Here is a 72089-nt window from a genome sequence, read left to right as displayed (position 1 = left end):
AGAAAAGACAGACAACTATAAAGAAAAGCATAAATATCAAGTGTTCTACTTTTTATTCAGTGTTTAATGTTGGCTAGACACATCCTTTGATGTTGATCTTGAGCCTCTTTGGAAGACAAAAAATATTCCTAGAGTTGTGGAAGATTTGCAAGGTTTTCCAAGCATTCTCAATTTTCCTTTAATTTGTTTTATGGCTATCCATTCTCCCTTGGAAGTTCACTCTCATAGCCTGAGAAGAGCATTGCCCTTCTGTTCTGCCTTTGCTACTGACTGGTTCAGTCCTATCTTTGTGTTCTGTGCCTGGAGGGCTGCTTTCATCTGTGGCAATGAATACCCAATTAGACCATAGTTACTGTCTTCCTGCTATTACTTTTCCCCCTGATGCACCCCTGAAGTCACAGTGATTATTTAATGGATCAGAAAAAAATCTGACGATAACCCGGGACCTCTGGACTTTTGAATTCCTGTGCATATCTGTGAAGGTCCTTTCATGTGGCTTCCGCTTTAGAACTGACATTCGGTGAGATTAATGGTTGACCTAATTGAGGCCACTAATGAGCTATTCTTCTCTCTTAAAAGAACATTTTGCCCAATTTCTTATACATGCATAAAACAGTATCAGGTGGGTTCATTTGCAAGACTTTTTGCTTTGTGGTAGCATTTAGTGTCCTGGGAATTACTAAAAGCTTCATCATTGATACATAGGTATACTCCCTGCTTGGTCTCTACAGGCATTTGAATTTGAGACCCACTATTTAAAAGACAATAATAAGAAAGAAATGGGAAATTTCTCACTTGCAGTTTCTGACCTATCATTCATAGCATATATGAAAACAAATCCTGATTAACAGCAAATTTTCCTCTCTTAAAGTCAGGGGACAAGCGATAAATTTAATAGATACAAAGATTATTATAAGAAATAACGTTTTACTTGATAAATCAAATAAAGATAATTGCCTGCTGTCCATTTTTTTAAAAAGCAGGATAGATGCAAAGTAGTACAAGATGTGATTCTTTCATTTTAATAGTTTGTAACCTATGAAGACAGAAAGAATAGAAGTATTAAAAATTATGTAACAACTAAGACAAAACACATAGTAACAAAAGAAAACACATATCATAGAGGATAGCAGAAACTCATTAGTTACTGCCTGGAATGGATTTAAAAGTGCTTTTAGTGTTCACAAGAGAGAGGGTTTCAGGCAGTGGGTGGCCAGGGGAAGCCCTTATCTCAGCTAAGCGTGGCAACTAATCATCTCAATATAAGAATATATTCCAACTGAGAGGACAGGGAAAGGGGGAAATAAAGCAGTGAGCATCTTCAATTAATACCTTTTCCTGGATAGCAGGAATTCATATAGGAAACTGAGTACATTTGGAAGTTATTGCCAATTTTAGCCTAGAAAGAGAAAAAGTAATTATATAAACACCAGACATCACTCAAATATTCCAGGAAGTAATAGAACTTTTGTCAGACAATATAACTACAAACTCATTAAATAAAAAATAGTTTCAGATGTCCAATATTTGATGCTGAAATTAATACATAAAATATTATGCATAGAACTGAAAAAATAGGAAATCAGAGATGATTTATAATAATCCTAGAGTTTAAGCATGCAAGACAGAGTAACTGATGCAAAAGGTGACTTGTAGGACAAAAGTCAGACTTTACAAGAGTGGTTCTAAACTATATTTTGTCAAAGATGCCTTTGATAACTAAATAAAGCTTTATTCACACTCCTTTTCTCAGTACCTCCAAGTTCAGCCACACTATATTTCCACTCCATTTGGGATGTCCACTTGTCCCCTGAAGCTCACACACATTCTCAAGAATAAAAAACCCTGCTCATAAGTCACCATCTATTACCACAGGCCTTCATATTGAATGTTATAGGTAAGCAGTTCGTGTCCTGCTGCATAGAGTGAAGGATAGGAGCAGGACAGGTACTGGACACCTTGATCGGATTCTATTCAAGAATGGCTTTATTGTTAGACTACTTGTAGACTTACTGTATCTTCTAAAGAATGCTTGTCAAGCGACACTATTAAAAATACTTGATTCTGTCACCCTTGAACTCTGCCTTCATTTCTGATGCTTAAATTTTCCCACTGTAGTCTGCATTCATTTCTGTGATTATTTAAGTGTTCAGTAACCATCATAAAGGATACCGGGGAGGTAAGCAGCATTTGACCTTCACATTTCAATACTGATATAAGTACTACCCTCATATCAAGATATTCTATTTGAAGAAAACCTGACTGCAGTATTAGCCAAATGCAAGCTGGGTCTTTAAATTGTTAATGGCAAGTCCTCTTGGCATGTATTTTGGGGTGAGCAGGTTCTGCATTTTAATTACTATGCATATTTTACTCCCCTTTCTATGTTAAGATCACTTGATTTTAAGACCTCAACAGTTTGAGCACATATGAACACATGGGAGTTCCTCAACCTAGATTCTATGACAGACTTCTCCATCATTAATGGCTAGCAATCACACGTGATTAAACCTGTGTTCTTGGAAATATTTGGGTTTTTTTCATATACTGTATGCATTGATAGTATTGTGGCTTTGCTGACACCCACTTAATCCCTTTTCCACCTTTTTCTCTCTTTCAGGGTTTTTTTTTTTTTTTTTTTTTTTTTTTTTTTGCAGGGGGCAGGTGAGGGGACTGAGATCTCATGCCACTGTGTACTATCCATACACAACAACTATGGAATAAACTTGTCTTCCATAGAATAACAATACTTGCCTGTAATAACTTGGCAACTTACTAGCTGTATACCGACAAAATGTGTCTGAAATTCATTTCACTTCATCTTTTACATATCCGCTCTAAGAAACTTACACAATTGTTGTGAGATCAGAAGAGACTTAGTAAAAAGTCTTAGAAAATGGTAAAGCACTATACAAGTTGAAGGGCTTTTTATTGCCATTTACAATAATAATAATAATAAATGAAAGCTTTCATACTACATTTCTTTGTTAATAAGCTGAAACAAAATTGATAGGGCCTTTTTTCTTTGGTGTTAGTTTTGATATTGATGATAATTAAAGTGAAGGGTTTCTTAAATTATTTAGTTTGGAATTTATGTGTTCATGTAATAGACACAAGGGTGGAACACTGGACCAACCATTCACAATACACAGATGAATGGCCAGATTCCCAGCTTCAAAGAGGGTCAGCCTAATGAAGAAGGCACATAGGTTAGCAGCTATAATACAGCAAAACAGAAGTTTATGCAGATATAGAGAGATACTCAGGGAGTGGCAAGGAGGCTCTAGCCCAGTGTTCACTCCACTGAGAACAGCAACTCTTTCTCTACTTCTTCTTATGTCTGAATGTGGTTGCTGTGGCACCAATTGTTCAAGTTGTATTCTCTCAGCATGGAGAAAACAGAGTAAAGTCTCCTCAACTAAGAAAGGAGGCATGGTTCGAGGTAGTAGAGCACAGCAATTGTTGAGATATCCATTAGTTTTGCCAGTCCAAGTCTCCTTTTCTCTTATTTTAGTAACAGACTCTTATCAGGAGAGCCTAATTGCATTTTAAGCAATTAGGCTGGGTTGATGCCGTCCTCCCAGAATGGTGTTGGCATAAACCCAATCCAGACCAAACAACCTTGCACTAGGTTTTCTACTAGAGCCAACAGAGTAGGAGCTCTACTGACCCAGAAGCTACTAAGTGGTTGACTGTGCCCTGGAGCTGTGGGGATTTCCTACATGGCTGTGGGAAGAGTCTGCCTGTACATGCACATAAATGAACCAGAGCTAAAAGATGAAGACAGGTGACATTTTTTGAACCCTAAGATCTCACCTTACCTAAATTTCTGCATCCTTTGAATGTTCCAATAACTCTAATAAATTCCTTTCTTTGATTTAGCAGATGTAAATTAGGTTTTGGTTAGTTGCAAGTGAAAGTGAGTTACCAAAGCAAACTGTAAATATTCCATTATTTTCTCCTTTAAGAAAGTTGGACTTAAGAGAAAGCTGAAATGGTCCTGATCAGAGGTGTGATCAAAAATTACCTATCTGGTAGAAAATCATTGGTAGGTTTATATTATAACTTTTTTCATTTAGTCATTTCTTCAACTTCATTCTTTCTGTTTAACACAAATTTATATTAAACTGAACATACATATATGCCCTATAGCAAAACAAGCAAGTTACTGATTCATAAGCAGAAAATCCTGACAGAACTAACAGAACTAAATCTGTCTCAATTTGATGTATTTCATATCTTTGATTTGATGGTAGGAATGAAGGTATGATTTTATACTGCTGGGTATGTAGACACAAATTTAGAAAGTTACAAGATCAAATTGGAAGAGAATTTGGTTCCACAGAGTGAAGAAGGGTTATTCTGCCTTAAGTGACATGGCTTCCTCAGCTATTCACTACTGTTAGTGATGGCTACTTTTAGATATACTCTGTGCTGGGGAAAGCAAACACTGAAATGAAAATCATCTTGTGGTACTTGGTAACAATTAAATGAAAAAAGGAAATCCCTTATGTCTCTAGAAATGATCTTGAAAAGACTGAACAACCCTGCCTTGAACATTTGGTTAAGTGTCAGTAATGAAATAGAAACATGTTAAATATCAGCAAATTTGATAAATACATAAAAAATATTACCCAGGGTCTTAGCTAAAGTTATTCAACTTTCAGTGGGACAAAGCAAAAAGTACCTGGCAGATCGAGAAAATACAAAGGAGAAAATCATTCTTGTTTGTCTTGCTATCCCAGCAATTTTGAAATGTGGAATAGAATGAAATAAAAACAAGACTTTAGTTTGGACAGAAACATTCCTGAAGTCTTGGCATAGATTATTATAATTTTCTTCATGATAAATAAGTATGAAGGCAGTGGTAAGAGTCATACAAATCACAGGTAGCCTTGGAAATGTCCATTGCCTCTATAGTCCCTTTGGAAGATAGGAGCCAAATTCTTCCAGGTATGTAAGTACAGAATTACAAACTATGAATTAATATACACCAGATTGCTGAATACAAAACTAGAAGATATAGTTTAACAGAAAAACTGAAGGAAATGACTTGTTAATAAGCAATCTGAGTAAGAGCTCACTGATTGATAAAATAAGGGAAGGTTGAATGAACAAAAGCACAGATACCCATTAAAGAAACGGAGGGGCTCACACGCCTCTTAGTAATCTTACGCTATGTTGTAAGCATATTGATTAATATTCTTTGGCTCCACTTCATCCATTATTGGTCACCTCATAGATAGTGAAGCAGCTCCATGTCCTCCACAAATGACTTGCCACTGGAGGAGAAATACACATTCATTTCTGCTATATCCTCTTTCAAAAATGAGACCGAGTATGGCAGAAGGCAGGGAACCTGTCATCGCATCTGTTCATGGTGTTCCTTAACAGCCCGCTGACAGCCCATCATGTCTGTCCATGATCCACATACAGCAAAGCAGGGGATGAGAAACTCACGCAAAAAATTCAATAGTGCTCTGAGTGAGGAGAAATGGTTCTGGTTTTGCCCCCTGCTATTATTCTGGAACAAAATCATAGCAAAACAGTAAGAGATATTTCAGTGAATCTGATACAAATTATTATACTGGCATAAAACTATGACACCAGTGCTGGAAACTTGACATAACTGACACAACTTGATTTTTTTTTTTTATAGAGTAGTAAATATAGAATCAAAGTTGTTCCAGAGCACAGTTCTTATACTTAAGGAGATGAAACCCTGAGCTATTTTGAAGGTACAATATGCTTATCTGGCACCAGGAGAAATGGGGGAGATATGCAGAGGAGGTAGTCTTGCTAGACCTTTTGTAATTCCAAGATTGTAACTGTGACTAGAGAGCCAGATTTAGAGATTCCTAAACTGTAACCTCGGATTCCTTGTGAAATTTATTAATGAGAAAGAGGAATGTAGGAATAAATATAATTAATGTGTTGTGCTGTTTGGGAAAAGTCGGGGCTCATCACATCATACATTGCCAGGTGTTTAGAGGCCCTTTCTCCTAGGAGCCAGCTAACCTCTCCAGTCAGCTGGTTCTGGCCTGAAAATTGGCCAACAGGTGGTGATTTCTTTTGTAAGAGTGACTTCCTGACCTACCCATTAGGTACTCTGGTTTTCCTGGACTATGTAAGTTAAGCAGTTCCCCTATTGACCATTCATCTACCTCTTCTAGGGAGACCGCATTCTGCCAAACACCTCCAAACTTCTCTGAAGGGCAAGCTTCTTGGGTTCCATATTGCTCTTTCCGGTCATTAAATGATTGAAACAACCTGGATTGGGACAGCAAAGAGCTACAACCTGGCCTCTCTTGGTGTGGAGCCCCATCATGCTCATTGCCATTAACAAGCCAGGCTTTTTGAATCCTCTTGTACCTAGCTAAAGACCCCTACCTGTGATGGTAGGGCTTCTCTGCCAGTGCACTCTTGATGGCCCAGGTGCACAGTAGGCCTTTGCTGCAATCTGCACAGTAGTTAATTCAGAAACCAATGATGGGGGATGGGGAATGAAGAAAAGACAAATAGACACACAAAGAGAGAAAAGGCTGGGGCCCAGAGGTTCTTCATCCCTGATGAGGGATGAGTGACCCAGAGCTAGCTCAGCACATTTATTATACAGGTTTTAACATCAAAAGAGTTTTTTGTGAGAAAATTTCTTCAAAGCAAGCAGCACTAAGGTCGAAGACTAGTGACCCAATTATAATTATCAACTCACACTCATAATTCTTTACTCCCAGCAGCTGGTGTCTGAACTCAGGGTCAAGACTGAGTCCTGTGGCATGCACAGAAACTTCTTTGAACAGGGCCTCACGATAGCAACTGGGCAGTTTCAACTTGCGCCTTTGCACAAGGAGTTCCCAGCATAGGAACATTCCTGTCCCCCAACAATCAAAGATGGTAATTCAAATCACCACTCCCAACAGGCCTTCCTCTGGAATATGTGGTTCTTAATAATAAAGCCACTTCAACCACTCACTTCCCTGACCCTTTTATTCTCACCAGTGCTTTCAACTGTTGCATTTTAAGCATTATAACATCACTTTGGATGACCCTTCACTTTGTCCAGGCTCCCAAGAGCCATTCTAGCAGCAAGTGGCAACCACCTGCTGGGTTCTTTGGCATATGCTCAAAATTATCCTGAGAACAGGTCTTCAAAGCCCAGAAAGTTGCTTTTTCTTCATTCTTATGTTCTAGACCCCTGAATTGATCAACAAAAATATCCATTAGGCACAACAGGCACTTCCTTAGCTTGTGCTGTTACATGCTCACTAACCTTTGCAGTTCATTTGTTTTATCATCTCTCTCTTCCCTGATCAGGCCCAGGTAGGTAGAGGGAGATCCTGAAGGGGCCTCCTGATTCTTTGCAAGGAAAAGGCCCCAGGCTGGAAGCCAGCTCATTAAAGAAGAGTGTCAACCACATCAGTAGATTCTGTACCAAAACTTACTGAAAATTATCTATACAGGAACCGAAGGAGGAAGCATCACTACAGATCCTGCAACTATTAAAGAAAAAGGAATTTGATAAAGTAATGTCATGAACAAATTGAAGTTAATTTATGTAAAAAATATAAGAAATGTACCATGTCTTTAAGAAGCACAACTTACTAAAAAGCTGAAATAGAACACCCAAATGATTCATTATCTTCAGGAAACTGAATTTATAATAAAAACCTGCACATGGAGAACTCCAAATCCAGATTATTTTACTGGTAAACTTATCAAAAACTTAAGGAGCAAGTAATATTGATTCTATGTAAATAATCCTTTAGAAGTAGCTATATTCATTGTTCTGTTTAAGGGAGTTAGTATAACCTAAAAGAATAATAAACTGCATAAATATACTACCCCTCAATCAAATAATAGCAAATTAAATCCAGCAATACATAAAAAGGATAATACATACTGACCAAGGTGGGGGGCAGGTAGTTATCCCTACAATGAAAGGTTAGTTTAACATTCTAAGTACAGTCAATGTAATTTACCATAAGAAAATACAAGAAGATCTGTATGATTAGCTCAAATGTGTAAAAGGCATTTGAAACAACTTATTTGTGGAAAAAAATCTCAGCAAACTAGGGATAGAAATTCCTTATTTTAGTGTCACCTAGAAAAACCTAGAGCTAACATTATCATTGCCATACTTAGTGAAATAGAGTGTTTCTCTCTCAAGATAGAAAATATGCCAAGGATATACTCTCTGCAACATTATGCAATATTTAATAGGCAGTGAAATATGATAGGTAAAAAAATCAAAAAATAAATGTTACAAAAGAATGGTGAGAATGTTCTATATCTTGGTGGTGATTCAAGTGAGTGTATACATTTCTCAAAACCCATCAAACTGTACGCTGATATTTAGTTCATTCCATAATGTACGAATGAAATGTCAACAAATTGCTGATGGTTTTATACCTTCCTTTTTAATCCTTACACTTTTTATTTGTTTTCTTTCTTTTTTTTTTTTTAATGACTGAGATTACTAGTGCGAAGTTAAATAGTGGGAGGAGATGAAGACTTTCTTGTCTTGTTCCTTATCTCAAAAGTAAAGCTTTTGATATTTTACCATTAACCTACTGAATTTTGGTGGTGTTGCTTGCTGTTCTGAGTTTCTCTTCATATTAATGAATTTATTTTCTATTTCTAGTTTACTAAGAGTTTTCATCATGAATTGATGTTAGTTTTATCAAATGCTTTTGCATCTAGTAAAATAATCATGTGGTTTACTGATTGGCTTTTCCATCCCTTTAGATTCCTTACAGACTTCATACTTCTTTCTGAATTTTAATAATACAAGGACAATATTAAAAGTCCTCTTCTGACTTTCACTGTTAAGGAATTTGTAATTAATCATGATGAGTGAAGTCTAATTCAGATTGTTTCAGGTGGAAACAATTTAAGGAAAACAAAAGGCAATATCTGAAAGGCATTCAGACATTAGATATTAACTATGTGGAACTTGGAAAGGAAATATTCACAAAGAGTAAAATATTATTTTGGAGCTATTTCATGTTTTTTTGATAGAGTAGATAGGTTAATTAATTTGAGATCCATTAAAGTGTTACAAGGCTTTTGGAACACATTTTTCTATGGAACAATACATTTCTGTTAATGTGATTTTCAACAGAGTGAGTATTTAATTTGTCTGTGAAAATGAAAGGTAATGTGGCAAAACATCAGCAAGGCTAAAATATTGGATTGTTTGCCATTCTCCCTACTTTAAAAAACAACTCATAAAACCACTCTGCTAATTCATATTTATGCCTGATTTTAAGTATTCTTTTGTGATGAAATAAAAATATAATTGGATATCTTGAATAGGTTCCCTAAAGTTAAAATAGCTCAAACCTCTTATTTTGTCAAGAGGGAATGCAGAGAGTTTACATAATGCTTATATACTCACACAGTTAATTAACAGCAGAACTCCCCCTCAAATGTACCAACATCCATTTTAAAATATTCTCTTCCACAATGTCCTTGGTACATTACTATTAGTTATTTTCTCACTTTGTCAGATGATATAATTCTTGCATTTTATTTGGATGCTTAGTTAACTTTAACCAAAATTCAGTATTTTCATTTTCTTTCTTTGAAAAACAGGCTTCTATTTTGGGGGAACTTGTACTATATAATTATTTAATTTAACTTATTTAACTTAACATATGAGAGAAAATAGCAGATAAAAATAGGTTAATTAGTTGACACACATTTCCTCTAAGTCTTAAAAATATGTGATATTCTTAGTGATGTCTGTGTCATGGGAACAATTCTTATAGAAGCATGAACACCAAAATTCAAGGAAGTGGAGTGCTACCTAAGAATTTTACTTCTGCTAACATTCTTGTTTTCTCACATTTTAATTTCTCTTGGACCTGATTAACTTCATTAAGGATAAAGCCTATTAAAATTAGTTTATCAGCAAAAATAATTCCAAACTTTGAGTCAGTAATCCCAATCCTTGGGATTTAGTTTTCTCTTGATTCTGTAAACTGATAGGAAATGCAGTTGAAACTTATTACATTTTGATACTTTAGTAAATATAATTCCATAATTAAAATAGAGTGAAAACTCATACTTTAATTTTGTGTATGTGCATGTGCTGATGCAAAGAATAGATATTTTACACAGTGTTCCTGTCTCATTCATGATTTTGCTTTTCATGCTTTCAGTTGCCTGAGGTCCACTGTGGTCCAAAAATATTAAATAGAAAATTCCAGAAATGATTCATAAATTTTTAAATTGTGCACCACTGTGGATAATGTCTTGCTCCATTCCACCTAAGATCTGAATCATCCTTTTGTCCTGTGTTTCCATGGTGTATATAGTACATGTCCATTAGTTATAGAGTAGACATCTCTGTTATCAGTTTGAGAGAAATTGACCACATTTACAGAACATTTCTGGCACTATATAGCTATAATTTTTCTGTATCATTAGTTATTGCTGTTAACCTCCTTTTTGCCTAATTTATAAATTAAAATTTGTCATTGGTATCTATGTTTAGGAAAAAGCATAGTATATTATACTTTGATACTAGCAGTAATTTCAGGTGTCCATTTGAGTCTTGGAGCTTATCTGCTGTAGATAAGGGGGTCTACTATACATTTTAAATATCATACATCTCATAATGTCTGTTATAAAGAAACTCAAGCATGAATGGTCTTCGAATACTTTTCTATCTTATGCACAAATACTACAAACTAGTACAAAAATATTTCTTTATATTTGCTGGTGCTTTAAAAAGCTGAATTGAAGAGATTTATCTATGGATTATAATGGAAATATTATTAATCAAATATTAATATTCATGCAAATGATAAAACTATATTTAAGTATCACTAAGAGGCAGAGCAGTCCTCTGTAATCATCATCTGGGAATTACTACTTTCTCTTAATAGAGTAATATCACTTACAAAATTATAAAACTTGTGATTAGTATAGGCTTGCATGGGGTTCACTATCAGCTTTAGTTTTCTGTGGCTAAGTGAAATCCTAAAATCTTGGAGCATGCTATGGCAGTACTAATACAGAAGTGTAAATTCTTTGACACTCCTCTATTCACCCCTATTTTAATCTAGGTGGGCTTGTGACTGCTTCAGCCAATCTAAAGCAGAAAAAATTTAATGTTGTGTGACTTCTGCAGTTATATTTAAAGACTAAGAAGTTTTGTTATAGTCCTGTGGAACACCTGCTCATGGAACTCTGAACTGCCAGGTAAGCCTTGAAACCATGAAGTAACTTGTGGGTGCTCTGTCTGGCTGCCCCACTTGAGCCTAGCCTTACATTTATACTGCCAAGTATGTTTTCTGCTACTTTAACGGAATGCCTGAGATGGAGTAATTTATAAGGAAAGGAGTTGAACTCAGGGCTATAGAGACTGAAAAGGCCAAGAATAGGTTGCCAGCGTCTTGAGCTGTACCATTCTATGACCAGAATCCTAAGGCACATGCCTGACTTAAGTTCCCAAGAAACGAGATTCAGTCTTGTGTCCCAAAAGAAAGCCAGTTAGAAAAACTGATGGTGAAGTAGGAAGGGAATTTATTCTCAGTGTGGCTGCACTGGGAAGAGAGATTCAAGGGCTATCTTTGAGGTGTCAGCAGTGCTTTGTGGTTATGTAGAGAAAGAAACAAAGGCAGAGTCCAGGGGGTTTGCACAGTGAGGCATCTTGGTCAGATCCTATTCTGGTTGGTCATTATCCGGGGACTGGTCACAGTCTTATTAGCACTGAGGAAATTGCAGCTGCTTCAGGGTCAGTTTCAATTTCCCCTGCAGGATGTTTAGCTCTCGGACCTGTGATCCTGGGACTTAAGATAGACTGAGGGAAAGAATGACTCAGAAAACAACAGGTCTGGGAGAGACAAAATGAAGACATTTAGGTTAATAATTGGATCCTGGTTCACTCCCATGTGCAAGGCAGAAGGTCAAGCCGGTGTGCAAGACAGAGCAAGAGGAAGGGGGCTGACTCATCCTTCTTCAGAAACCCATTTCATAATGGCATTAATCCATTTATGAAAGCTCTGCCTCCTAAAGGTCCCACTTACTAACATCATCTCAATGGCAATTAAATGTCAACGTAAGTTTGGGAGGAGACATTCAAGCTATAGTGTTCTGCCCCGACACCCAAAACTCAAGTCCTTCTTACCTATAAAATGCATTCATTCCATCCCAATCTTAACTCATCTCAACAACAACCCATAAGTTCATCTAAATCTGTGGAGAGCAAGCTATGCAATGCTTTGAGTTTCTTCATGATGCACAGCACAGCCGTGCTTAGTCCTGAGTTAGTCCATTTTATAAAGCAGCAGTTGACCAGGAGCTACTCCATTTTAAGTATGAATGCTAATGCAGAAAGATTTGGTAACTTATCTGGATAAATAACAAAACCACCAGATGTTGAACATAAAGAACTTACCAAAAAGAATAACCTCCAGCCACACAGCACAATCTGATAAATTAATTGTGCTAATAAAAAATGACCACTTGTGAGCTTATTGAATTAAATCAGAAGAATATGGATGCATGGACATATTGAATCTATATCAGGGAAACCAGGCCCATGAGCTTATCAAACACACCAGGCTACTGAATGGTGCAATCCCATCTCCTGAAACACATAAAATGAGACATACCAAAGACAGTGGTACAGCAGCACATGCAACCCTTTCATTTTATTAGATCATTCAGTGAATGTGTATACAAGTAGGAAACTCCTGGTTGTCCCTGGGCTTCAGCCCAGCTCCATCTCCCTGCCTGAGGTGGCCCACTTTGAAGCTGCCTGCATTTGGACCTCAGATTGTATAGCTTTGCACTCTAAACAAGTTCTACTTTAGCTGGTTGTTAACCTAATCTGACCACCTGCAGGGGCTCTTTCATACTTGTGTCTGCTCTTTGCTCTTTGCCTTTGTTCCAGTGCAGACTCTTTAAACTCTCTGGTCACAATTAACCCTTTTTTTTAACTTTTCTGTAATATTTTATTTATATTATATTATAATTATATATTTTTTAACTTTTCTGTAATATTTTCTTCATATTATAGAATATATATAAATTTATATATATATAAATTTTCAGGCATATATATACTTCATTATGTGAAGTACATATATGTACTTTATTGTGTGAAGTCTGCTGTGTGACTTGAATGTGATAGATATTAGCAATTAAGATTGGGATGGAATAAAAGATTTTAATTGCCTCAGTTATGATATGAAGTAAAACAGGAGTATTTTTGGTGAATTAAAACTGATGAAAGTGGTGTAGCTTGCAAATTTATTGTTATTAAATAAGTTCTGACGTTGTGGATAGAAACAAATGTACCCAGTCTATGTTGATGGCAAAGTTCACTCGTGACAAAATCACACAAGGTTGAAATTCAAGGCATGCTTCATGCGGCAGCAAATTACCCTCCAGTTGCAAGCATATAGAATTAACACATTACATACTTGCAGAAATAGAGTAGTAGGACAGCCATAGAATACATTCCCATTCCAAAAGGGATAAATAAGCAATAGGAAAGTGGTCCCAAGTAAATCCAAACCTCAACAGGGAAATGAACGTGAACTTTTAAGCTCCTGAATAATCTCCATTGTCTCCCAGTCCTGCCTCCTGGGCACACTGGGGTTGGGGTTAGACCACCAAGGTTTCAGGCAACCTCCTCCCCACATGGCTTTGCTGGGCTCAATTCACCCAGCAGCTGCAGTGCTCCCAGGCCAATAGTGCAAGCTGGTAGCTCTGCAGTTCTGGAGCATGGCTGCTGCAGCTCCCCTAGATATTACCTTAGTGCAGATTCTCTGTCACTTGTTATTTCTACTCACCATTGGCCTCACAAGTCTCTTCAGTGGCTCTGACCCTGAGACAAAATTCTGCCTTGGACTCCATACTATCCACAGAATCCTCTGGGGTCTAGCTGGAAAGAACCCTGCATCCAGAGCTCTGGTTATTTTGGGTGTTTAGAGAATCAGTACCACATGGACGTCTCCAAGGCTTACAGCCTTACCTTTCAGAGCAGTGAGAAAAGCCACATCTGCTTACTTGAGCCCAGACTGACAGCTGAGGAACACTAGCAGGAATGCAAGATGGTGCTAGGCAGCAAGTCTGCATGGGGCTCCCTGAGCTCAAGTCCCCCAGTCAGTCTTCCCTCCAGGGCTCTGTGCCTGTGATGAGAAGGGCAGCCTGGAAGGTCTCTGGTGTGTCTTTGGGGTCATTCTCCCATTGTCCTGATGATCCCTTTTGTCAGCAGTGGTTGCTTGGCCCACCTGGCTTTGTTCTCCTGAACATGCCTTTTTACTCTTTACATTTCCAGGCTATGAATTTTCCAAATCTGTCCATTTTGCTTCTCATTTAGTTATGAATTTCATCTTTGAATCATCTCTCTCCTCTCCCATGTAACTATAAAAAGTTAAAAACAGCCTTCAATATTTTTCTTTTATCAGAAATCCTATGAAAACTAACCCACTCCTGTGATAATAGCACTAATACACTAATGAAGTTAAACTCTCCTGACCCAACCACCTCTTAAAAGTCCCACTTTTTAATACCATCATAATAGGACCTAAAGTTCAACATGAATTTTGGAGAAGATATTCAAACCACTAGCAATTTCCAAACCCTTCATACTGGTCCATCTGCCAGTTGAATATCTCCATGGGGTGACTGTTGAGGCCCCATGGAATAGAACAATCACCCAGGAAAAACTGCCAAAATTCCTAAGCCACAAAATCCTGAGATAAAATCCAACAACTGTTGTTTAAAGCTGCTAAGTCTGGGGATTTTTTTTAAATATGGCAATGAATTAGTAATTAATTAGCAAGGCATTGCCAGAACAGAATTTGATACCAGGAAGTGGGACACCACCCTCACTCAAGCCTAAAAAAGGTTGGCAATGACTTTATGAGTACCAGAAGACAGAAGAATCTTGAGAAGACTGAAAATAAGACCTTGAATACTGTTGTTGGGGCTAATGACACTTTAACTAACTCAGGCTGACTCCTTACTTCCTGGTGAGTGAGCAGGATCAAGGCCTCAAAGGCGGTTTTAATAGTTAATGACGATAAACCGGACCACCATCAGGGATTGGTTAACAACAGTTCCGCGAACGTGATCAGCTTGTGCTTGCCATATAGTCCAATGGGACTCTTGCCTGCATGAACCCCCCTGCCTTGCTGACCTTTAAGCTGATTGGTTCCTGCCTCGCCCCCACCCTACATAAAAGCTGTGTGACTTCCTCAATGAACGAGTTCCTGCTGTGACGGGTCTCCCTGACGCGTCTGATTGTCCTCCACCTGGAGGGTTGGGAGCGGGCGGTCAGTCGGCCTTACCTATCCCGGTCTGATCTTGTTGGGGAGTGTCCCCTTTCCTTGTCACTGGTCGAGAAGAGCAAGGGGGCTTAAGACCCTGACATACTGTGAGGAAAATGTTACAGTAGGCTGGAAAAAGAAAAAAATATAAGCCAAACTAAGTGGAGGCAGAAAACTTAGCCAAACTATCACATACGGTACTGTGGAAAATAGAAAATAAACCTGATGAACTAGTGAAGCTAGTTAAGGAAACTTCCAGACACACTGTCAAACATGGCAACTAGTTTCTTTTATTAGTCACATATGACAAAGTATAGGTAGTAAGAGAGTACCTAAGAAAAAGAACTATTTGGGTTTCAATCAGAATTTGGAAGAGACCTTAAAAAAAAAAAAAAAAAAAAAAACTTATATGTGTTGGGGTCTAAAATTAGACTAGTGCTCATCTATAATCTCTCCAGAAAACAATCTCAAAGAGTGACCTACGTGTCACAAATTTTGCTCTACCAACTAATAAGTCTCAGGTTCTATTTTATGACTTGAACATATTTGATGAGCACTGACACCATCTGAGGACAAAAATTTAAATAATAATTTTAAAATTTAAATAATTTTATAGCAACAATGTTCCTCTAGAGATCTTCTCAAGGAAGCAAGGGTAAAGAACTTTCACCTGGACCCCAGAACTGTGACCACCCATCCTCCACCACTTACAGACTCAGCACCTGTGCTGCGGCTCCCCAACGTGTTTGGAGTTTGGTGCAGACATTTTGAATTATCCCTGAGGGCGTGGCCACCATCTTAGGGTGGGGCAGATCCCAGCCAGAGACACCTGCAGGAGACTGGAAGCCCTTGGACAGATAACATGCTCACATCAAGATACTGAGGACTGGGAAGTTTGAGTGGTGGATAATGGTGAACTATAGATTTTTTTTTCTTTAATTTTTAATTTTTCTTATTTTTTAATTTTTCTTCCTTTTTTTCTCACTCTAGTTTTATTTTATTTACCTATTCCTTAGAGTCTCTTTCTCCCTTGTCTCATGCTAAAGACCAACTTCTTTTGATCCTGATCTCACGGTTCCCTTGATCTGGTACCTCTTTATACTCACTTTTTATCCCATTAACAGTTACATTCTATTCCATTCCCCATCATCTTGATCCACCACTGGAAGTTGCAAGTCTACTCGTTATACTATAGATAATAATCAAACTCATCCTGCTTATTATAATACTGTTAATGTCTTTACAGGGGCTATCAGGTGTAGGGCTGCATATTGTTTGTATTGGGTGCTGCTAATATTGATCTCCCCCTCAAAGGAGAGGTATTGGAAACCTGCAGGGTTACAATGAGCCTGCAGATGGGAAGCTGTAATACCTCATTCTACTCTGCTAGAGGGGAAGATACAGGAACAACATGAAAAAACAGGGGAAGAAAGTGTCCCTAACAAATCAAGGTGCTATTTTGATAGTATCCAATGACGGCATGGCAGTAGAAATGACAGAAAAGGAGTTTAGAATCTACATAATTAAAATAATCCATGAAGCAAAAGATGAGTTAAGAGAGCAAATGCAGGCAATGCATGATCATTCTAATAAACAGTTAAAAGAGCAAATGCAGGAAGCAAAAGAGCACTTCAATAAAGAGAGATTCTGAAAAAAAAAAAAAAAACAAATAGAAATACTTGAAATGAAAAAAACAATAAATCAAATTAAAAACTCAATAAATAGTATCACCAAAAGAATAGATCTCTTGGAAGACAATCTCAGACAATGAAGACAAAATATTTAATCTTGAAAATAACATTGGACAAACTAAGACGATGGTAAGAAATCATGAACAGAACCTCCAAGAATTATGGAATATAATGAAAAGACCAAATTTAAGAATTATTTGGATTGAGGAAGGCACAGAGATACAAACCAAAGGAATGAATAACCTGTTCAATGAAATAATATCAGAAAATTTCCCAAACCCTGAAGAATGAAATGGAAAATCAAATACAAGAGAATTACAGAACATCGAATGTACAAAATTACAACAGATCCACACCAAGGCACATTATAATAAAAATACCTCACATACAAAATATAGATAGGATTTTAAAACTGTGAGAAATAAAACATTGGATTACATATAAGGGGAAACCAATACAGATATCAGCAGATTTCTCATTTCAGACCCTAAAAGCTAGAAGGGCCTGGAACAATATATTTCAAGCTCTGAAAAAACATGAATGCCAACCAAGAATCTTATACCCAGCAAAACAAACCCTCAGATTTGATAAGGAAATAAAATCTTTCCACAATAAACAAAAGTTAAAAAAATTTTCAAATAGAAAGCCTACACTACAGAACATTCTCAGCAAACTATTTCATGAGGAGGAAATGAAAAATGAAAACACAAGTCAGCAAACGGAGGAACTACCCTAAAGGAAAAGCCAATCAAAGGGGAAACCAAGTTAAGTTAAAAACCAAAAATAAGACAAAATGACCAGGAATGCAAATCATATCTCAATAATAACCCTGAATGTTAATGGCCTAAACTCATTAATCAAAAGACACAGACTGACAAATTGGATTAAAAAGAAAGACCCAACAATATGCTGCCTTCAAGAGACTCATCTCATAGAAAAAGACATCCACAGACTAAAGGTGAAAGGATGGGGAAAAACATACCACGCACATGGACTCAGTAAAAAAGTGGGGGTTTCCATCCTTATATCAGATAAAGTGGACTTCAAGTCAAAGTTAGTCAGAAGGGATAAAGAAGGACATTTCATACTGCTTCAGGGAACAATAAACCAGGAAGACAAAACAATTTTAAATATTTATGCCCCAAACAATGGAGCATCTATGTACATCAAACAAACCCTTCTCAATTTCAAGAATCAAATAGACCAAAACACAATAATAGTGGGGGACTTTAACACACCACTCTCACCACTGGATAGATCCTCCAAACAAACAATGAACAAAGAAACTATAGAATTAAATAATACAATCAATTATTTAGACTTAACATATGTAATACTCTGTTCGTCATTGAGTGAATACACTTTCTTTTCAGCAACTCATGGATCCTTCTCCAAAATAGACCATATGCTATGCCACAAAGAAACCGTTAGTAAATACAAAAAAATAGAGATACTACCTTGTATTCTATCAGACCATAATGGAATGAAACTAGAAATCAACAATAAAATTAAAAACAGAAGCTACTCCTACACCTGGAGACAAAATAATATGCTATTGAATGATAAAATGATAACAGAAGACATCAGGTAAGAAATAAATAAAATTCTTAGATGTAAACGAGAACAATGATACAACATATCAAAATCTCTAGGACACTCTGAAACCAGTACTAAGAGGAAAGTTCACTGCACTATACTCATACTTTAAAAGAATAAAAAGTCAACAACTAAATGACCTAACATTACATCTCAAAGCCCTAGAAAAAGAAGAACAGATCAACACCAAAAGTAGTAGAATACAGGAACTAAATAAGATCAGAGCTAAAATCAACAAAATTGAAACAAGAAAAACAATTCAAAATATTGACAAAACAAAAAGCTGGTTCTTTGAAAAAGTAAACAAAATTGATAAACCTCTAGCCACACTAATGAAGAGAAGGAGAGAGAAAACTCAAATTAGTAGAATTCGTGATGAAAAAGAAAAGATCACAACAGACACCATTGAAATACTTAGCATAATTAGAAGCTACTTTGAAAATATATAGTCCAACAAAATAGAAAACATCAAAGACATTGAAAAAATTTTAGAGACATACAATCCTTCAGGAAGACATACACAATTTAAACAGATCAATTTCAAGTACCAAAATAGAAGTCATCAAAAGCCTACCAACCAAGAAAAGCCCACCAACCAAGAAAAGCCCAGGGTCATATGGATTCTCAGCCAAATTCTAAGACCTTTAAAAGAGAACTAATACAAATACTCCTCAAAGTATTCCAGGAAATAGAAAAGAAGGGAGCCCTTCCAAACTCATTCTATGAAGCTAGTATCACTCTGATACCAAAACCAGACAAAGATGCATCAAGGAAAGAAAATTTTAGACCAACATCCCTGATGAACATAGAGGCAAAATCCTTAGCAAAATACTGGCAAATAACATACAAAAATATATTAAAAAGATAGTGCACCATGATCAAGTGGGGTTTATCTCAGGGATGCAAGTTGGGGTCAACATCCAGAAATGAATAAATGTAATTCATCACATCAACAGACTTAAAGTTAAGAATCATATGGTTATTTCAATAGATGCTGAGAAAGCATTTGATAAAATACAGCACCACTTCATGCTTAAAACACTAGAAAAAATAGGGATAGTAGAAACATAACTCAACATTGTAAAGGTTATCTATGCTAAGTCCATGGCCAACATCATTCTTAATGGAGAAAAACTGAAAGCATTCCCTCTAAAAACTGAAACAAGGCAAAGATGCCCTCTTTCACCACTTCTATTCAACATTGTCCTTGAAACACTAGCCAGAGCAATTAGACAGACCAAAGATATTAAAGGGATATGAATAGGAAAAGAAGAGCTAAAGTTGTCACCATTTGCTGATGACATGATTCTATATTTAGAAGATCCAATGAACTCCACCAGAAAACTTCTAGAACTAATAAATGAACTCAGCAAAGTACCAGGATATAAAATCAGTATGCATAGATCTAACGCATTTCTATTCATAAGTGATGAACCCTCTGAAAGAGAAATTAGGAAAACCACTTCATTCATAATAGCCTCAAAAAAAATAAAATACTTGAGAATCAATCTAACTAAAGAGGTTAAAGTCCTCTACAGTGAAAACTACAGAACACTAAAGAAATAAATTGAAGAAAACCGTAGAAGATGGAAAGATCTCCTATGTTCTTCTATAGGCAGAAGTAATATTGTCAAAATGGCCATTCTACTAAAGGCACTATAAAGATTCAATGCAATTTCAATTAAAATCTGAATGATGTACCTCATAGAAATAGAGAAAGCAATCATGAACTTCATCTGGGAGGATAAGAGACCTCTACTAGCCAAAGCAATCCTGAGCAGAAAGAGTGAAGCAGGAGGCATCACAATACCAGACCTTCAACTATATTACAGAGCAATAATAAGAAAAACAGCATGGTATTGGCACCAAAATAGACAAGTAGACTAAAGGTACAGAATAGAATATACAGAGACAAATCCACAAAAATACAGTTACCTCATACTAGACAAAGGAGCCAAAAACATACCATAGAGAAAAGATAGACTGTTGAGCAAATGGTGCTGGCAAAACTGGAAATCCATGTGCAGTAAAATGAAATTAAGCCTCTATCTCTCACCCTGCACAAAACTCAACTCAAAATAGATCAATGACTTGGGAATGAGGCCAGAGACCCTGAACCAAATAGAAGACAAAGTAGGCCCGAATCTTCATTATGTTGACTTAGGATCATGCTTCCTTAACAAGACTCCCAAAGCACAAGAAATCAAAGCAAGAATTAATAAATGGGATGAAATCAAGCTTTTTCCCAGCAAAGGATACAATCAATAATGTGAAAAGAGAGCCTACAGAGTTAGGGAAAATCTATTCCACACACACTTCAGATAGAGCACTAATCTCCAAAATGTATAAAGAACTTACAAAACTTTACACCAAAATACAAAGAACCCAATCAATAAATGGGCCAAGGACCTAGACAGACACTTTACAGAAGAAGATATACAGGTGATTAGTAAATATATGAAAAAGTGTTCAACTAGACAAATGCAAATTAAAACAACTATAAAATTTCATCTTATTCCAATTAGAATGGCTATTATCAAGAACACAAACAATAATAGATATTGGTGAGGATGTGGGGAAAACGGCACAATTTTATATTGCTGGTGGAGTCGCAAATTGATGCAGCCCCTCTGGAAAGCAGTATGGAGATTCCTCACAAAACTTAGAATTGACTTTTTGACCCAGTAATCCCATTCTTTGATTTATACCCAAAGGACTTACAATTAGCATACTATAGTAATACAGCCACATCAATGTTTATAGCAGCTCTGTTCACAATAACTAGATTGTGGAACCAACCTAGATGCCCTTCAACAGATAAATGGATAAAGAAACTGTGGTATATATATATACAATGGAATATTATTCAGCCATAGAGAAGAATAATATTATGGCATTTGCAGATAAATGGATGGAACTGGTGAATATCATGCTAAGTGAAATAAGTCAATCTCAAAAAACCAAAGGCCCAATGTTTTCCCTGATAAGTGGGTGATATACATAAGGGGGATGGGTGATGAGAGAAGAATGGAGAAAATTTATGTCAAGGGAAATGAAAGGGGAGATGGGACAGGGATATGAAAGATGGTGGAACGAGACAGACATCATTACCCTATGTACATGTATAATTACATGAAGGGTATGAATCTATATCATGCACAACCATAGAAATGAAAATCTGTAACCCATTTGTGTATAATGAACCAAAATGCAGTCTGTAAAAATTTTTAAAAAGAAAGAAAAGAAATTTGAGTTTGTTTCTTTTGATGATCACACAACGAAGAAAGAAAATGATGTAAAATCATTGTCTTTTTACTAACTCTTTGAGAGAAATGGATTATACCAAGTAAAGTTTCAAATGAAAAGTCAAATAACTATTCAAATTGCATGTAATCAAGAATAGATAAAATGTGCTCCCAAGCTTAGATGAATCAATAGGCCAATGAGCTGGGATAAGATAGTTACATTCTGTTCTTTTCTATTCTGAAGACTGTCTTACTTAACCCAGGGCAAATAGGCCAAATACCTTCAGGGGTTAGCAAGGCCATGGAAAAGTGTGAAACTAATAGGTTCTCGATCTAAAACAACCAGAGTGATGTGATCTTTGGCTAACTAACTAGTGCCTACCCTACCTTCAGAACTCCTCATCAAAAAACTAACTTTGCAAATAATTTTTTTTGTCTAAATATGAGAGCTGTTTTATTGTCATCTTTGAGTTAAAAATTCCTCTTAACCTGATACACCTTTGTCACAGAGACAGGTTTGTGACTACAGAAGCCCTATTATTGTTTGTCAAATCATGAAACAGAAGAGTTCTTCTTGGATGAAATATGAGCATAGACTCAAATTTAGAATGCAACTTGTTATTGCTAAGGGCTGTTAGTCAGCTTTTCTTCACTGTGACCAAAATACCCAACAAGAACAATGCAGAGGAGAAAAAGTTCACTTGGGGCTCATGATTTTAGAGGTTTCAATCCTTAGTTGGTCAGCTCCATTGCTCTGGGCCCAAAATAAGGCAGAAGAGTATGGCAGAGGAAAACTGCTTGGGACATGGTGGCCAGGAAGCAGAAAAAGAAAGAGAAAGGGGTTTCAGGGCAGATGAACCCTTTCAGGGCACATTCCCCCGGACCCACCTCCTCCAGTGACCACCCAGTTAGTCTATTCAAACTAGGATGGGCTGATTGGGTTACAGGTCTCATAACCTAATCATTTCACTTTCTGCATTAACACAGGAGCTTTGAGGACCACCTCATATTCATACCATAACAGGCTGTACTCAGGAAAAGAACAGGGAGACCCTCACTGTCTAAAGCTAGGTCAATAGTACACTCTAGGTTCTCAGGATTTGCTAGGCCTGCATTTACGGATGTGAAGGAAAGTGTCTAGAGAACAGAACCTACTCTCAGGTCACTTCTGTTTGCACAACTGATATACTTCTCCCCTTTCTTCTTCTGATCTTGTTTTATGCAACAGAAAAAGTTGTCACTTTAGAATGGACTGTTACCAATTAGGAGTGCACTCTGTCTGTCTTCTCTGAGCTCTGTTCCTACAGGGTTTGCCTCACTCCTACCTTGGCAGCTTTGCTTTGCACAGCTTCTGTGCAGATCTTCACTGCTTCATTCATCTTCCTACAGTCGCTTGAGTCCTTCGATCACATTTATCTCTCAGTATAGGAGAAAATGGAGTCAGTGGGGCTTTCTTCTTCATAGCACTTTCAGTGATATACAGGAGCAGAGAACAAAAATTGTTATTTCATGTTATGTTCTCATCTATCTTTTCTTTTACCGTCCCAAATGTTGGGTGAGTTTTCCACAAAATTACAATGAGACTCATTTCTGTAGAGACTCATTTTGGGAAGTCCTCAGACAAGTATCACTGACACTCTGGATTTGGGACTGTTGGAGATCATGGCTAACCCACAGCCACGTCTGAGATGTACAAGAAACTGGATAAAGCAATGAGGGGAAGTTTACAAAAAAGTAAGGGATCCTGGTGGTCTAATGATGATAAATTGAAGAAAAGATAATAAGTAAATGATAAATTAGAAAAATAAGCATTGAGAAGCTACGCAATTATTAAGTCATTAAGTTCCAATTGTGTAGGGAGTCAAGAAATTACAAGATGCTTCCAGCCCTATTGATTGGTCTAACACATCTACAAGCCTTTACCCAGTCCTCAAAATAAATTCCCCTTCCAAATATGGGAGGATGTCAGAATCCTGTTTCTCAACCCAAACACAGATGGGCTCAAAGGGAGAGATTTTTTTCTTTTAAAGATGTGAAACTTCTGATGCTTTCAAAAAAACCAGAGTGGTTGGAAATATCTGTCAAATAGTTGGATAGGAGCAGTTCTTTGTGGAATTTGAGATGCAAGAATAAGAGTGATTTGGAGAAATCTATAGGCAATTTATGAACTTGTTTGGGGTAAAATCTGAACTTCTGGTTTCATGGACTTTTAATAATCATTTTATTTATTTATTTATTTGGAAACAAAGTATTAACGAAGTAAAAAGCAAAGCAAAAAGATAAGCCAAAAAGAGAAACTGCATTTTTTATAAAATTTGTTTTTTTTTCTAAAATTCAATTCAAGTAGTATATTTAACAAGATGCAGTCTATATAAAGTTGGAGAATGTTTATTCTGAACATGCAATTATTTTCTCCTTGTAACATTTGTTCCCTTACGGAGATGCTGTCAGACTTGCTGACTGAAGGAAATCTACCTCAGCTAGAAAAACTGGAATTTTTATGAGTATTTTTCGAATACTGCCAAATCGTTTACAGTCCTTGGGATGTAAATAGCTTACCTCTTAGAGACATAGCATTACCCTCTGACACAACCATGGGTTCGTGAACTGGGGTTCATTTTCTCTTTCATTTTATTGCTTAGTTCTTTTGCTGCTTGGTCATGAAAAAAAGGAATCAATTTCATTTTTTTTTCCTTTTTATTATGAAAAAAATTTTACACACATAAAGTAGAGAGAAAAACATAATACACTAAGGCCTAGCTTCAACACCTTTCAATTCCTGGGCACTTCTGCCTCATACATGCCCCTCCTCCGCACGCCACTGTGTGGGAAGGCCATATTTTATGCCACCTATCCCACTGTTGGGATGTTTTCTTTTTTGCTAGCAGGCAATAAACAACTCTTCAATAAATAGTTTTAAATAAATGACTTTTTTCATACATTTTCTGTGAGATAGATGCTTAGACTTTGGATCTCTTTGTCAAAGGGTCAAAGTTATTGCAATTTTCAAAAACATAGTGCATAATTCAGAAACATGACCTCAGTATTCTTCTCTCTGTATTTCCATGCCCTTGTTATGTGGCAGTCATCCATTTACCCATCTGTCACTCAAGAGCAGGTACACAGGCATTACTTTGATCATCTGAACACCTCCAGGCATTAGTCCAGTGCCCCAAACGTAACTGTGTAATAAATACTGTTAACCTACTTAAGACTATTCACATTAATGACAGTAATATGGAAATATATTCACATAGGTTTGAGCTCTTATTTAAAAACAAAATTTCCCATTGAGACAGTCTTACAGATTTTAAAGACATTATTACTCCCATTTTGTTCACAGTGATACTAAATAAGGCAGGCTAGCTTAATACAGTATAAGAAAGACTCTAATTCTTTGGTGCTTGTCTTTCATAGTTAAATGACTTTATATTGACATGGTATAAGACATAGAAAAGGAGTATGCAGGGATGAAAATGGATGCTTCAGCAGGATCAATTTTTGACAAGGTTGGCTTTATGAACTGAAGGATGGGGAGCACTTTCTCACCCACTTTCTCAGGACCCACTTTCTGAGTCCTTTTGTAAGTGGACATAACAGTTTCTCAGTATAGCCTACATCTGTCTATGTTATGTCCTTGTCATTAGCTACTCTTAGGTACTTTACTATTTTACAAAACACACTCAAAGTTACAAATAATTTAGTCTCAATATCAGTGATACGTTGTAGTCTCACACATTTAAGCCAAAATCACATGGGTTTTGCACAGTGTAGTGAAATCAGGTTAGAAGTGACTGGCTTGAACTTCTTTTTTTAAAATATTTTTTAGATGTTGATGGACCTTTATTGTATTTATTCATTTATATGTGGTGCTGAGAATCAAACCCAGTGCCTCACACAGGCTGGCAAGCACTCTCACACTGAGCCACAACCTCAGCCCCTGGCTAGAACTTCTTGTTCCTCACTTAAGCCAAGTGGTCTTGGGCTTTCTGTCTCATTTCTCAAACTCATAGTTTTCTCATCTAGAAAAATGGCCATTCCAAGATGCTGTACATGAAGATGTTCAGGACAGCACTTGGAAAACACAGTGTTCAATAACTGTGGATGACTTTTCCTTTTCTTTCTGTGAGTGATGATCACCCTATTAATCTGGGATTTCATGACAAAACACATTTTCCAACATAAAGCATTGGAAAATTCAGCTCAGCAGGCTATAGGGGAAAATCATGGGTTTAGGAAATGGACTCTGGTTTGAACTTCTTAAATCAGGGCAGGTTACTTATCCTCTTTGAGCCTGTTTTCTTGTCAGTAAAATGGGGATATGGAGAAAAATAAAAGCACCCTCACACCATGTTTGGCACAGAGTAAGTACTTAATAAATGCTAGGATTTTTTTTTCCTTTCTTTAAAAGTATAGTACCTGAAATTTATAGCTGACTGTATTGGTTTAATAGGACACTTGAAAACTAAAAACAAAACTGCTGTAGTTGGTTTTCCCTGAGCTGCCATCACTGACTGACAAAATAAGAAGACAAAATAGCTCACAGCAGAAATTCTTGGTTCCCTGAACTCTGATAAAGCTTCATGACATATTGATAGGATTTCATGTGATGCATTTCTATTTTATATTCATCAGTAAATCATTTCACAGTGCAGGAAATGTTCTCATTGTACAACCACCTCAGGGTTTAGCATCTACTTATAAAATTTCACTGTTATTTTTTTGCCGGAAACATGATGGGCTAATCAGGGGAAGAAAAGGAAAGAAGTAAGCCTGAGGGTTCCCCAGGGAAAGGACAATGCATACTGGAACTGAAACCCGGCCTAATCTGAGAAACAAAATTCTGGGTTATTATGTCTTTTAGTCACTGACACTATTGCCAGTCAGGACAATGCAGCATGCAGTGAATGCTGGAATGAAATGGAAATACCTCTTTTAGGAATCAGAGAGTAAGCACGGATAAATGACTATGTTCAGCAGAAAGAAATGATGTCTTTCAGGATAAAAGATGTGACCAAACACAGAGGAGCTGGAGAATCCCGAGTTCATTCTCAAAAGTTCATTTCAGTGCATTAGGGACTATGAGGTGCTATTCAATGACCCCTCTTAGGACTCACCAAGGTTAAGGGGAAGAAGTGGCAAGTTGGGGTCTAGTGGGGGTGCAAGTGGATCAAACCCTGTCTGCTTTTCAATGAGAAAGTCTGACTGCATGCACTCACTCTGCCAAAGGACCCAAGACTAAAATGATGATTAATTGTGAGAAAATGACTTAGCCATCATAAAATCAAATAACAATAATATAATAATTTTAGATAAAACATCATACATAGCTTAACCTATATGTAGTTTATTTAATGCTACAGAACCTAAGTTATATCTTCTCTCTCCTTTCCCTCACAAATAACATGTTGAATCCAATCTTTGTATGCCCTAAGATTCAAATCAAAATTAGGTGAACTGGTGGCTTCCTTCATAATTTACTTTCTTTAAATTAAAATCCACAATGTTTTCTTTCTTTACCATTAGCTAGTTCTGAGTATCAGAATTTACTAAGGCAAGTGTTTCTGTATAGTATCACCAAAATCTGACATGGAAAAACATACACTGATGTGGGGTCATTTATTGTCAGTTTTCCTATCAACCACTCTACCTTCCTCCCCAAATTTACTGACTATAAGGTTATGGAAATAAATCAATACTTTGTTGAAAACCTCTCATCCATCTCCTCCATCTTACTTCCTATGGAACTTAAATTCTGGTAAAGTATCCAATGATCCCCCACATGCCTGTATTAGTCAGTGTTCTCCAGAGAATCAGAACCAATGGAATATATACAGAGAAAGGTTAATTTTAAGAAATAGGATCATATGATTGTGGGGACTGCCAAGTTTGAACTTTGTAGGGTAAACCAGAAGGTTAGAATTGAGGTAAGAGCTCTTACAGTCCTCAGACTGAAATCTGAAGAGCAAGGAGGCTCCAGAGGGACACTATGTTGTCATCTTGGACAGAACTGCATCCTACTGGAGAAACCACAGTCTCCACTCGTAAAGCTATGAACACTTGGCAGAGTCCCACCCACATTTGAGAGAATAATCTGCTTTACTCTAAGTCTACCAGACACTAAGTGTGAATCACTATAAAAACTACCTTTGCAGTAATATCTACACTGGTATTTAAACCAAACAACTGGGTACCATAGTCCAGCCAATCTGACAGGGGAAATTCATCATCACATGACCCATGAACCTCACAGAAACTGAACCCCTCCCTGGCTCAAGGTCGGACCCTAACTCTGCTAACACAGTTTTTCATCCCTTTTCCAGTAGTTGCTTTAGAATCCAGGCACAAGCCAAGCAGGACTTTGCAATCCTCTGCTCTCTTTTTTTTTTTTTTCCAATAATAGTTATTAAAATGATCATGTGATCACCTTAGGTTGTGCTATAGTTTGACTCTTTGTCCCCTTTAAAACTCAGGCTGAAATTTCATTTCCACTATGACAGTGTTGTGAGGTGGGACCTCTAAGAGGTGTTTCAGTTATAAGGGGTCCACACTTATTAGTGATCTACTGCCATTATCATAGCAGTGGGTTAGTTGTCAGGGGAGGTACTCACCCCATCTTGGTCTCTCTCACTCCTCTTTGTTTTTATTTATTTATTGCTTGTTTGTTTTGGTCTTCTGCCACATAAAGTCTCCTGGCATTCAATGAAGTGGCACAATTCCCTCACCAGATGCAGCACCTTGATCTTGGACTTCCCAGATTCCAGAATTGGGAGTCAAGAAATGTCTACTCAACAGGGCGATCCAAGATGGCGGACTAGAGGGGGACTGCATCCCCCGTCGCTCCAGAACCCAGGAGTTAAGAAGGGGAGGCATTGAGAGACTCGGGCTAAAATAGAGCCATGGGTGAGTCTGCCCACTGGGTAAAGCAGGCCCAGGTGGCAGGCCCAGATAGAGGTGGCTTATCGGAACAGGGCAGGGCAGCTAGAGTCTTCCACAGGCAGCCCTGTGCACTCCGGCGGTGGGCCCCTCCCACACAGCCAGCTTCTCCAGGTTCTCGGAGAAGGCCCCCTAGTGAGAGCCTTTCTGATCAGAACAAGCTCCAAGACCCGGAGCCAGCGCAGCGTGCTCCGGCCCGCAAGCGGCTTCAGGGACCAAGACAGGGCAGCCAGAGACCTCCCCAAGCAGCTTGGACCCCTGCGGTGGGAGGTGCCTTTCAAGGCTAGCTTCTCGGAGCAGACCGCCCACTGAGAGCGTTTCTACATAGAGCCAGCCACAAGTCCCCGAGCCAAGGGAGACCTTTGATCAGCAGCCTCTGGGATCAGGGCAGGGAAGCCAGAGACTTCTCCAGGTGGCTCTGCCCACTCCGGCCACAGGCTCTTTCCACGGGGCGATCCAAGATGGCGGCCTAGAGGGTGACTGCATCTCCAGTCGCACCAGAACCCAGGTCTCAACAAGGGGAGGCATTGAGAGACTTGGACAAAAATAGAGTCACGGGGTGAGTCTCCCCCACTGGGAGAAACTCGGCCTGGGCAGCAGGCACAGATAGGGGTGGCTTATCAGAGCAGGGCAGGGCAGCTAGAGTCTTCCCCAGGTAGCCTTCCACACTCTGGCGGTGGGCTCCTCCCACAGGGCTAGCTGCATGGTGCAGGCCCCCAGTGAGTGCCTTTCCGCACAGAGCCAGCTCCAAGCCCTGGAACCAGTAGGGGGCTAGGGGCAGCTTTCTTCAGAAGCACTGCATTATCAAATTCCTCCAAGACTTCAGGCTACTGAAGGCTGGGAGGTGATACACTGGATATCTACCGGGACACTATAAGCCAATAGAGGAAATCTGCAATATCTCAGGGTCCCACTGACAGCTGACCAATATGAGAAAACAAGGGAAGAAAATGTCCCAAACAAACCTAGATACTACATCAATAAAACCCAATGACAGCACAGCAGAAGGAATGTCAGAAAGGGAGTTTAGAATGTACATAATTAAAATAATCAGGGAAGCAAATGAGGAGATGAAAGAGCAAAAGCAGGTATTGAAGGAGGAGATGAAAGAGCAAATGCAGGCATTAAATGATCACACCAATCAACAGTTAAAAGACCAAATACGGGACGCAATAGATCATTTCAATAGTTAGAGATACTGAAAAAAAACAAACTGAAATACTTGAAGTGAAGGAAACAATAAACCAAGTTAAAAACTCCATAGAAAGCATAACCAATAGGATAGAACACCTGGAAGACAGAACCTCAGACATTGAAGACAAATTATTTAATCTTGAAAACAAAGTTGGTCAAACAGAGAAGATGGTAAGAAATCATGAACAGAATCTACAAGAATTATGGGATATCATGAAAATGCCAAATTTAAGAATTATTGGGATTGAGGAAGGCTTAGAGAAACACACCAAAGGAATGAACAATCTATTCAATGAAATAATATCAGAAAATTTCCCAAATCTGAAGAATGAAATGGAAAACCAAGTACAAGAGGCTTATAGGACTCCAAATATACAAAATTACAACAGACCCATACCAAGGCACATTATTATGAAAATACATAACATACAAAATAAAGACAGAATTTTAAAGGCCGTGAGAGAAAAGAATCAAATTACATTCAGAGGGAAACCAATAAGAATATCAGCAGATTTTTCAATCCACACCCTAAAAGCTAGAAGGGCCTGGAACAACATTTACCAAGTTCTGAAAGAAAATGGATGCCAATGAAGAATCTTATACCCAGCAAAACTTACCTTCAAATATGATGATGAAATAAGATCCTTCCATGATAAACAAAGGCTAAAGGAATTTACAAAAGAAAGCCAGCATTACAGAACATTCTCATCAAAATATTCCATGAGGAAGAGATGCAAAACAATGATGCAAATCAGCAACAGGAGGCGCTAGCCTAAAGGAATAGCCAAATAAAGGAGAAACCAAATCATGTCAAAAAACAAATATGAGTCAAATGACTGGGAATACAAATCATATCACAATAATAACCCTGAATGTTAATGACCTGAACTCATCAATCAAAAGACATAGACTGGGAGATTGGATTAAAAAGAAAAATCCAACAATATGCTGCCTGCAAGAGATTCATCTCATAGAAAGAGATACCCATAGACTAAGGTGAAAGGATTGGGAAAAACATACCATGCACACGGACACAGCAAAAAAGCTGGAGTATCCATCCTCATTTCAGATAATGTGGACTTCAAGCCAAAACTAGTCAGAAGGGATAAAGAAGGATATTACATGCTAAGGGAAGCATAAATCAGCAAGACATAACAATCATAAATATCTATGCCCCAAACATTGGCTCATCCACGTACATCAAACAAATGCTTCTCAATTCCAGTAATCAAATAGACCACAACACAATAATACTAGGTGATTTTAACACACCTCTCTCACCACTGGATAGATCCTCCAAACAAAAATTGAATAAAGAAACCATAGATCTTAATAACACAATCAACAATATAGACTTAACGAACATATATAGAATATACCATCCAACAAAGAACGAATACACTTTCTTCTCAGCAGCACATGGATCCTTCTCTAAAATAGACCATATTTTATGCCACAAGGCTACTGTTAGAAAATACAAGAAGATAGAGATACTACCTTGTACTCTATCAGATCATAATGGATTGAAATTAGAAATAAATGACAGAATAAAAAACAGAAATTTCTCCAATACCTGGAGATTAAATAATACACTATTAAATGAAGAATGGATAACAGAAGACATCAGGAGGGAAATAAAAAAATTCTTAGATGTAAACGAGAACAAAGACACATCATATCAAAATCTCTGGGACACTATGAAAGCAATACTTAGAGGAAGATTTATTTCATGGGACGCATTCAACAAAAGAAGTAGAAATAAACAAATAAACGACTTAACACTACAGCTCAAAGCGCTAGAAAAAGAAGAGCAGACCAGTACCAAAAATAGTAGATGACAGGAAATAGTTAAAATCAGAACCGAAATCAATGAAATTGAAACAAAAGAAACAATTGGAAAAATTAACAAAATAAACAGTTGTTCTTTGAAAAAATAAACAAAATTGATAAGCCCTTAGCCACACTAACAAAGAGAAAGAGGGAGAAAACTCAAATTACTAAAATTCAGAATGAACAAGGAAATATCACAACAGACACGAGTGAAATACAAAACATAATTAGAAGCTATTTTGAAAATCTATACTCCAATGAAACAGAAAACCTCGAAGACATCAACAAGTTTCTAGAGACATATGAATTACCTAAACTGAACCAGGAGGACATACACAACTTAAATAAACCAATTTCAAGCAATGAAATAGAAGAGGTCATCAAAAACCTACCAACAAAGAAAAATCCAGGACCAGATGGGTTCTCAGCCAAGTTCTACAAAACCTTTAAAGAAGAGCTCATTCCAATACTCCTCAAAGTATTCCATGAAATAGAAGAGGAGGGAACCCTCCCAAACTCGTTCAATGAAGCCAATATCACCCTGATACCTAAACCAGACAGGGACAAATTGAGGAAAGAAAATTTCAGACCGATATCCTTAATGAACATAGACGCAAAAATTCTCAACAAAATTTTAGCAAATAGCATACAAATATATATTAAAAAGATAGTGCACCACGATCAAGTTGGTTTTATCCCAGGGATGCAAGGTTGGTTGAACATTCGGAGATCAATAAATGTTATCCACCATATCAACAGACTTAAAGTTAAGAATCACATGATTCTTTCAATAGATGCAGAAAAAGCATTCGATAAAATACAGCATCCCTTCATGCTCAAAACACTAGAAAAAATTGGGGTAGTGGGAACATTCCTTAACATTATAAAGGCCATCTATGCTAAGCCCATGGCTAATATCATTCTAAATTGTGAAAAACTGAAAGCATTCCCCCTAAAAACTGGAACAAGGCAGGGATGCCCTCTTTCACCACTTCTATTCAACATCGTCCTTGAGACTCTAGCCAGAGCAATTAGACAGACCAAAGAAATTAAAGGGATACAAATTGGAAAAGAAGAACTCAAACCATCCCTGTTCGCTGATGACATGATTATATATTTAGAGGAACCTGGAAATTCCACCAGAAACTTTTAGAACTCATAAGTGAATTCAGTAAAGTAGCAGGTTACAAGATCAATGCTCATAAATCCAATGCATTTTTATACATAAGTGATGAATCTTCAGAAAGAGAAATTAGGAAAACTACCCCATTCACAATAGCATCGAAAAAAATAAAATACTTGGGAATCAATCTCACAAAAGAGGTGAAAGACCTCTACAATGAGAACTACAGAACACTAAAGAAAGAAATTCAAGAAAACCTTAGAAGATGGAAAGATCTCCCATGTTCCTGGATAGGCAGAATTAATATTGTCAAAATGGCCATACTACCTAAAGTGCTATACAGGTTCAATGCAATTCCAATGAAAACCCCAATGATGTACCTTGCAGTAATAGAGCAAGCAATTATGAAATTCATTTGGAAGAATAAAAAACCTAGAATAGCTAAAGCAATCCTCAGTAGCAAGAGCGAAGCAGGGGGTATTGCAATACCAGATCTTCAACTCTACTACAAAGCAATAGTAAGAAAAACGGCATGGTATTGGTACCAAAATAGACAGGTAGATCAATGGTACAGAATAGAGGACATGGACACAAACCCAAATAAATACAATTTTCTCATACTAGACAAAGGGGCCAAAAATATGCAATGGAGAAAAGATAGCCTCTTCAACAAATGGTGCTGGGAAAACTGGAAAACCATAGGCAACAGAATGAAATTAAACCCCTATCTCTCACCCTACACTAAACTCAATTCAAAATGGATCAAGGACCTCGGAATCAGACCAGAGACCCTGCATCTTAGAGAAGAAAAAGTAGGTCCAAATCTTCAACTTGTTGGCTTAGGATCAGACTTCCTTAACAGGACTCCCATAGCACAAGAAATAAAAGCAAGAATCAACAACTGGGATAGATTCAAACTAAATAGCTTTCTCTCAGCAAAGGAAACTATCAGCAATGTGAAGAGAGAGCCTACAGAGTGGGAGAATATCTTTGCCAACCATACTTCAGATAGAGCGCTAATTTCCAGAATCTATAAAGAACTCAAAAAACTCTACACCAAGAATACAAATAATCCAATCATCAAATGGGCTAAGGAAATGAACAGACACTTCACACAAGAAGATGTACAAGCAATCAACAGATATATGAAAAAATGTTCAACATCCCTAGTAATAAGGGAAATGCAAATCAAAACCACCCTAAGATTCCATCTCGCCCCAATTAGAATGGTGATTATGAAGAACACAAGCAACAATAGGTGTTGGCGAGGATGTGGAGAAAAAGGAACACTCATACATTGCTGGTGGGGTTGCAAATTAGTGCAGTCACTCTGGAAAGCAGTGTGGAGATTCCTCAGAAACCTTGGAATGGACCCACCATTTGACCCAGCTATCCCACTCCTTGGCCTATACCCAAAGGACTTAAAATCAGCATACTACAGAGATACAGCCACATCAATGTTCATTGCTGCTCAATTCACCATAGCCAGATTGTGGAACCAACCTAGATGCCCTTCAGTTGATGAATGGATAAAGAAACCGTGGCATATATATACAATGGAATATTACTCCGCAATGAAGAATGATAAAATTATGGTATTTGCAGGCAAATGGATGAAATTGGAGAATATCATGCTAAGTGAGATAAGCCAATCTCAAAAAACTAAAGGACGAATGATCTCGCTGATAAGTGGATGAGGACATATAATGGGGGATGGGAGGGGTTAGCATTAGGTTTAGGGCTAGGTTTAGAGTTAGGGATAAAGAGTGTGGTAAGAATGAAGGAAAGAAGGACTCTATAGAGGGAAAAGAGGGGTGGGAGTGGTGGGGGGGGAGGGAAAAAAAATAATGAATCAAACATCATTGCCCTATGTAAACGTATGATTACACAAATGGTATGCCTTGACTCCATGTACAAATAGAGAAACAACATGTATCCCATTTGTATACAATAATAATAATAATAAAAAAGAAATTATGAGAGGCAAAAGCAAAAAAAAAAAAAAAAAAAAAGAAATGTCTACTCACCATAAATTGCCCAGCCTACAGCATTCTGTCATGGACCCAAAAAATGAACTAACACAGGCTAAAAGAAATATTGTTTCACATATTAGTGCAGAACTCTTCTCTTTCATATGCTAAGAGTAAACAAAGGGAGCATTTTGCCTCAGTTGCTGCTAGTAGTCACCGTGAAGCCTCATGAGAATTCAGCCTGATAACAGTGCTTACCACAAAGAATGGTAGAGAAATGGTGCCAGTGTTTTATCTGGGCAACCTGGAACCCACTCATCTTCAACTTTCTACAACATAATATGAATATCCTCATTGTTTAAGCTAATGTGAGCTAGAGGATCTCTCAAGCATAGTCAAAAACAACCTGACAGATATAGAAAAGAACCAATGACTTTCTCAGGTCCAGAGGAAGCTCTCCTGAGCTTAAGCCACAAACTTTATCCAAATTCCAACTTTAATGAGCAGGTCAAGATGAAGCATAGGAAAGTTCTCCAATATGTTTAAAGAGATTCAAATCTGAATATTGAACATTTGGAGAACTTTGTGTATTACTCAACTTTCCATCACTATATTACAGAATCAACTTAAAAACAGAAAAGGTTTATTTTAATCCACAATTTTGGAAATTATGGTCCAAAATTGATTGGTTAGTCCTTTTGCTTTGGGCCTGTCTTGAGGAAGCACATCATGGTAGGAACTGTGACAGAGCAAAACCTTTCACGCCATCGCCAGGAAGCAAAAAGGAAAGAGGAAGGGACTAGGGTCCCACAGTCCCCTTAAAGGGAATGTTCCCAATACCTAAGGACCTCTCAGTAGATACCACCCTCCAAGAGTGCCACCTGGGAACCTTTAGAGGACACTCAGTATCCAAACTACAGCAGCAGGTTTTCTTTTTTTCCCCAATGAATACAAATGAGGATGCACATTGTCCCAGGCTCTGGTATCCATCAGCTTAGAATGTGACCAGGGAATCTGCCTGATTCAGTCATGAGAATGCTCCTGGAGACCTTTAACTACAAGACCAGGTCTGACAGGTGACCTGAGGTACTCACTCTGAATTTCATTTCTGGGCTTGCCTCCCAAGAAATACTCCCCATCAATGACTGAGTTCCCAGGAGACACAAGTGGTGCATTTGATGGTTTGACTTTAGCTTAAGGACCCCAGAGAATTTTGCTGAGTCTTCTTTCAACTGCACAACTGACTAAGAGACCTCCCTCCCTCTGTCTTTCTCCCTATGATTTAAAGACTCTCCAGACACGTCTATGAACCAGGAAACAGAAAGAAAGAAACCAGAACTAATCATATTATTTCAATACTGGCTAAGTAATTGGCTAAAGACATACACAGCCCTGGACTGTTGGGTTACTGCTGCATCTGTTTCCTTCCACTCCGACACTTGACACGGTCTGTTGGAATAAAGGACTCAACACTTGACACAGTTCTGTTGATTGTCCTCCTTCTTGGGGGCCATAGGCATGGCAAGTCTTCACGTGTATTTGCTTTTTAATATTAATAATCAATATATCATTTAGAAACTTATTGGAAAAACATTGGGAAGGTTTTACTGTATGGGGACACAAAATAATGCACAATAAAAATTTAGCAGTAATACATAGATAAAATATGTGAAAATAAACAATTATAGCTGTGCTCAAGTTAAAAGGAGACTGTGATTGCTTTAGTATAATAATAGATGGATAAAGAGGCATTCCTCTGAGCTTGGATGTGGTGTTTAACCTTTGTTGCTTTCCTAGTTTCAATAGTTGATTCTAGAGATACTTTACATAATAAAAACATTTAGGTTAGTCATAAATATAATTTGTGCTTTTCCTATGTTTAGTCTAATTCTTTAAGAATCAGAATAAGATTGTAGTCTGCCATTATATGAAATTAGGCTAAATATTAATTATAAGTTGATTTCTTTGCCATTTAATAATAGTAAAAACTTTTCACTGTTAAACACTGGAGTTCATGGTGGGGGTGGTTTCTCAGAAAATCTAGTGATGTGTTTGTTCTGAAGGTTGAAGGCTGGCAGATCATGGTGCCCTCAGTTTAGCTGGGAGACAAGTTTGTTTCAGTTTAACTGGGAGACAAGGTTGTTTTAATCTAGCTGGGAAATAAGATTGTTTTGGTCTGGGCTGTCATACAGAGAGAATGTGTACTTTGAGAAGAAGCATAGATTGTACTTTTGAAGGTTTTTCTTGTTTTAAACTAACCAAAAATGATATAATCATTACTAAAGAAAAATATCTATAAAAAGGCTGGCAGAAAAAATAAAGACGGATTCAGCCTCAGACCACTTGGTGTCTCCGTGTGCTGTTTCTCCACCGCACTGACACCTCCCATCCACTGAGGACCCCCGACCGCTGCTAGGGCTGGACCCCAGCAGGTTACATAAGCCAATGAATTCTATTTTTCTTAAACTGATTTAGGTTGATTTTTCAGTAGCATGCAACTTAAAGTGTTTTAAATGAGTTTTATTCTAGTGATAGTTACTTTAGTAGATTTCTAGGTATTTTTCATTATGTGTGATGACTACATTTAGGTTTTGAATTTTGCAGGTCTTGAATGACTAGAAACAATAACATTTTTAAAAAGAAAATTTCCACACAGAAAATATAAATAATTTCACTTTAAACAAGAAAATGTACAAAATTTCTTCTCCATTGTAAAATTTTAATGCAAAGTCAAGAAACATCTTTTGTCCCTTTTTGTACAACTCATACTGATTGAAGAGAGAACTGAATTTGGATGGGCTGTGTTATAAGCTTCAGAAAGCAAGAGATCTGTGGTATGTTTTCTTTTGTTATATGGCCAGGCATAAATAGTACATGAACAACATTGGAAAAAGGACAAAATTCCTATCACTAAATATCATCATTTATTTTGTAACAAAGCTCAATGCTTTAGGAAAATAATTTAAAATGTGTGCACTGGGTCTTTCAAAGTAGTCCTCATGGGAAGTTAAATAATTTCTAGTGAGGCTGCCATTTTTTCAGAAGGGTTTCAGAATTTCTTTTGGAAATACCATGATAGTTTTTGACACATTATTTTTTACTATTAACCATGACAACAAATCTTCTACTTAGCTTGAAATTCAATTGTGGAAATACATAAATATTTTTAACACCAACCAAGTCTGGAATAAGATGCTGACTGAGTTTGTTAATACCATTTTTATGGAACCCCAGCCCCTTGCTGTCTCTCTCTTTGCTTCCCACCTGCCATGAGGTGAATGTTCCTGCCATGATATACTGTGCCACCAGAGACCCAAAGGCATTGGAGCCAAGCTATCATGGACTGAAACTTCTTAAACTATGAGATACTATACTACACTCTTTGTTGAAATTGAGAGTAAATGTAACTCTATGTCATGTACAACCAGAATGAGAAATTATACTCCATTTACATATGATGTGTTGCCGCCCGCAGCAACAATCCCACAGGAATTTATCAGAGGTGGACTGGGAATGAATTACTTTTATTATCTTTATCTGGGCTACTTCCTTGCTTACTTGCTTATTTGCTACTTTATAGAGGAAGAGAGACTTTGCTTAGAGGAAGAGAGGCTTTGCTTAGAGGAAGAGAGGCTTTGCTTAGTTTTAGAGGTGCTACGCTTTCAGAGAGGCTACGCTTTCAGAGGTGTGCTTCTTAGAAGTGAGTCGCTTCTTGGAGGTGCAGGGTGCAGCATGTGGTGTGCAGCCTGCAGCCTGCATCCTGCAACCTGCGACCTGTGACCTAGAGGTGTGTGCTTAGTCCGACGTTCTGCAATCTCCTCCCAGGTGAAGAGAATGTCATTTACCTAAGGCAGCCAATCAGCTTAGGATTAGCACAATTGAAGCACGCCCCACAGTACCAATCAAGAAAGAATGAGGAACACCTGTTGACTACTAGCACAAAGGAGACATTAACTAATTAGGCAAAAGGTCATAAGAGATCACACAGTATTAACACTAATTATGCGCCACCTCTTGGCTCAATGCCAGCCGACATGTTAGGGCTATTTCAACACGACTCTATGACGATCCAAGATGGCAGACTAGAGGGTGACTGCATCTCCAGTCGCTCCAGAACCCAGGATTCAAGAAGGGGAGGCATTGAGAGACTTTGACTAAAATACAGCCATGGGGTGAGTCTCCCCCACTGGGTGAAGCTCGGCCCAGGTGGCAGGCCCGGTCAGGGGTGGCTTTTCAGAGCAGCACAGGGCAGCTACAGTTTTCCCCAGGTAGCCCTGCTCCCTCTGGCAGCAGGCTCCTTTCATGGCCAGCTTCTTGGAGCAGGCCCCCCAGGGAGAGCCTTTCTGCACAGAACCAGCTCCAAGTCACGGAGCCAGCAGCGAGCTCCAGTCCGCAGGCAGCTTCAGGGACCAGGATAGGGCAGCCAGGGACGTCCCCAAACAGACCTGCTCCCTCCGGTGGCAGGTGCCTTTCAAGGCTAGCTTCGCAGAGCAGACCACCCAGTGAGAGCCCTTCTACGTAGAGCCAGCTCCAAGCCCTGGAACCAGTAGCAGGCTAGGGGCAGCTTTCTTCGGAAGCACTGTATTATCAAGTTCCTCCAAGACTTCAGGCTACTGAAGGCTGGGAGGTGATACACTGGAAATCTACAGGGACACTATAAGCCAATAGAGGAAATTTGCAATATCTCAGAGTCCCTCTGAAATCTGACCAATATGAGAAAACAAGGGAAGAAAATGTCCCAAACAAACCTAGATACTATATCAATAAAACCCAATGACAGCACAACAGAAGAAATGTCAGAAAGTGAGTTCAGAATGTACATAATTAAAACAATCAGGGAAGCAAACGAGGAGATGAAAGAGCAAAGGCAAGCATTAAATGATCCCACAAATCAATAGTTAAAAAAGCAAATACAGGAAGCAAGAGATCATTTCAATACAGAGTTAGAGATACTGAAAAAAAAAAAAAAAAAAACAGAAATCCTTGAAATGAAGGAAACAAGAAACCAAGTTAAAAACTCCATAGAAAGCATAACTAATAGGATAGAACACCTGGAAGACACAACCTCAGACACTGAAGAAAAAATATTTAATCTTGAAAACAAAGTTGACCAAACAGAGACGATGGTAAGAAATCATGAACAGAATCTACAAGAAATATGGGATATCATGAAAAGGCCAAATTTAAGAATTATTGGGATTGAGGAAGGATTAGAGAAACACACCAAAGGAATGAACAATCTATTCAATGAAATAATATCAGAAAATTTCCCAAATCTGAAGAATGAAATGGAAAACCAAGTACAAGAGGCTTATAGGACTCCAAATATACAAAATTACAACAGACCCACGCCAAGGCACATTATTATGAAAATACATAACATACAAAATAAAGACAGAATTTTAAAGGCCGCGAGAGAAAAGAATCAAATTACATTCAGAGGGAAACCAATAAGAATATCAGCAGATTTTTCAATCCAGACCCTAAAGGATAGAAGGGCCTGAAACAACATTTACCAAGCCCTGAAAGAAAATGGATGCCAACCAAGAATCTTATACCCAGCAAAACTTACTTTCAGATTTGATGACAAAATAAGATCCTTTCTTGATAAACAAAAGCTAAAGGAATTTACAAAGAGAAAGCCAGCATTACAGAACATTCTCAGCAAAATATTTCATGAGGAAGAGATGAAAAACAATGATACAAAGGAGCAACGGGAGGAACTAGCCTAGAGGAATAGGAGAATAAAGGAGAAATCAAATCATGTCAAAAAACAAAAATGAGTCAAATGACTGAGAATACAAACCATATCACAATAGTAACTCTGAAGGTTAATGGTCTGAACTCATCATTCAAAAGACATAGACTGGAAGATTGGATTAAAAAGAAAAATCCAACAATGTGCTGCCTGCAAGAGACTCATCTCATAGAAATACCCATAGACTAAGGTGAAAGGATTGGGAAAAACATACCATGCACACGGACACAGCAAAAAAGCTGGAGTATCCATCCTCATTTCAGATAATGTGAACTTCAAGCCAAAACTAGTCAGAAGGGATAAAGAAGGACATTACATGCTGCCTAAGGGAAGCATAAATCAGCAAGACATAACAATCATAAATATCTATGCCCCAAACATTGGCTCATCCACGTACATCAAACAAATGCTTCTCAATTCCAGAAATCAAATAGACCACAACACAATAATACTAGGCGATTTTAACACACCTCTCTCACCACTGGATAGATCCTCCAAACAAAAATTGAACAAAGAAACCATAGATCTCAATAACACAATCAACAATTTAGACTTAACGGACATATATAGAATATACCATCCAACAAAGAATGAATACACTTTCTTCTCAGCAGCACATGGATCCTTCTCTAAAATAGACCATATTTATGCCACAAAGCTACTGTTAGCAAATACAAGAAGATAGAGATACTACCTTGTACTCTATCAGATCATAATGGATTGAAATCAGAAATAAATGACAGAATAAAAAACAGAAATTTCTCCAATACCTGGAGATTAAATAATACACTATTATATGATGAATGGATAACAGAAGACATCAGGAGGGAAATAAAAAAATTCTTAGAAGTAAACGAGAACAAAGACATCATATCAAAATCTCTGGGACACTATGAAAGCAGTACTTAGAGGAAGATTTATTTCATGGGGCGCATTCAAAAAAAGAAGTAGAAATCAACAAATAAACGACTTAACACTACAGCTCAAAGCTCTAGAAAAGGAAGAGCACACCAACACCAAAAATAGTAGACGACAGGAAATAGTTAAAATCAGAACCGAAATCAATGAAATTGAAACAAAAGAAACAATAGGAAAAATTAACAAAATAAACAGTTGGTGCTTTGAAAAAATAAACAAAATTGATAAACCCTTAGCCACACTAACAAAGAGAAAGAGGGAGAAAACTCAAATTACTAAAATTCGGAATGAACAAGGAAACATCACAACAGACACGAGTGAAATACAAAACATAATTAGAAGCTATTTTGAAAATCTATACTCCAATGAAACAGAAAACCTCGAAGACATCAACAAGTTTCTAGAGACATATGAATTACCTAAACTGAACCAGGAGGACATACACAACTTAAATAAATCAATTTCAAGCAATGAAATAGAACAGGTCATCAAAAACCTACCAACAAAGAAAAGTCCGGGACCAGATGCGTTCTCAGCTAAGTTCTACAAAACCTTTAAAGAAGAGCTCATTTCAATACTCCTCAAAGTATTCCATGAAATAGAGGAGGAGGGAACCCTCCCAAACTTGTTCTATGAAGCCAATATCACCCTGATACCTAAACCAGACAGGGACAAATTGAGGAAAGAAAATTTCAGACCGATATCCTTAATGAACATCGATGCAAAAATTCTCAACAAAATTTTAGCAAATAGCATACAAATATATATTAAAAAGATAGTGCACCACGATCAGGTTGGTTTTATCCCAGGGATGCAAGGTTGGTTCAACATTCGGAAATCAATAAATGTCATTCACCATATCAACAGATTAAAGTTAAGAATCACATGATTCTTTCAATAGATGCAGAAAAAGCATTTGATAAAATACAGCACCCCTTCATGCTCAAAACACTAGAAAAAATTGGAATAGTGGGAACATTCCTTAACATTATAAAGGCCATCTACGCTAAGCCCATGGCCAATATCATTCTAAATTGTGAAAAACTGAAAGCATTCCCCCTAAAAACTGGAACAAGGCAGGGATGCCCTCTTTCACCACTTCTATTCAACATCGTCCTTGAGACTCTAGCCAGAGCAATTAGACAGACCAAAGAAATTAAAGGGATACAAATTGGAAAAGAAGAACTCAAACCATCCCTGTTCGCTGATGACATGATTATATATTTAGAGGAACCTGGAAATTCCACCAGAAACTTTTAGAACTCATAAGTGAATTCAGTAAAGTAGCAGGTTACAAGATCAATGCTCATAAATCCAATGCATTTTTATACATAAGTGATGAATCTTCAGAAAGAGAAATTAGGAAAACTACCCCATTCACAATAGCATCGAAAAAAATAAAATACTTGGGAATCAATCTCACAAAAGAGGTGAAAGACCTCTACAATGAGCACTACAGAACACTAAAGAAAGAAATTAAAGAAAACCTTAGAAGATGGAAAGATCTCCCATGTTCCTGGATAGGCAGAATTAATATTGTCAAAATGGCCATACTACCTAAAGTGCTATACAGGTTCAATGCAATTCCAATTAAAATCCCAATGGTGTACCTTACAGAAATAGAGCAAGCAATCATGAAATTCATCTAGAAGAATAAGAAACCCAGAATAGCTAAGGTGATCCTTAGCAGGAAGAATGAAACAGGGGGTATCATAATACCAGAACCTCAACTATACTACAAAGCAATAGTAACAAAAACGGCATGGTATTGGCACCAAAATAGACATGTAGATCAATGGTACAGAATAGAGGACACAGACACAAACCCAAATAAATACAATTTTCTCATATTAGACAAAGGGGCCAAAAATATGCAATGGAGAAAAGATAGCCTCTTCAACAAATGGTGCTGGGAAAACTGGAAAACCATATGCAACAGAATGAAATTAAATCCCTATCTCAGCCTGCACAAAACTCAACTCAAAATGGATCAAGGACCTCGGAATCAGACCAGAGACCCTGCATCTTAGAGAAGAAAAAGTAGGTCCAAATCTTCATCATGTTGACTTAGGATCAGACTTCCTTAACAGGATTCCCATAGCACAAGAAATAAAAGCAAGAATCAACAACTGGGATAGATTCAAACTAAATAGCTTTCTCTCAGCTAAGGAAACTATCAGTAATGTGAAGAGAGAGCCTACAGAGTGGGAGAATATTTTTGTCACTCATACTTCAGATAGAGCGCTAATTTCCAGAATCTATAAAGAACTCAAAAAACTCTACACCAAGAATACAAGTAATCCAATCAACAAATGGGCTAAGGAAATGAACAGACACTTCACACAAGAAGATCTACAAGCAATCAACAGATATATGAAAAAATGTTCAACATCCCTAGTAATAAGGGAAATGCAAATCAAAACTACCCTAAGATTCCATCTCGCCCCAATTAGAATGGCGATTATCAAGAACACAAGCAATAATAGGTGTTGGAGAGGATGTGGGGAAAAAGGTACACTCGTTCATTGCTCGTGGGGTTGCAAATTAGTGCAGCCCCTCTGGAAAGCAGTATGGAGATTCCTCAGAAAGCTTGGAATGGAACCACCATTTGACCCAGCTATCCCACTCCTTGGCCTATACCCAAAGGACTTAAAATCAGCATACTACAGAGATACAGCCACATCAATGTTCATAGCTGCTCAGTTCACAATATCCAGATTGTGGAACCAACCTAGATGTCCTTCAGTTGATGAATGTATAAAGAAACTGTGGCATATATATATAATGGAATATTACTCCGCAATGAAGAATGATAAAATTATGGCATTTGTAGGCAAATGGATGAAATTGGAGAATATCATGCTAAGTGAGATAAGCCAATCTCAAAAAACTAAAGGACAAATGATCTCGCTGATAAGCGGATGAGGACATATAATGGGGGTGGGAGGGGTTAGCGTTAGGGTTAGGGTTAGGTTTAGGGTTAGGGATAAGGAGGGTGGCAAGAATGGAGGAAGGAAGGACTGTATAGAGGGAAAAGAGGGGTGGGAGAGGTGAGGGGAAGGAAAAAAATAACAGAATGAATCAAACAACATTACCCTGTATAAATTTATGATTACACAAATGGTACAACTTTACTTCATGTACAAACAGAGAAACAACATGTATCCCATTTGTTTACAAAAAAAAGCCAAAACATGTCTCTGCATATCCCCCTTTTTAGTTTTAAAAAGTTGAAGAAAACTCTAATGGATGCGTGATGGCTGTCACTACATCTGGATCGACTGTGCCTGTCTTAGGCGTCCACATGTCCTACTGACATTCTTACCCATCATCAGATTACCAAGAAGCTTGATATTTGATATTATTGTCTTGGCTCCTGTGTTAGGTTGATATGTCAGGCACATGAGACTTTCCCGTCTTTGACTACCAGCCGTCCATTTGAGACAACCAAGCATTTCCGGCTTCTAAGGTGGCAAGTGCGTTTTTTACAATAATCTTATCCCTTTGTTGGTGTAGGCACATCTTACACGTGCAGTAAAATGCTAAACACAAATGGACACATGAATAAATCTAAGTTTCTCAAAACTGGGGTCACGTGTAACATCCATTTGTCATAAATAACTAGGCAAAAAGCCTTTTACCAACATGAGGGACTAGAGAATGAGTTACACAAGATGAAAACAAGCAGCTTGCTTTACTGAGGAAAAGATGAAAATCGTCTGAGTGGCCAAATCAGCCCCATGATTACCCTCATGTAAAGGACCAGGTAAGTTGGTGTGAGCACTAATATGTCCAACAAACAAGGGCTCCTTACGTTCCCATAAGAGCTTTTGTGTTTGAAGAAATAACCTAAAACTGGAGTATGAGGAGCTATAGGTCCAGCCAATTCTAATTTAGGAATTACTTGTGACTGTCTATAAAAAGATTTGTGGGTTGTTCCTTGAATTCTATAAGGGCTATGACCACAGCTTCCATTTCTACCAGTTGAGCAGACTTATGAGAAGTAATATGAGTGATAGTATTTTGGCAAGTGACCACTGCAGCAGTAGCATTAGAGGATCCATTCGTAAAAACATTTAATGCTCTAGGAATAGGCTGTTTTTTAACTACCTGAGGAAATATAACACGATGGCTTAAGCAAAAGGATAATAAGGGAGATTTAGGAATATGATTATCAAAATTTGCAAAAGTAGAACATTTAGCTACAGCCCAATCATTATCATTAGTGCATAAATATTCAACTTCTTGGACTGAGTAAGGAGTGATAATAGTAGTAGGATGAATTCCAAATACTCTAATTGCAGATTTAAGTCCTTGAAGAATGAGTTGTGCTACCATAGAAGTATAGGATTCAATTATATTTTTTGGAGAGACAGACAAATGTATCCACATCAAAGGTCCCTCTTGCCAGAAAACACCTGTGAGCGTATATTGAGAAGGAATTACTACAAACAGAAGTGGTTTTAAGAAATTAATTCTATCACAGTGGGCAAACTCAATAGCCCTTCCTACTCTACTTAAAGCTTCTCTAGCTTCATTAGTTAAAAATCTTGGAGAAGATGCATCAGGATCCCCAAATATCTCAAGGAGCTTCTGATGATCAGGATGAGCTAATACTTTTTTCTTATGGATTGTAAAACTTGGTCTACAAAAACTGACATATAGTTGGGCTGTTTGCCATGCCTTGAGGCAAAACTTTCCAATGATATCTTTGATCTGGTCCTTCATGATTAATAGAAGGGACTATAAAAGAAAATCTGGGAGCATCTTCAGGATGTAGAGGAATACAGAAGAAGCAATCCTTTATGTCAATAGCTATCAGGTGAAAATTCTTGGGAATGGTTATAGGGTTAGGAAGTCCAGGCTGAGTAGGACCCATAATTTGCATAGTTTTATTAATCTCTCTAAGGTCATGTAAAAGTCTCCATTCCCCTGATTTCTTTTTAATGATAAATATCGGTGAATTCCAGGGGGAAGTGGAAAGCTCTATATGTCCTGCTTCCAATTGTTCTTGTACTAACTGTTGGGCCACCTGTAATTTTTCTTTAGATAGGGGCCACTGAGGGACCCAAACTGGTTTATTAGAAAGCCATGGTATTTTCAAGATATTAATCTCAGTGGCCCCTAAGGAAAATATCCTAACCCTGCCTGAGCCTGATTTTTTCTGGCCTTAATGTTTTCAAGGTTTCCTTGTAAATTTTTGCCTAATCCTTTGCCTGGAATATACCCTTGTTTTTTCATTAACATCCAACCTTCATCACTCGAGCCTATAGGCTCAGTGGTAAGACATATTCCCAATTGCTGTAATACCTCCCTTCCCCATAAGGCAACTGGCAAACAGGACAAAACATAAGGCTGAAACATTCCCTGATGTCCTTCATCATCTTCCCATTTTAAAATCTTTGCACTCTGTTCTGGGCTATTAGAATATTCAAGACATTTTAGAGTACCCGATGCCCTTTGTAAAGGCCACTGTTTTGACCAATGTTGAGAATTGATAATGGAAGTATCAGCCCCTGTATCAAGTAGTCCTTGTAATTCAATCCCTGTACTTTGAGTTTATACATAGGTCTCTTTGAACAATCTTGAGCCCAGCAAACCATAGGTCCTGTACCGGTGGAGTCAAAGCCTCTTTTGTTTCGGTCTTGTGGTAAACATCTAAATGATTCATGAATCATTTAGGAAGGAGGAGTAATTGAGCAATTCTGTTGCCAGGATTAATAGCAATAATACCATGAGGGGAACTAAGCATTATTTTAATTTCCCCCTGAAAATCAGAATCTATCATTCCAGGGAGTACTTGAAGCCCTGCTCTAGTAGTTGAACTCTGCCCTAAGAGAAGTCCCACTGTGCCAGGTGGGAGGGGTCCTCGGATTCCAGTAGGAATCAATTGAACCCCCATCTCAGGTGTTAATACTATTCAGGTGATGGAGCAGAGGTTCACTCCTGCACTTTCTTTTGTTCCTCTGATAAGGAAGTCAATGGGTAGGAAGGATTGTGTCGAGGAATCATCTGAATTTGTGATCTGATATTGTTCCCCTCTAAAGTCCTGTACATTTGTGGGCCCCTAGGCCAAGGGTCTCATGCCCTGTTTTTTTAATTACTAGGAAGTGCATTCCCCTTAATATCTGTGCGTGATCTATACTTATTAGCCCAATGGCTTCCTTTTCTGCACTTTGGGCAAAAACCTGGGACATGAGGTGTAACATATTTTACTATAGTCATCTCTTGTCTTTTATTAGGGCATTGCCTTTTGATATGGCCTGGCTGTCCACATAGGAAGCAGCCTTTAGGGCGAGCCCCTCCAGAGGTATTTAAAGGAGAAGCACCTCTCATAGCTGCAGCAATTATATTTCCTATAATCACTACCTCATTGATATCTTTACAAAGTTTTATATAGATAGAAAGGTTCCTTTTATTTTTCCAGGGCCTGATAGCCTCTTGACAAAATTTGTTAGCATTTTCATAGGCTAGCTGGATAACCAAAGGCATAGCTGTCTCTACCTCTCCAAAAACTCTACTTGCCATCTGTAAGAGGCGATCCACAAATTCTGCGTATGGTTCATTGGGTCCCTGTATAACTTTGGACAGACTGCCTTGGAGATCATTGGTTCCCTGTAAAGTTTTCCAGGCCTTGGTTGCTGTCTACCAGGAAACCCCGCTGCTGCGTTTCTGCGAGTGGTGTCAACAGATATTTCTATTGGAGCATATTGGCCTTCTCCTGTTCTTGCCACTGAGCTCTCCAAGTCAGATATTGTCCTCCAGATAACACTGCTCTGCACAACTGTTTCCAATCAGTAGGAGTTAAATTTAAAATTACTCAGACTCAAGAATACTTAAGGTAAATGGCGCCTGAGGTCCATACGTCATAACTGCCTCTTTAAAGTTTTTAATGGTTTTAAAGTCTAATGGTTGATGGTATCTCTGTCTATTTTGATCCTCAAATACGGGCAAGTTCCATAAATTTTGAGGTTCTTTGTATTCAAGGGCATCTAAGTTCTTAGAAAGGTCCTGAATATCCTTAGTCAGAGGATCCTCCCATGATGGTGCAGAAGGTTGAATAAGATTTGGCTCTTCCTTATCTTTTTCCTTTGTTTTTCCTAAATTATTTAAGTAATTGCTTTCTAAGTCACTACCACTTAATTCTTCCTCACTTTGTTCTCTTTGTTGAACAGTTTCCTTCATCGTCATGTCATTACATTTTAGTACATCTTTTTTAACCTTAATCATTTGGGTCTTTGAAATTTCCGACCCCATTTTTTTCTTACTATCCCTTGCCCTTAAGCCGCTCTGGCCAGAGACTTGCATGAGGCTCCTACTTTCCCTCGCCCTATTTTTGCAAGGTTCCTCAGTTTACCCGCCGTACCAATTTCCCCTTCCCCGTACAGGCCACCATTTGTTGCCACCCGCAGCAAAAATCCCGTGGGAATTTATTGGAGGTGGACTGGGAGTGAACTACTTTTATTATCTTTATCTGGGCTACTTCCTTGCTTCCTTGCTTATTTGCTAGTTTACAGAGGAAGAGAGGCTTTGCTTAGTTTTAGAGGTGCTATGCTTTCAGAGAGGCTACGCTTTCAGAGGTCTGCTTCTTAGAGATGACCGCTTCTTCTTAGAGGTACATCCCGTGTACTGCGCCCTTCATTCTGCAATCTGTAACCTGCAACCTAGAGGTGTGTGCTCAGTCCTCTGTCCTGCGATCTCCTCCCAGGTGAAGAGAATGTCTTATATACCTAAGGCAGCCAATCAGCTTAGGATTAGCACAATTGAAGCACGCCCCACGGTACCAATCAATAAAGAATGAGGAACATCTGTTGACCACTAGCACAAAGGAGACATTAACTAATTAGGCAAAAGGTCATAAGAGATCTCGCCATATTAACACTAATTATGCACCACCTCTTGGCTCAATGCCAGCTGCCATCTTAGGGCTACTTAAACATGTCTCTGCAATGATGTATCAAAATGCATTCTACTGTCATGTATAACTAATTATAACAAATTAAAAATTTTTCTAAAAAGTAGTGATTAGTAAAAAGGGTTTTAGTATTTATCCAGTTACAATATTCTAAATAAAACAGCCAAATGCAACAGCATATACCTGTAATCTCAGTTACTTGGGAGGCTAGGTCAGAAGAAACACCAAGTTCAAGGCCAGTCTGAGCAAGAAGGAAAAGCCATCTAAATAATTACCTTTGTACTATAATATTAGCAACAATACTTGAAAAAATGGTTCATTTATAATGAAAATATATATATGGTCATCTGTATGTATAACATGGTGCTAAGTGTAATAAGAAAAATATAACATGAAATGTCGCCGCCCGCGGCAATTTGTTACCGCCTACAGCAACAATTGCGCAGGTATTTATCAGAGGTGGACTGGAAACTGAGCTACTTCTACTATCTTTCTCTTTAGTTGGCTGCTTTCTTGCTTGTTCACTTGTTCCCTAGCTTAATAGAGGAAGTTTTAGAAAAAGAGAGAGGAGAGAGAGAGAGAGACTTTGCATAAGAGAGAAAGAGAAACTTTGCTTATCAGAGAGAGAGACTACACTTTCAGAGATCTATATCTTCTTAAAGTCCTGCATCCTGCAAACTAAAGGTGCATGCTATCAGAGGAGCTTCTTCTGTGATCTGCCATCTGCCTTCTGCAATCTATCAGAGGTGCTGCTTCTCCATGCTTATCCGGTTATCCTCTCTACTAGCTGCTTATCCGGTTATTCCTGGTGCTTCCTGTAGGTGTGTCTTATATACCTAAGGCAGCCAATCAGTTTAGGATTAGCACAATTGAGGCACGCTCCTCGGTACCAATCAAGAAAGAATGAGGAATATCTGTTGACCACTAGCACAAAGGAGACATTAACAAATCAGGCAAAAGTAGATCACGCCATGTTAACGTTAATTATGCGCCACCTCTTAGTTCAACGCCAGCTGCCATCTTAGGGTTACCCAAACATGTATTCTGCAAAGAAAAGCTTTATTTTCTTGTAAAAAGGATCTAATACATACTCCAAAAGTATAATAAAAAGTGAAAATGACAATGCAGTAAAAAAAGGTCTGGTAATGATTTTCCTGTGATTTGAATTGAGACCTGAAGACTGCATGTCACCCATCCTTTGGAAAAAATTAATTGAAAGAAGAAATTCATTTTTAAATTCTCCTTACAGTCTATGAAAATGCCTGCCTACCATGAGAGATAATTTCTCTGATTTTTGAAAATTTTTTGGCCTTTAGAAATTTTCTAAAGGAAATGTGTTTTTATATAGGTGAGTAGTAAAGAGTAGTAATCTACTGAATTCTAAATTTCATCAAATGTAATGTGGAAAAGCAGAAAGTTTCAGGAGGGGTGGTATAATGAGGAAGTTGCTTGAGTGAGGAGGTGAGAGTCCACCTAAAAAATAAAATAAACCTGAATTCAAATTGTACTAGAGCTGCCCCCATGCTGTAGGAAAAGAAAAGAATATGAGTACTTTGGCTGGGTAAGAGGGAGGGGGTTGTATGAACAGTAACTCCCAAGTAACTAAATAACTGAATCGATTGAAACTGATTTTTATTAACTTAGAAATTCTCTCTTACTCTTTGTCTTCTTATCCTCAGAAATAAAGCATCCCATTACAAACCTTCTTTATATTCGAAATGACAGCTAGACTTTTTAAATACCGTACATCATGGGTAGCTTCAGACTTCATACTCAGAGAATACTGCATATTTTCTAGGGTCTAGGGAGCAAAGAGCAATTTTCCTTTTAACTGATAGAAAGCTATAAGCATTGCTATTGTTTGGGTCTTTTGCCTCCCAAAGGCCCATGGATCAAAGGTTTGGTGGCCAGTCTGCAGTGCTACTGGGAAGTGGTGGAACCTATAGAAGGTGGAGCATAGAGAAAGAAAGGTAGGCCACCGGGGTATGCTCTTGACTGGAAAATGGAACCCCAGCCCCTTTCTGTCTCTCTCTTTGCTTCCCGGCTGTCATGAGGTGAATGTTCCTGCCATGATATACTGTGCCACCAGAGACCCAAAGGCAATGGAGTCAAGCTATCGTGGACTGAAACTTCTTAAACTATGAAACAAAATAAACCTTTCCATCTTTCAGGTGGATTTGTTTCAAGGATTTGTCACATAATGGAAAACTAACATCATTTTCTCATATCTTCCAAAATATTTTTCCAAAAATATGCCAAGTTTCTTCCTGAGAGTACAAGAAATTCCCCAAGAATTGTGATATTGTGAGATATATAGAGACATTTACATACATGCATATATAAAGAGATTAAAACACACGCATGCACACATAGCATATGACCAGATTAAACTTGAGTCCATTTAATGTAAAATAAGTGAGTAGACTTATAGAATATGGGCAGTTGAGTTTGACATCTTTGTGTGGTTTTCCCTTTGTACGACCAGCAAGGAGTATATAGAAAAAGGAAAACAACTGGATGTTTTTCTTTAGTCAAAGAAAGACAACTCAGTACAGCGACTCATATTTCCAAATTAGCACCTTAAACAAAAATAGTGTTTCTGAGTATTTGAATTATAGCTGTAATGTCAAAAAGAGTTCACGTTTTTCATAATTTCTATTTCAACAAAAACTTATTCCAGATGATTTCTTAATTTTCTGGTCTCTAAATTGATTCTTAAATTTGATCTTATAACCTTAATAATGCCAAGAATGTCTGCTATTTGAACAGAGGTCAGAACATTTAGGTGATTTACTCAAGGTCCCAATGAATTTATGACAGATATGAAAACAGAGCACAGATTTTCTCACTTATTTCCTGGACTTGGTGTCTAGCAACATCCTCTTTTCTGGTATTACTGTCCAAAGGCAAGTCCTAGATCAAATGGAATTAGTTTAAAAATACCTTCCTCTCTTTAAAATTAACATTTTTCAGCTGGCAAATTCTTTAGGTGTCCCTTTCGAAATGAGAAAGAGATTCAAAGAGCATAGATGGTTGTGACATAATGGATTGTGATATTTCTTTAGGTAGAAGGTGTACCGATGATTTTTCTTTACCCTTATTGAAGAAGACAGAATTCTAAAATGATCTCAGAATCACCCTTGCCTTTCCTTGTATAATTTCCTCCCCTTGAGTGTAGAAGGAAAAGTGATTGTGTTATGTTTTGTGGAAAGTTATGTGATTATATTATGTTGTTGAGTATAAGGAGAAAATGTCATTGTATTAAGTCCTACAGGGAATGATGCAATTTTGTTATGGTCCCAAGTGTGAAACCCTTGAACTTTGGATAGGGAGACTGTCCAGCGGGGGCCTAACTTTATCAAGTGGACTCCTTAAAAGCAGGAAGTTTTCCATGACTGGTTGCAGAAAAGACAAAAACACAGAAGGCATGAGAAGGATTCCATGTATCTTCACTGCCTTTAAAGATAGGAGGGAGTCACATGGAAAAGACCAAAGGATGGGCTCTAGGAGCTGAGAGCAACTCCAGCCCAACAGTTAGGAAACAAACAGGAACGTCACTCAGAGAGCCACAAGAAATAAATTCCTGACAACTTGAACAAGCTTAGAAGTGAATTCTACCTTAGATCCCCCAAATGAGAATACATCATGGCTGACATTTTGATTTCACCTTCTAAGAACCTCAGAAGAAAACCCAACCAAGGCCACCTGGATACTGACTTGTAGAACCATGAAGTGCCAAATTGTCATTTTCACATTTTGTTAAATGTGGACGAAAATACGACATTGTGGGTTGGTCATGTTGTAAAGATGAATCAGTTAAACCCACTCTACCAGAGGCATTGGATATTAGAGCCAAATATATAACATATTCCAGTGATGATCAAACAAATAATTAATAGAAAAACTGAATTTAGAAATGAAAATCAGCTAATGAGATGAAATTCCAGACCCTTCAGATCTGGAGAATCTGTACCTTAGCAAGTATTTTACATATATGTACATGGAATGCTATCTCTGAGGAAGTGTTCAAGTCATATAGCTAATCATTCTTTAACATCCACCATACAAGTATTCAATAATATATTGCGGGACTTTTTAATTCACTTCTTTAGTTCTGATAACTACCATCAGGAGCCTCCATTCATATAAAAAAAAATCCAGAGACAATTATTAGGTCATAGTAATTCAAATGAACCAGTAAGAAGCAAACTCAAATGTTGTCATTATCTCTGTTAGAAAGCCATGAAAGAAAGTGACTTTAGAGATCTGTGAACCAAGCTCATTATTTCCCAGTCCCAGCTGTAATTCCCACTGGTTCATGGCAAGAAGCTCATTCGAGAAGATAAACCTACACTTCCACTCATCCATTCATTTCCAGATAATTCGCTCAATCACTCAGCAACACACAAGTGCAGTACTGACTGTACTTCTACCCTGTGCCTTCCAGACTCCAGGGGCTCCTCAGAGTTGGATGAGGTGGCCCACATCTTCCTTTTTATAATACAATGGCAGTTCTAATTAACTTCTTTTCTATTTTTAATAAACTGTACATAATGTGAAATTATCATTCTAAACATTTTAAGTGCATAGTTCAGTAGCACTAAGTGCATTTACGTTGCTGTGCAACCAATCTCCATCACTCTTTTTTCGCAAAATTAAAACTCTGTACACATTAAACTTCTCATTCTCTTCTCCCCTCAGTCCCTGGCTATCACCATTCTACTTTCTATCTCAATGAATTTGACTCTCTAGGTACTTTATATAACTGGAATCATGCAGTATTGGTCCTTCTATAATGGGATTATTTCACTTAGCACAATATCTTCAAGATTCATTCAAATTATTACATGTATCAGAAACTCCTTCTTATAACTGAAAAGGGCTTCTGTTAATATACTATGCTGTGTTTATCTTAAGTTTAGTTATTGTGAATAATGCTACTCTGAGCAGGGCAAGTGTATAAATACCTTAACTTCTTAACTAGTATTATACCCAGAACATTGTATCTGTTCAATATATAGAGAGATAGAGATAGAGATAGATACAGATATAGATAGCTATAGATATAGATATAGACACACATATATATGTATATGTTGCAAAAAAAAAAGGTTGTGGAAACCCTGAGAATTAGGATATGAAAGAGCATTTCATTTGCCCTCAAACTGTTCAGCCTCCAAAAACACATATTGAAGAGGAATTTCATTAGTATAAGTGTGATATTTCCTATGCAAGAACTATGAACAGGGTGCTGAAGTTCCATTTAATAATGAAGAGGTTTTAAGAGATGATAGAGGCCAATCATAATGAAAGGAAGACAGGAAGAGGAGATAGCATGAACACTTGGGAATCCTAGAAATATGTGTGATTCAGTAAGTACAGACAGAGTGAGGGGCCACAGTGAGCAGTGAAGCTAGATTGAGACACAGAAGGAAGGTCATAAAGGTTTCAACAAGCACTGCTGAGAATCATCTTGGATTCTGTTCTCAGGATTACTGGAAGTCAGTGAGGAATTCTGAGCACAGACATTCCATGAGAACATAGTCTGGTGCCCATGGTGGTAAGTCAATTAAGTGACTGAAGCTTGTAAACTTGAGCAAGAAAGGAGAGGGACTACTCTGGCAGAAAGACAATGATTACCAGGAGTCAGGGCCCAGGAAATATGCAGAGAATCAGGTTACTTGCAGGTAAGATGGGGATCTGTAGTTTGGCTCTAATTCACACTTGCACTATGTTAAAGTCAGTCTTCCTTCCTGAGAACACTGCAGAGAGCAAAGAAAAATTCTAATCTGTCAGAAGAGGCAGAGACTCAGGCCCAAAAAAAGATAAAATTAGTCCTACTACTAGAACTGAATGAAGTTCAAGGTGAGTGAAGGCAACTGTCCTCAGGAACAAAGTAGAACTAAGGCTGATGCTAGGACCACATTCCTAGCAAAGCTGACTAGGGTAGTCCCCCTTAACTTCAGTCTCACTTTTTGCAGCTTCAGTGACCCATGGTCAACAGTCCTCTGAAAATATTAAATAGACAATCTGAGAAAGAAAGAATTCCTAAGTTTTACATTGTGCACCTTTCTGAGGGCTGTGATGAAATCTTGTGCTGTCCATTCCTCTCCATCCTACCAGGAGCAAGAATCATCCCAATGTCCAGCATATCCACAATGCATATGCTACATACTTCTTAGTCACTTAATAGCCATCCTGGCTGCAGATTGGCCATCATGGTGCTTGTGTTCAAGTAACCTTTACTTTACTGAATAATGGTCCCAATGTGCTAGAGTAGTGATGCAATTCAGATATGCAGAGAAGTTGTAAAGTGCTTTCTCTGTGTGAAAATGAAGCAACCATCAAGAGGAAAGGAAACAATCATATGCTAAGGTTGCTGGGCTCTACAGTATGATGAGATATTGAGATATTTTAAGAGCAAGACCATACCCTCATATTATATTACAGTATATTGTTCTATTTATATTAGTCTCTTTATTGATCTCTTACTGTGCCTAATTTATAAATTAAACTTTATCATGAGTAGGACAAATATAGTATATATAGGATTTGCTACAATCAAAGATTTGGGGCATCTACTGGGGATCTTAGAGCATATGGAACATAGCCCCCATGAATAAGGGGGTAACTACTGGACAAAATCAGGGTTATGTATATCCTCTCCAAATATATTAGTGACCTTCTGCTGGTTAACAAACTATTCCAAACTTAGTGACTTAAAACAACTATGTATTCAATCTAATTATGTGAGTCAACAGAGTCTGTTCTTCGACTGAACTCACTGGTTCCACTTCTGAGTCAATGTCTGTGGCCAATCTGCTAAACATCTCTATCTCTGTCTTGTGTGGATTCAGGTTAGACCATGTGCCTCTTATCATCCTAAAGGCTAATCCAAGCTTGTTTGAGTGACAGTTTGGGGTTTCAAGACAGAAACAAAAAGTCTCTCAACACCCAGGCTCAGAACTCACATCACTTTTTTCCACCTTACAATGTCCAGAGCAAGTTAGAAGTATAGTCCAAATTCAAATGTTTAAGAAATAGAGAACACCATATTGATGGCAGAGGCTGCAAAATCTATTGCACAGGCAGAAGGAAGAAAGAAGAATTTATGGTCATTTCTTTAAAAATCTTCCATATTGATTAAGAGAAGGGATAACTCCAGATGTACAGAAATGAGGTGTTTTTAAGTGGATGTAGATGAAGAGCATACAGTCAGGCAGTCTAATCCAGACAAACCCTATCTGCATCTTGGGCTTAATCCAAATATGCAATAAGTAGCCAACCATACAGTACAAACTGAAGGACATTTAGAGTCCCATATAACTCTAAACATCATTTTGTTAGAAAGTTCAGAGATTTAATGGCTATATATAAAAGTTTTTATAAAGGAAAATTTTTATTATTGCCATTAAAACATCTTTGGAAGAAATGTGATACTGAAAGAGTAACTATGGTGCTGATCCTTATGCAAACTTAGAAAGAACACACAAATGTTAATGTAGTCCTGGAACATAGTCCAACATGTACAAAAGGGAAGTCTGTACAAATTTGTCAATATCGCTTATAGAAAATACATATTTTGGTAATTTATGCCTGATTTTGATTATATTATCAATTTTTCTAAGTTAACTTGATAAACAGTCTGGTTTTAGCTGTATGATCAATGGATTATAAAAGGTCCTTCTTCCTCAGATGAGTCTGTGACTTCTTAGAAATCAGGTATCTCCCATGTAGCTTGTCTTATGATCCAATGACCAAGCTTATTCTGTAACTTGACCCTCACTAAGCTTTGCCTATGCATCCTCCTCCTATTTCACCATTGTTGAAGCTTTTAATTAATTTTATTGTGTACTCTTGTGGATCTTTTCAGCAATTTGAACACTTGTGATGAGCACCATTAGCATAATTTCTCCACAAATTGTTTCGCCAGCCCTTGACTTTGAACTTGACCACGTGAGTCACATTATCTAGTGATATGTAGACAAAAGTAACAATGTTCCACTTTGAACAAAGAATTTAAGAATCTTTGTTTATTTCTGGTTACCCTCTTGTACTGCTGCCAGGGTCATGAGATCTCCCATTTGGCTAGGTAGCTTCTATTTCTTTTCCATAGGCACAAGATAGAAGATACGTAGAGTCTGGATGTCTAGGCCAAGCTTAGCTGGACCAACAGTTTGAAGCAGAACCAAACTGTCAAATCTAGACTGTGTCAGTCAACCCCTGACAAGTTTCAAATCCGTGATAATACATCATTATTGTTTTAAGCCTCTGAGTTTTTCTGATGGCTTGCTGAGAAGCATTCGTACTACAATACAACACAATACAATATAATGTCCGCCAAAATGAAGAAGTTAAATGTTTATAAACTTGCTGGAAGGACTAGAAAGTCACCGAACTTTTAAGGAATGCTCAGAGAAGATGCAGGCAAAGATTAGGATGTTGGTAAAGAGATCCAAAAGCCAGAAAACCTCTTCTTTATAGCCCCCAAACCAGTGGCTGATAGGGAAATAGGGAAACACCTTGTCTCATAAAAGTTACCTGGTAAAACCCATTAATACTGGAGGAAAACTGTCTACTGCCTCTCTCCCACCCTTCCAAATCTGTAACTGCATCTTATTGGCAGAGCCCTCCTGATAAAAGAGTTGGCAAACATAGTTCTTGGGTTTTTACTCCCGAAACAACAAGCATCAGAAGGGTCTAGGAATAAATGTGGAGTGTTTGTGTATTTCTCAGACAAAATGCTATAACTACCTTCTCTTCAGTGTTCTTATAAAAATTTAATGGGCATTAAATATAAACTACTTGTAGTTTACAATTATTTAAATACGATAGGAAGCGAAAATAGAATGGCACCATTAGGAATGGAAACCATCTTCAAACTGATTTCCTCATTTCATCAAATATTGCATTTAGTTTAGAAAGACCTGCTTATGGTGATTTTGGTTGAGTATGAAAACCCTGGACACATATGGCCAAAGGGGATTGAATTAAAAGAGAATTAAGTGGCTTGATTTGAGTTAAATATGGCACATTAATAATGTGATTCATGGGGGCTTAAGAAGAAGAAAGTCTGATTGCTTTAGGGGTTGGAGAAAATGTATGAGAAATGTTAAGAAAGTGAGAGAGAGAGAGAGAAAGAGATCCCAAAGTGGGGTCCCAGTAGTCAGGTAGCAGCCTGAAAAAGAAATAATTTTCTGGGAAAGAACCAAATGTTGAAGTTTGGGATGCCTGATTTTTTATTTTGTTTTGTTTTGTATACTAAGTCCTTGCCTTATATTCAAATCTTCCGCAAAAGATTTACACAACAGTTCTGTGTTAGTGATAATTGAAAAATATGAAGGTGAAGATGCCATTTGAAGAGGAAAAAAAATGGTGGGTCAGCAACTTTGAAAGGTAGCTTAACAGGAATCAAAAATTGCGTTTGGAAGAGTATTCAAGGCAAGAAGTAATGGAAAACTACCAAAAAAGTGCCTTCTCAGTGCCATTCTTAGATCTCTTAAAAACATAGAGGAGTCTGTGCTTTCCATTTTTATGTGACATGAAGTCTAAGCTATTTCACTTGGGTACTAAACAAAAGGGAGACCCCCAAAATACTCAAAGCCTTGGGGACTGTTAAACTACATAAGCGTCCAGTCTATTTACGAGTAAGAAAACAGATCCAATAAGTCAGAAGTCCCTGAGTTCTCATTTTTCTCTATAAAAAATGGATGATTATTAATATTCGAGCAATATTTATCTTATTGATTTAGTATGAACTATACCAGAGATATCAGAAAATATCTAAATTGTCCCATGGGTTATCCTGAACAAATCCAGGAGTCACACTGCAGATACCTTTCATTTTAGATATTACTTAAAAATTTTTTTTAATGTTCAAGACCTGATTATCTTGGATAAGGCTAAAACTGGAAATAGTGGATCTTACATCATTTTATCTCTTCAGCAAATGAAAAACGTGTTTTGCATAGGGGACAAGGGGGAGAAATAAGGATACTTCATTTGTCTTCATTAAATACCTAGGAAATAAATCCAGAGGGATGTGCTATTAAGAATAACAACGTATTGTGTTGTGACCCCAGCAATTCAGATAATACATTGTAAAGGTTACAACTCATGCAACCCAAAGTGAAAAGAACAATTCTTCACCTGAGTTTTTAATTTAAAAATGTCTTGCTTGCTCTTTCCTGAAAGAATAATTTCTTGGAAGTAGATAAAGCAATTGGGTGATAGCTAGTTTTTCTCTGGTTTCCACTCATTGATATTAAAATTATATGTGTTGAGTGCACATTTGGGTTCAAGAAATACTGTTACAAATAAAAGGACAAAAAAAATCAGAGTGTTCTCAAAACAGACAATAGGAGCTCAAGGGAAAAATGGTTTTTCTTGAGAGATCTTGTCCCATTTATAGTCTTATTTCAATCAGCCTTTGTGATTGTTAATAGCTCAATTTGAAGGAAGTTCTCTAATGTCATCTTTTTTTTCTGCAGAGGAAATGAAACTTTTCCTGGTTATACAAAGAAAAGCAAAGGAAAAAGTCCTGTTTAGTCTTCATCTAATACTTCCTACATACTGAATTCTCATCTTGGATATCCACTTTGTTTCCTAGTTATCTTTCTATTATTGCCCCTTAAAAGCATGGAGTTCGATTTTCGGTCTTTTCCATCTCTGCTAGTGTCCTCTCTGTAGAAGAGGTTCAAAAGAAATCTGTTCTGCAAGATGGTGGTCTTTGTATTATGACAGCATTCTGACTTTTCCTAGTCTCATCCTCCAGCCACTAAAATCTCAAATTTTTCCAAGTCCAACATCTTCATCTCTTCATTTCTCTTAAGAGATCTTACTGCATCTGCGAGAGAGGGTGCATTCTATCTTAGGACTATAGTTTGATTTGTATTAAAATATGCTACAGAGAAGAATATGATACAGGTTTTTGTGTGTGATTGACTGTACATGTTGTGAGTGATTGTGAGGAAAAGCATAGAAAAAAAACAGGTCATCAAAATAGAGGTTAAATACTTGATTTTCAGGGTAAAAAGCAAGGAATGTCTTTTTTTATATTTTTCCAAAGATTGTTTTATTTTTCTGTGTATTGTACATTTTTTTCAGCTACCTTGACCATAATATCACTTCAGATGATATCAGTGGCTTCTGGGGAGAAGAGGAATCTACATCTCCTTCCTCATCAATCTCTTTTCCATGTTATAGGGAGAGCAAAGTCTAACAAACTTACATTTATTAGTAAGTAGACACAAAACTACCATGTAACCCGCACTTATAAACTCAGCCACTACAAACTCTTATCTATCTGCATTCCAACAAACCAGAACTGGAAATCATGATTGTGAGACATATATAATAGTACCCTAACAGGACATTCAACTTCTTTTAGGTTGGGCAACAGACAAAATGCAGGGTATACAATACCCAGTGAATCTCTAGACCTATAACCCTGGATCAAAAGTGCTGGACAGCTAGGTTTAGCCAACTCTGCCCATAGAAGGGGATGGTGCCTACACAGTAATTCTGGCCACATACATACTTTGAATTTCACCCCAATAAATATTTCTGTCACTCCTTGTGCTAATTAGTGAATCCACTGGATTCAATTAATATTTAAGAAGCACATAACAATTGGAGTAAGAACTGATCATTAAGGTGTTTCAAATCCTACTATCATTTGACAGTGTAAGTCACAGTATACATGAGGTTATATGACAAAGTTAATATATTCACCAACTTCCATCACAAAGTTCAAATGAAGTATTCTGAAGGAAATTACCATATAAGCAGTATATTTTTTAAATTATTTATATGTTTTTTAGTTGTTGATAGATCTTTATTTTATTCATTTATTTTTATGTGGTGTTGAGAATCGAACCCAGTGCTTCACACATGCTAGGCAAGTGCTCCACCACTGAGCCACAATCCCAGCCCCTAAGCAGTATATTAATCTTGAACCAAAATCTGTCTTTGATCACCTTGAAGACCACAGCCCAGTTTTCTGTACTCTCTCTGCTTAAGCAATGTGTTATAAATGGAAGACAAGCTATCTCTGACTCACAACATGTATTTGGCAGTAGATTATCAATTTGGTTGAAGGAAATGAAGACTAAAGATGTAATAACTGGGCTCTGAAAGAATAGAAGCCTCTCAAGGGTCCACAGCAAAGGTTCTCAAGGCCACACTTTTTATTCGGTTAACAAGTTTCTCTTGGCAGTGAATATGGTGAATTGCCTCTCCTCTTGATGCTCTTCTACTTTTTTCTTGAAGTTTTAGGTTGTTTAATAACACTTTTTTTTTTTCAGCATTTACCATTTCATTTTTGGAAAGAGGTAACTTTTAAAACTGACTTTGTGTAGAGCCAGAAACCATAGATCTGTTTTCTCAAACTTTTAGCTACTTCAACTGCTGTTACTACTTAGAATGACCTTCTCCCTCCATATTGACAAACCGTGTACTTTTCTTCTTTCAGCTTACATCTTTCACAATCTTTTCCAAATCAATGCTTCTCAAAAATTTTGGTTTTTGACTCCTGAATCCCAACACCAGCAGACTCTGTCTTCATTTAGCTGTCTTCCTCAGTAATCAAGAAAGCCCCAAGGTACATATGTATTATTTTGGTTTATAATTTTAGTATAGCAACCATATGTGCTTACAAAATCATGTGGTTATCTAAATATAAGTTATTTATTTCACTTTTTCTCCAAAATGTCTGAACCTTTTCTTTATATTTATGAAGGGCTCACATAGTGATCAGTGACATAGTAATAGTTCATATTATTCTATGTTTAATCACAACAACAAAACAATTGGTTTGGTCTTATTATCTTGAGAGAAGTTAAAACTTTTAAAATTAGATGATTCTCCCTAAATCACAAAGATATTATGTGATTGGGCCTTGATTCTAACTCAGGTCTGTTTTACTGCAAAGTTTATATTCTACCAATACTGAATAGAACATCTCTAAAGAAACAGTTTGATCTTTTGACAAGTGTATTCATTTCTAAAATGAGATAAGTCCAAAAGCATTAAATATGGTGCAGAGAAACAACCTAAGAGTACTGGAGACAAAGAGTAAAGACATGATCCAGCATAATAAGAATGGAGGTCAAAAGCGCCTGGCCATCTATTTCTAAATAGTTATTGACAATGAGCAAGTTTTTTTTTTATTGTAAACAAATGGAATACATGTTGTTTCTCTGTTTGTACATGGAGTGAAGGCATACCATTTGTGTAATCATAAATTTACACAGGGTAATGTTGTTTGATTCATTCTGTTATTTTTTTTCTTCCCCTCCACCCCTCCCACCACTCTTTTCCCTCTATACAGTCCTTCCTTCCTCCATTCTTGCCACCCTCCTTAACCCTAACCCTAAACCTAACCCTAACCCTAACGCTAACCCCTCCCACCCCCCATTATACGTCCTCATCCGCTTATCAGCGAGATCATTTGTCCTTCAGTTTTTTGAGATTGGCTTATCTCACTTAGCATGATATTCTCCAATTTCATTAATTTGCCTGCAAATGCTATAATTTTATCATTTTTTATGGCAGAGTAATATTCCATTGTATATATATATATATACACCACAGTTTCTTTATCCATTCATCAACTGAAGGACATCTAGGTTGGTTCCACAATCTGGCTATGGTGAATTGAGCAGCAATGAACATTGATGTGGCTGTATCTCTGTAGTATGCTGATTTTAAGTCCTTTGGGTATAGGCCAAGGAGTGGGATAGCTGGGTCAAATGGTGGATCCATTCCAAGCTTTCTGAGGAATCCCCATACTGCTTTCCAGAGTGACTGCACTAATTTGCAACCCCATCAGCAATGTATGAGTGTACCTTTTTCCCCACATCCTTGCCAACACCTATTGTTGCTTGTGTTCTTGATAATCGCCATTCTAATTGGGGTGAGATGGAATCTTAGGGTAGTTTTGATTTACATTTCTCTTATTACTAGAGATGTTGAACATTTTTTCATATCTTGATAATCGCCATTCTAATTGGGGTGAGATGGAATCTTAGGGTAGTTTTGATTTACATTTCTCTTATTACTAGAGATGTTGAACATTTTTTCATATATCTGTTGATTGCTTGTAGATCTTCTTCTGTGAAGTGTCTGTTCATTTCCTTAGCCCATTTGTTGTTTGGATTATTTGTATTCTTGGTGTAGAGTTTTTTGAGTTCTTTATAGATTCTGGAAATTAGCATGAGCAAGTTATTAAATCTTTGAGCTTCACTGCTTTCACCTGCAAAATGAGGTTAGCAAAACTAGAATAACTCCAAGGGTTTCTATCACTGAAAATCTACAGTTTTTCAAAACCAGTCTCAAATGTGAGGGTGTAAAAATATCTCCTTGATGATTGTCAGTAACCATAAAGATCCACCCAAATTATAAATCACGCTATCTCAGAATTCTTGTATGTATTTGTGTGATGTTAAACCTTGGTGTTATTTGCCAGCTCACTTTTTTTATTTTTACAACTTTATTTTAGTTTCTGACACTTCTATCCTGCATCACTGAAATAATCATTTCTTTTCTTTTTCTTATATTTTCCAGAAGACAAAATAAGACTAAAGTCAAAAACACATAGACATTTGTATTTTTATAACACCAACTTTTGAAAACATGACAATGTTCCTTAGAAATTCTGACTTGATAGGTTTTAAAAATATTATTTTCCCTCAAAATGCTCTATCACACTGACATTTGAGAGATGAAAGTGAACTTAAATATACAAATAATAAAATACTTATTTTGTTAGAAAAAAATTAACTCCATATCTCTTTCAATGGAATAAAAGATTCATCTTCTGAAAGGAGACAATTTTTTAGACTTAAAGGACTAATATATATTATTGTAAGGTCTTAAAGTTCAACGGATAAAATAGTGACCTTATTTATATGATTATAGCTATAGTCTTAAGTAGGTTCATTAAAAAAAGTCAACTTGGATCTTAATCAGTAATATGTCTAGCCAGACACAATGGCACACACCTGGAACCCAGCAGCTTAGGAGGCAGAGGCAGGAAGATCATGAATTCAAAGCCAGTCTCGGCAACTCAGCAATACCCTGTCTCTAAATAAAATATAAAAAAGGGACTGAGAATATAGCTTAGTTGTTAAGCATCCCTTGGGTTCAATCCCTGAAATAATAATAATAATAATAATAATAATAATAATTCTAAAAATGTGTATTTTAAAAGTAGATTAAAAACTTTAACTTTCTCTGACATTCCTGATTAAAGAATTTTTCCCCCAAGAACAGGATCAATACTATTTTGATAATGATGTTTACTTTCTTCTTTGATTTAAGAAAATTTGTGTAAGATTTTTAGTGTATTTCAGAAAGCACATATTCACTGATTTGATATATATTGTTTAAATGATAATACCATTTGAAATGGGACTGAGTTAGTGTCTCATTACCAGATAAGACATGTTGGTTTTCGTTGATGTCAGGGAAGACTGGTTTTCATCAAAGACCTAGAAAGTGGAATTCTGAGTAAATTCATTACCTTTCCACAATGGTAACAAACTGGGAATAGGGTAAGAAAGAGGATTATGTACATTTTGATGATATGACTAAGAAGTAAAAAGAGTGATCTTCAATTAAAGAAGCACATAGGTAAGTCTGGTTCCCAGGAGCTGAGGTAAGAGCAAGCATTGGATGTGTTAGGGAACTGTGTTTAAGGTCATTGAAACTTTTTATATAAACATATACTGCCACTTCCTGTCCCCCATAAATAAAGTCTCAGCTGAAACATAATTAAAAGAAGATATCAAGACTAAAAATATAGATAGATATTTCAAATCCCATTTTGGGTAGATGTAAAAAGTTGTATGAACTATGAATATCTTTCTTGGACATGTTATTGATTAGAGTGTGGGTTTATAAAGCTAGTTGATTGCATACTATAAAACATTGACTCTCATGGACATTTTAAATCAAGTTTTCTTTTATGAAGCCTCTCAAACCAAGTGGCCTCTCAGCAAAGTATTTTTTTTAATCTATTTCTATTTTAGGTTAAAACCTATCAGAAGCACTTTCATTTAATTTATGCCTGCTGTAAATTCTACAGCAGGTATCGAGAGGATGATTTGCAGATGGCTACTGATAGGAGTACAGGAATTCTAGAAAAGAAAGGGGAAGAGAAGGCATCTCCAGATTCTAATCCCCCATATCTCTGCCTGACCCTCTGAATCACACATGAAGAGTGGAATCAATGCAATCCAACCAAAGGGGGGGGAAGGCATTTTGAAATGAAACTCTAGTTATTTATCAAGACAAAAAAAAACTAACAAAAAAACACTTTGGGGTTCAATCCAATTATGATAATTACTTAAATTGTATTTATCAAAGAAAAATTACAGAAATCTGTATCTCTATAATTTAGCATTCATGCTGTTCAGGGTACAATCTAAACTTACTCAAAACATGAAACCTGGAAAAATGAAACACATTCTCAAAAGAAACAACAACAAAAAATCTATCTTCAGTGAGGTTGAGATGATCAATCAATGTTGGAACTAACAGAAAATGATTATAAGGTTGCTATTATAATTATTCTCAATAAAATAAAGTATACTCACATTGAAGGAGAAAAGGAAATTTTAAACAGTTATAAAAATAATAAACAGTAACCAAATGGAAATCATGAAACTAAATATTACAATATCAGAAATTTGAATTCACCAGAAAGACTTAGGAGCTGAATAGCAATGACAGGGGGGAAAGTGACCTAGAAGACGGATTAACTGGAATGATCAAATGTGTAAAACAGAAAAAAATAATTTAAGGAATAAAGCCTCAGGGACTTGCAAAATGATATGCAAAATACCAATCAGAATGGCAATTATCAAGAATATAAGCAACAGTAAATGTTGGCAAATATGTGGGGAAAAAGATACACTCATACATTGCTGGTGGGAATGCAAATTGGTGCAAACATTATGGAAGCAGCATGGAGATTCCTCAGAAAACTTGGAATGGACCCACCATTTGACCCAGCTATCCCACTCCTCGGTTTATACCCAAAGGACTTAAAATCAGCCTACTACAGTAATACAGTCACATCAATGTTTACAGCAGCTCAATTCACAATAGCTAAACTATGGAACCAATGTAGATGCCCTTCAACAGATGAATGGATAAAGAAAATGTGATATATACATCTCATTTATATATGATCTGTCAGCATTATTTCTTTGAGGTCCATGGGAATTTTATCTCAAAAAAAAATTACAATTAGCCGGGTGCAGTGATGCTCACCTGTAATACCAGCAACTTGGGAGGCCAAGGCAGGAAGATCACAAGTTCAAGACAAGCCTGGGCAACTTACCAAGGCCCTAAACAACTTAGTGAGGCTCTGTCCCAAAATAAAAAATAATAAGAGCTGGGGATGTGTCTCAGTGGTAAAAGTGCCAGTAGGTTCAATCCTTAGTACAAAATTTTTAAAAAATCACAACTATAAACCTGTTATCTGCATTCCTACCTTAATAATTAAAAAATAAGAACAAATTAATTCCATTAACTAAAAAAAGGAGATGATAAATGCAAGAGCAGGTATCAATGAATCAGAAAGTGACAATAGAAAAAAATTGATGAAACCAAAAGATGCTTCCTTGAAAATAAAGATAAAATTGATAGGCCTCTAGTTAGATGGATAAGGAAAAAAGTGAAGACACAAATTATTAATAACATAATGATAAAGAAAAAAAAGATAATGTTGCCAATCCTAAAGAAAAATGTCTTTAAAAGTAAATAAAGAAATACAAGAACAAAAAATTTGACACCTTAAATGAAATGAACAAATTTTTAAAGACCAAACTAATATCTAAGAAGAAATAGATAAATTGACTAGCCCTGCACCAACTTTTAAAGTGAGTTCATTTATTAATAACCAACCCAACAAAACACCTTCTCTCAAAATGAAATCTCCCAAGACAGGTATCTTTACTCGTGATTTCTCTCAAAATTTAAGGAATAAATAGTACCAATGATTATAAACTCTTAGATAAATAGGAGAAGAGGGAACACTACCCAACTTATTTTATGAGACCTGATAACAAAGTTAGAAAAAAATCCCAAGAAAAAAATAAGTACATAAAAAATACATGGACATAGAGGCAAAAGTATATAAGTCAATAATAAACCAAGTTCAAAAATATGCTTAAAAATTCTTCATATCCCACTAGAGTTTATATCTATAATGGGAGGTTTTTTAAGCTAATAGGTACCATAAAAGCACATGATAAACTCCATTGTCCAGTCATGGTAAAGTTGTCAGCAAGTTAGGAACAGGATGGTATTTCCTCAACCATCTACAAAAACGATAACACCACCCTCAGTGTGGACACAGTTAGGCTTTTTACCTAAGACCAGAAACTAGACAAGGCTACCCATTCTCATCAATTAACTTTATTACAGCCCTTAGGTCCCTGCTGGTATAATAATATAATAAAAGAAGAAAGTCACAAAGACTGCAAAGAAAAAATAAAGCTGTCAGGCAGCTGTCATGATTGTTTATGTAGAAAATCCTGGCAAATCCACCAGCGAGTTACCATAACTACCAAGTGACTTTAGCAAGGTTACAGATACAAGGTAAATACAGTTTAAAATCAGTTGCAATTCTACGGACTTGCAACAAACAATAAGAAAATGAAAATTTTAAAATAAATCCATTCATAAAAGCATCAAAAATCTCTTAGGAAAATACTTATTGGTTTTGTGCACTGGAATTTTTACTAGTTCATTTCAGTTATATGTAAAATTAGGGTTCATCATGATGTAATAATACAAGCATAGAATATAATTTGCTCTAACACAGTCCTCAGTACTTCCTCTTTCCCACCCCTCCTTTATTCCCCTGTTCCCTTTCCTCTACTCTACTGATCTTTCTTCTATTTATTTATAGTTTTTTAAAAATTAGTACCTTGTGGACATATATAAAGGTGAGAGTCACTGTGGTATATTCATAAGAGTACGTAGGAAAGTTTGTTCAGATTTATTCCAACGTTCTTTCCTTTCCTCGTCCCTCATCCCTCCCACTCATTCCCCTTCCTCTACTTGACAGATCTCTCTTCTATTTTAATGGAATTCCCCCACCCTTTTATTTTTTCCTATTTTGGTCTAGCTTCCACATGAAAGAAAACATTTGACTCTTCTCTTAGTGAATCTGGCTTATTTTTCTTAGCACAATGTTCTCAAGTTCCATCCATTTACTGGCAAATACCATAATTTTCTTCTTCTCTTTGGTTGAAAAATACACCATTGTTCATATATACCACATTTCCTTCATCCATTCTTTTGTTGATGAGCACCTAGCTTGGTTTTATAGCTTGGTTATTATTAATTGTGCAGTTATAAACACTGGTATGACTGCATCCCTAGAGTATGCTTATTTTAGATGCTTTGGATAAATACCAAGGAGTAGTATAGCTGAGTCATATGGTGTTTCCATTCCTAGTTTTTTGAGGAATCTCCACACTGCTTTCCGGACTGATTGCACCAATTTGCAGTCCCAGCAACAATGCATAAGTGTACCTTTTCCCCCACAACTATACTAATATTTATTATGTTTTGTATTCTTGATAATTGCCATTCTAACTGAACTAAAATGAAATCTCAAGGTCATTTTGATTTACATTTCCCTGATTGCTAGAGAAGCTGAACATTTCTTATACATTTATTGGTCATTTGTTTTCCTTCTTTTGAGAAGTGTTTAGTTTTTTTGCCCATTTATTAATTGGGTTGTTTGTTTTTGAGGGGGGAAGGTTGGTATTTTTTGGTGTTAATTTTTTTGAGTTCTTTATAGAGTCTGGATATTAATCCCCTATCTGAGGAGCAGGTGGCAAAGATCTTCTCTCAATCTGTAGGCTCTCTCTTCACACCACAGTTTCCTTATCCATTCATCAACTGAAGGGCATCTAGGTTGGTTCCACAATCTGGCTATTGTGAACTGAGCATCTATGAACATTGATGTGGCTGTATCTCTGTACTATGCTGATTTTAAGTCCTTTGGGTATAGGCCAAGGAGTGGGATAGCTGGGTCAAATGGTGGTTCCATTCCAAGCTTTCTGAGGAATATCCACACTGCTTTCCGGAGTGGCTGCACTAATTTGCAGCCCCACCAGCAATGTATGAGTGTACCTTTCTCCCCACGTCCTCGCCAACACCTGTCGTTGCTTGTATTCTTAATATTAGCCATTCTACTTGGGGTGAGATGGAATCTTAGGGTAGTTTTGATTTGCATTTCTCTTATTACTAGAGATGTTGAACATTTTTTCATATATCTGTTGATAAATCTAATGCACTTTTATTCATATGTGATGAATTCTCAGAAAGAGAATTTAGGAAGACTACCCCATTCACAATAACCTCGAAAAAAATAAAATACTTGGAAATAAATCTAACAAAAGAGGTGAAAGACCTCTACAATGAGAACTACAGAACACTAAAGAAAGAAATTAAAGAAAACCTCAGAAGATGGAAAGATCTCCCATGTTCTTGAATAGGCAGAATTAATATTGTCAAAATGGCCATACTACCAAAAGTGCTATACAGATCCAATGCAATTCCAATTAAAATCTCAATGACATACCTTACAGAAATAGAGCAAGCAATCATGAAATTCATCTGGAAGAATAAGAGACCCAGAATAGCTAAAGCAATCCTTAGCAGGAAGAGTGAAGCAGGGGGTATCAGAATACCTGCTGGGGGCTATGCCATACGAACTATGCCAAGATGGCACCTGGCAGCCAGCCAGAAGTTGTTTTGATCACATCGGCGGTGAGGAGGTTGATTAACATAAGCACACCCAGGTGATTTGTCATTGGCTGTATTCAATTAAGACCACTCACACAATGCGTGCACATGTGTTCCCGAGTTCTCCTGATCGTGCCTGCTCATTTTGACCTTTACCGTGATTGGACAACTAGCTCCTCACCTAATAAATGGCATCAGCCCTACCCTTCACCTCCTGGAGGGGATATAAACCAGCTCTTCTCGAGCGCCAGGGTTCCCAGGTTTCCTGAATCTACAATAAACCGTTCTGAATTCAAGAGCCTTGCTACTCATTTGTCTCCCATGCCAAATTAACTCCGCTGGACGGCATCAAATGGTGGCCCGTACGGGGAAAGGGAATGTACGGGGAACTCTGCATACGAAGACTACGGAGAACTCTGTGTACAGGGAACTCTGTGCACGGAACCTCTGGGTTTATCTTCCCCCTCAAGAATCCAAACGGTGAGTAGCAAGGTAAGCTACAGCCCCTGTTTCTAAGGCAGTTAGATGCTCAAGATAGCTGGCCAGGTAATGAAGTGCAAAAGTGCGTGTATTTTGTGTTGCTTGTGTGTTTGTCAAATTCAAGAGTCTTCCTACCCGTTTGTCTACCCAAACAGTAAGTAGCGAGGTAAACTGAGGCCCTGTCTCTCTGAGGCAGTTAGGTGCTCAGGATAGCTAGCCAGGGAAAGCTGAGCCCCTGTCCTTAGGACAGTTAGGTGCTCAGGTAAGCTGAGACCCTATCTCTAGGGCAGTTAACCCCTGTCCCTAGGGCAGTTAGGTACTCAGGTAAGCTGAGACCCTGTCTCTAGGGTAGTTAGGTACTCAGGTAAGCTGAGGCCCTGTCTCTCTCTAAGGCAGTTAGGCACTCAGGATAGCTGGCCAGGTGATGAAATACAAAGAGGATGATAAAGGAGCTCCAGATTGCATGTACTTAGTGTTGTTTGTGTGTTTGTACTACTGTTAGTGTGGTCTTTGTTTGTCCTGTATCAAACTTATTTAGTAGTAAAAGATGGGTTCAGTCTGAAAGAATAATTCAAAAAGGAGTCATAAAAAATATATTACAAGAAGGAGAAGTGCTAGAAGAGATTGAGGAGGAAGTTAGCTGGAGTAGCCAAGAACAGGGAGGAGGTTCTGAGGAGGAAGGAGATACTGGGGAGGAACTAGAAAATAGGCGAGTTAATGTTGCAGAGTTGCTAAAAGGCAGGAAAGACCATGAGATAATTACTCCCTCAGCTCCCCCTTATGATAAAAGGTGGGAGGACCCAACATTTTGTGGGCACTCTTGTCAGCCATGTTGTGGTGGAGTCCCAAGTGATACCAGGGATCACTGGGACCCTGTGGAAGGCCCATTAAGACTGTCCTACCCAGTCTTGGCAGATGGTCAGGGGCAGCGATTTCATCAGGCCCTAGAATTTGAAACAGTAAAAAATCTTAAAGAGGCAGTCACTACTTATGGGCCCCAAGCTCCGTTTACCATGAGTATGGTGGAATCCATCGCAACACTTAATCTGACTCCTAGTGATTGGGCGAGTATGTGTCGAGCAGTTTTGCATGGTGGACAATATTTAATGTGGAAAGTAACCAATCAAGAGCTCTGTGCAGAGATGGCTCGTAGAAACGCCGCCGCAGGTTTCCATCAACGAAACCTAGATATGTTGCTGGGACAAGGACTATATGCTGAACAACAGCAACAAATTACATATGATCCAGCGGTCTATCTTCAGATAGCTACTGCTGCTGTTAGAGCGTGGAAAACATTACAAGGTTATGGGGACTTGCAAGGGCAATTGTCCAAAGTTATGCAGGGCTCAGGTGAACCATGTGCAGAGTTTG

Source organism: Sciurus carolinensis, chromosome 3 (genome assembly GCF_902686445.1).
Source record: "Sciurus carolinensis chromosome 3, mSciCar1.2, whole genome shotgun sequence".
Taxonomy (NCBI): Eukaryota; Metazoa; Chordata; class Mammalia; order Rodentia; family Sciuridae; genus Sciurus; species Sciurus carolinensis.
Note: the sequence above shows the minus strand (reverse complement) of the source record.